The sequence below is a fragment of the Anguilla anguilla genome, chromosome 8 (assembly GCF_013347855.1).
Source record: "Anguilla anguilla isolate fAngAng1 chromosome 8, fAngAng1.pri, whole genome shotgun sequence".
Taxonomy (NCBI): Eukaryota; Metazoa; Chordata; class Actinopteri; order Anguilliformes; family Anguillidae; genus Anguilla; species Anguilla anguilla.
The window spans coordinates 35,531,630-35,603,718 of NC_049208.1; the positions used below are offsets into that span (position 1 = coordinate 35,531,630).

Below are 72,089 nucleotides of genomic sequence, written 5' to 3' on the forward strand. Positions count from 1 at the left end.
CCTTTGTGTATTAATTGTTAGTTTTTATGTGAGTCTTTCATCTCTTCTGATAGGTTGTATATTACGCTAACATACCATTTACCCTTCAGTAGTTTTGAAGATATCATTACTAGCCTGCGCAATGGTTTAAAATGCACGCATCATTTTGACCAAAAAAGGTGAAAAAATACAAGATAATTACAGCTCTCAAAATATTTGTCGTTTTTGTTCAAGTGTTCCTGCTAGGGCTAAACCGGTGGGATTTCTGTCTGGTATATTATTAGTGTGTTCCAACAGCAACAAGTTATTATTATAGGACATACAAAGAATGATCGTTGTCACTGTGCCAATATTTATGACAATAACAATGTTTCAGCACAACAAACAGATCGTTAAAGGTCATAGGGGTCAGCTGTAAGAATATCCCCAGTCAGACCAGGCCTGGTACCGCAAGGCGGAAAAAGCTGGCAATGCCCCTTCAGATTAGTTTTGTGCCCCCTCGGTCATAATTTTATTATGACACTTGCAGGAAATAAAGCAGAAGCAGGATGAAATAGCAGGATTACCCGGGTGAAATAAGCTGAAAATAATGTTTTAGCTTTCAGATCAAAACAAATTTTTTGCCACACTAATAATTAAAAAAGGAGCAATTTCTGTTTTAATTTACTCACGTTGAGCAAACTAGCAAGAGCGTGACATCTTGTTTTCGACTTTTCATTCAAATTAAGTGCTTTCTCTTTGAATCTGACAATGCTCAGCTGTATAAATTGTATTATCAATAAACAACAGAGAATGTCAGGCATCGAAAGATGACTGGCTCAAATAAACAGGTGTAATTATTTTGTTGTGAGTCATAAACGGTCTGGGTCATCAACCGTTGGGTGATATCTGGTTTTATAAAATGCGATGTATTTTTTTTCCTGAATTCTGCGTAAAAAACACAGAATCCAGTTTTAACGTGAACGCTGTCACTGCAGATTTGTAGGCTATCACTGCCCGGGATATGTTTTGCTATGGTGGATACAAAAAGTTGTGCTCCCTTTTCATTTTCAAGCGCCCCCTTCGTCAACCTGAGCCAGCACTGGGTCTGAGTCAGCGCCACGCTAGACACAATGTATTCACTCATGTTCAACTCTGACTGGAGGCCTTCAGGGTCTTTTAACAATGAAAGAATTTGGGATGATAGCTGTGTCCTGTGGACTTAACATTACAGGGATACATAGTGAATCACAGTCACGTTCGTCATGCTCGATTGTGATAGTAGGAATTCAGGATCCCTTGTTTACCTCTTTATGCAATTATTTGCACAATAAGCACAATGTGAACATGGGAATTTTATTATTCATGACATGCATAGCTATTTCTGACCTAACGTGGCTTAAGAGGGCAAATAATCCCGCTTAACGTGAAAAGCACCTCATTAAGAAAAATTAACCGTTAGTAAAATTCTGGGGTTGCAGCTGCGGTTTGAACAAAAACCAGCACACACAGAGGGGCCCCAGGATCATTTTACATGCACTTACAGCAGCCTCACATGCCCACATGGGCTCATTTGTGTTGTTACAGGATGTGTCGATTCTTCAGTAGTGTTACCAGTAGCATATGGCAACCCTGGCAACGTGTTTCATGACCTCCTCTCTGTACAACTACGCTGTTCATAGCTTTGCTATCATAATTCCCAAAAGTGAAGTCCAAGTGTGTATACCTATGTGTGTACGAAGCACACTTGGAGTGTTTGACTTTTCAAACTAAATCCTTCCGTAAGTGGGCAAAAATGACAAGAAATCAAAAACAGTATATTTTAAAAAGTAGCTTAAAATGTTTTGATAAAATCTACTTTATTATTAATATTATTTATTTGATATATAAGTGCCAGCTATTTCAGGCTTTTTCATCTGTGAAGGTGTCATGGCTGTTCATATGATCCTTGTTCCATGATTTTGGTGAATTCAACAAGCATCATGGTGCTCCAAGATTTCCAAGATTTTTTAAAGTTGAGTCAGACACCCCATAGAGTATTCTGAGACTCCCTTTCAATTTTACACAGATAATAATTTACCAAATACTCAGGCAACAGTCAGAACCGAAACCTGTTTTGTAAAAGCTTTATAAAAGTAAAGCTGGTAGATTTTAATTAAAATCACTAGGTTTTTCTACATCAGAAGCTATTGCAGTATGTTGTCCCCGATGACTTCCGATGCTATTAGTTTGCTGTCTCTGGAAGGAATTACAAATGCTTAGTCTCTGGCAAGGTAATTAAGGTGTATTGTGTTGGATTGCATTTTTCAATTAATATACAAACTTTTGTTTACCTCAGAACATTTTAGAAATGAGAAAGAAATGTAATTAGAGGCAGATCATAAAATTGTTGTTGTTCAGTTTTCAAATGGGGACCTGCGGGCTCTTTGTTGCGTTTGATAGTGGGCTCTCCAGAAGAATTACAGGGGACATTTATGTAATCTGCAGCTTTTTAGTTCACACTAACTCCCCCAAACTCTGAGCACATTATTGCACATTTTTACAACTTTTCACTAAAGTTGCATAAAGTTGTTACAAATAACAGTATACTGTATATTTATACCATAACTTTCCAGCTACATTACAAAAATATCCAGCTCAGGTATACTTTTTTGGTTTTAATTTTTTTTACAAGATATGTTTTGCTACCCGTTATCACAATATTATCCAACCTAAAAAGCATTTTGAAAACATTTGGCTAGCTGGTTTTCCACCCTCCATCATTATCAAATGGCTAGTCCTAAGTGTGTGTGTGTGTGTGTGTGCAAGGGTAACTCTTAAGGATTTTTGGCATTAGCCAGCAGGGCTAGTAATCAAACATTTTCTTGTTTAAAAACAGCAGCAGGATATAGGCTACAAGGAAGCATAAGTAAAAAAGTGATATTTTTTTTGGATTAACAATTCATACGTCAGGTTGTCACTGTTGAAATCAAACATATTAAACAATTTAGAAAGCCAGATGAGCTGAGTCAACTGATGCTGCCACACAGTAAATGATATATCAAAATCAATTTTGCCGCATCTGCAAGATGCCAAATACAACAATTGAAATAGGATCTTGAGCGCGGATTTTAAGCACCAAAATTGCTCGATTGGGAAATTTAGCTAATCGTTAGAATATGTTCGTTGCCGGATACGTAGCTGACAGGATTTGATACCTAAGCTGACCTGTTTATGTACAAGGGCCATGCATAGCCAGTCCCTATCAGTCATCCAGCGATCAACGAATGTTCTCACTCTTGTTTCTCCATACTATTTAGGTGAAGAGTTTTCTGGTTGAGGTGGGGTTTTCTGGTTGCGGTGGTGGTGGTGGCAGAATATTTGCATTTTCTAGCTTAAAGGCAGACTGTGCAGGATTTTGTACTTGATAATATTGTAAAATAACTCTTCTATGGCTTATATGATGCACTGGCAATCTCAGTCTTTACGCACTTTCGCTGAATTTGTGCACCTTTTACCTGTGTTTGTTATTCTAACGTGTTTGTAATGTTCCGAGCGTGGCACTCATTTCTGTGTGGGTAGGGGTGGGTGTGGCTACAGAGCCAGTGTTTTGGAATCAGATTACAGAAGCGTTCGTCGCTAGTTAGCTGCTGCAGTGGTAGATGCTAAGAAGCCTAGATACAGCGAAGCAGAAAGACAAGCCGACTGGGCTCGTCCAAAAACTAGAGCCAACTTGGAATTGCTTTTGCTTTGTGGCGTCCCCAAGGGGGTGAAAAGCGACACGCTGGCCTGTTGGACCTGTATACCTTCAATGATATTCCTTACACATCCATGAAGAGTAGATGAGAGTAGATGACGTGCGAGTCTTGCCTCGATATTCATGCTACAGAACAGTGCTGAATACCGATTGGATCACCGAGGCCAAGTCCTTCAAATTGATTGGCTGACTGGCAAACCCCAGGGGAAAGCGTGCCAGGAGGCGACACTACAGACAAGCACCGACGTATAGAGACATGAGAGATCAATACATAATACATGGACTAGTACTCTCTTTCTGGTACTTACCCTTCGTCTAAACCACTCGCTTTGGGCAAGTGGGCGACCTTAATTTTCATCCCTGAGTGTGTGTGTGTGTGTGTGTGTGTGTGTGTGTGCCGTGCATGTTGGGAAAGGATTTCAGCAGGACTATTGACTATTTTCCAAATTGGTTAAAGCTGGCACCCTCGATGGAAGGCAGTGGATCATGTCCGCAGTGCTCTCGTCCACCCAGAGGGAAGGCAGAGAGTGGGAGTGAGGGAGGCTTTTGGCTGCGGGAGGGAGATTTAATCAAGTAGCTCCGCGGCAAGCCCACATTTTACATTCCAGGGCGAGCAAAGTTCTCTGCTTCTCTCCTTTCATCTGCGCAGAAATGTAAACCCGCCCCAAAAAAATGCACAAAGGATAAGGAGGCGAAGATTCTCCTGAGCAGTTATTGCCTGATGCATGAATAGAGGTTCAGAAAGGAGAGTGCGAATAAAGTTTAGGCGGTGATCTGCCGTGTGAAAGAAGAGAGAGAGAGAGCGAAAGGGAGGCGAGTGTGAGGGTCAACAATCTCATCGATACCGGATTGAGACGTGATGTCTGTGGTATCAAAACAAACCAGCCGTTGTTTAGTTTCTTGCTTTGAAGAGTTCAAATTGCTGCGCAAAGGATAATTTCCCTCTTTCGTATCTCGGTGTAATGTCCCCCTCCGGTCTGTGTGACTTATTTGTGCATCTCAGCACTTTCATCTGAGACCTCAAACCCTGTGGGGGGAACAATAAACTAAGCTGTTGCCGAGACAACAGATCCCTTGATTTCAGGAGTATAATGAAAGCAATGTATTAAGAATCTAATCTAATAACTCAAAGCTGTGCAGTTTGTTAATGCGCCTTTTCTGAAGGCAAGGTGTTAAGTCATTACAATGCTTGCTGCTACACTGAGCTCATTCAGTTAATAGCTGGCTTGATTTTTAATCAAACTGTATACTAAATCTATCATGGTGGGAGAGAGAGAGAGAGAGAGAGAGAGAGAGACTGACCTGAAATATTTTGACAATTTGTTATTTTTAGTCAGGTAAAATGTTTTAAATGGTTTAAAATTACACCGCTCATTGAGAACATTGAAAAAAGATTAGTGCAGTTATCAGGAATTGAATGAAAACATTTTTTAATTTAAGTTAACTCTAAGCCGTATATGTTTCTTGTTTGCTTTGGCAATATGTACTATGTGCATTTCATGCCAATATAGCACACTGTAATTTAAATTGAAATCGAAAATTGAGTGAGAGAGAGAGAGAGAGAGAGAGAGATGATTGTTTTCTGCTGTTTTGTTTTGGTCAGATACATGTGTGCATGTAAGATATTACAACATATCTATGTACATATTGTATCTTATAAATATATACATCATAGTATATACATACAACATGTACAGAGTATCTTTATCAGCAATCATTCATCATCATACAATGAACACTCAACACACTCTGGGCAACTTCAAGTTACAACTTTCAAGTTTCTCTCCACTTTTGTTGAACTTTTTGTCAGCAATTTCTCATTCACTGCTGTGCCTGTTTGTGAGCCCCTGGGCGGTTCGTTTCGGCTTTGGCCTAAATATATTGCATTATCGCCCTGTCTCCGCTCTTATTTATGCCACGTCTGTCTCACTACTGCCTGCACAAATTTACTCATGCCTGTCATTCCTGATAACAGAGTCATATCCGCAGAGATAAGCTTTGTCCGATGCGTTGGACAGGCTGTGAACTGGACACCTTCCCTGAGGTGAATTATCTGCTGTTCTGTTGCTTTATTATTGTCAGTCTGTTGCGGTGTGACGAACAAGGGGGGGGGGAACACAGCATTTAACCTTCATCCCCAGCTGGTGCTTAACTCTGACTTGCACATTTGAGCCCACGGTCATTATTTATGGTTTACGCTAAATTACAGAGTTCAGAGGCTTTAGAGCACACATTGAATTATGACAATTGCAAAATAAAATTAAAACGTTGATTGACGTTTCAATTAGTGGCAGACTGCTATGCTAAGCGAAAGTGCAAGGAATGTGAACTCCCGGCCTTGGCCTCCTTCTAATGTTTCCCTGTGCCGACAACAGACTTTTCTGATCTGGGAAGCTGGTCTTCTTTTGATCTGCGAGAGTGTGTCGAGAATGCAGTCTCGGATATAAAAAATCGATTCGCGCACCTGTACGATGGCAGGGGCGTTTGGAGGGTAGTTATTGGCAGTTGCGTTGTCCGCTCCGGGGTGGGGACCCTACTATTCTCCGAAAATTCTCCACCGACGTCCCCTCGGTATTCCGTATAAAATGTTGGAGAAACAAAAAAACGGACGGATGTCTGCGGAAAAACTTTGTTTTCTCCGAGTGTGTGCCGGAACATTCCGTGCTTCTTCCTCGTGTCAGAAGTGTTCCTGGGGGGTTGGGACTGCTCTGATGAGATGGCCTTTTTCTGGTGCTGTGACTGTAAACCGTGTCATTTTGCTTGAGTGGGCTGGGCTGAGCTCGAAGCAACTGGACCAGAAAAGACAGTGGGGGAATGAAAGCGTCGGAGAACACAGCGTGGTGACTCTATCACAATGCCTGAGAGCCTCGGTATGACAGACTGTGGCGCACTGCAACCTGCCGCCTGAAAGCCTACTCTGGCAGGCAAAAAAGACTCTGCCAAACGAGTGCTCCTTAATTTGAAGTGTGCAGAACAGTGATTTTCCGCGTATAAGCGTATCCTTTATCCAACATCCTCCTGCCCACAGGTCTATTGACCATTGTCTCGATTTAGAATGCAGAACGCATTTATTTGTCAGCGAAACATGGACCAACGTGGTAGGGAACTTTAGAATAAACTCTCCCGACAGTACAGTCTGATTCAGGCTATGCTTTGCTCTTTATCTTTCCTTCCTGTATGTAGGAAAATGTGTGTGTGTGTGTGTGTGTGTGTGTGTGTGTGTGTGTGTGATTGTTTGCGCGTGCGAGTGTGTGTGTGTTTGTGTGTGCTAGACCCTTCATGACAGGCACTTAGACTGAAATCACTGCCTATACAGAAAAGGTTATAAATGTTTGCATGACATTTCTTCATTTCTTATCGCTTTCTCTTCCCGAAACAATTTCCCAAAGCCTCACAACAAATGGCTGTTAGCCTCTCTGTGTGTAATTACTGTCCTTCGGGGTGTGACACTGGGAGCTGAAAATTACAGTGAGCTGTTTTCCCCCAGATGACGGCTCTCGTTCGGGGAAACTGGATGATTGGAGGCTTGCGTTTAGTCTGGACAGCGGCTGCTCGCTGTGGAGCGTGCTCTGATTCAGTCTTTAGCACGCGGACACCAGGCACCGCGGCTATGGGGCAATCCTTTTCCAGGAGACATCCTCTCCATGTAACTCACCTTATCGAAAAGCACATTCCAATGTGGTGAAATTATGCTGTGCTGAAATCCAGTTCACCTCTGCCAAAGGACCCACCCTTGCTGAAAAGCAAATCTATATGTTGTTGGCAGAATGTTCCTGAGGAATATGTCAACATAATAACATAAACAACAGCGTTCAGATGTCACTTTGGCTTGCAGGACCTGAAACCATCGTATACTGTCCAAATGCTTGACTGCTGTAAATCAGTAATTCAATCTATTACAATGCAGAACAGCCATTTGCATAGCTAAATGAAGCTTAAGATCTTCCGTTTGGGCGAAAGGACCATACCTATGCCCTTTCTCTTCACCAAATAAATAAATAAACAAATTGCCTAAAATAAACAAACAAGTCAATCAATCAATCAAAACAAACAAACAAACAAACAAAAAGTGACATCATTGTAGGGATGTATCCGAATCCGAATACTGTATTCAGGAAAGCACAAATAGCCTAATGCGATGGAAACAGATATTTCTTCTACTCGAAGTTGCTTGTTATTATTTGGATTCGGGGGAAAAAAAATGTCAGCTCCATGTGGAGTTCTGTAACGTTACATGGGCAGAGGGAGAGAGAGTATCTGGAACTCCGGCACATAACAGCTGCCTCGTGACGGGAACCTATCATAAAACTGGCATTCAAAACCCGTTTCAGAGGGTCTTAGAAAGACATTATGTATACACTGCGCGACCACAGCATTTGAAAAGCAAGACAGAGATTAATTTTATTGACATATGGTTTCATGCAGTTTTATTAAATAATGTAATGACAAAAATGTATGGTATACATGGTATAAACTAATTGTGTGGTATAAAACGAGAAGGAACTATTTTTTCTTGATAGAATCATTTTTTTCATAGAATTAACGACCAGAGATTTTTGCTTAACAATGATGCAAATAGAACTACCAACCAGAGTTTCTGCATAACGATGGTAAAATAATATGCCTGCGGAAGAATATTTTACTTTCAGCTGATTAAATTTATAAAAATCAATAAACATAAAAGTAACCATATATAGTCATTGTTGCTATCTCTCTCTCTCTCTCTCTCTCTCTCTCTCTCTCTCACACACACACACAACTTTGAGCCACTGCGCTGCTAAACATTTAATAAATACGTTCTGTGCGTCAGCTATTATGTTCCTTCAAATCGATTCATATCATTGTGGATGATGGCCACAAGATAAAAATGCCCATTCTGTTTGCAACATAGGACATTCAGACAGTTCATAAAACTTAGTTTAGTTAAAAACAGTATGTATACAGTATGTATACAGTATGAGGATGTGGAAATATATTTCATAATGAATTGTATGCCAATATTAAATCAATTTGATGCTTTGAAGGCACAATAATTGCATTGCCAATGAACATAGGTTAGAAGAAAACACAACATATGCTGGATTTAACGTGACTTCCGGTAAAACCATGCCCACTTCCGGTCTTCTATCCAAATACAGATACAGATACAGATCATTTTGTTGGTTGAACAGATACAGATACAGATACAGATAATTTTGTTGGTTGAACAGATACAGATACAGATACAGATAATTTTGTTGGTTGAACAGATACAGATACAGATAATGACGTCTCTGCACACCCCTACATCACTGACTGTTTAACGTTCCTCCTACCCATCTCCCCTTCTACATATTCAGGTAATCCAGTCTGAAAGTTTGACTGCCTGCAAGCCCGAGAGTTTGACTGCCGACCTCTCTCTGCCACTTCCAGAACCTCGACTCCTCATGTAGTTTTATTAACTGTTGCGTTAAGTTGCATTGTTTCATTACGCTGAATGTTTTGAAAGAGCACTCTGTCTTGGCGAGGTCTGCGGCTCATGAATCATTGTTAGACTCTGTGAGTAGGATGCCAGCCAGGTGATATTGCACCCATGGATCATTGTTTGGCACCACGTGGACGCTATTAAATATGTTGCCCTTATAGATCATTATTAGCACGCTCCATTTGCATCTGAGTGCAATGTGGGCGTGTTGCTCTTAAGGACCATTGTTCCGCACTGTTCACATCGTGCATTGAGGATTAACTGTTACATTATAAGGTATTAGAGCTGTATTGATGCCGCTCAACTGCTGTTTCTATTCTGCTTCTATGCATGACTCGATACCTTGTTAGTCTCCCTGCACTAGAGCTCCTACAACAGGAAAGGAACAGCTGTCACCACACTGACAGTGTGAAAATGTGGTTTGACTAGGAAGGAAGTGAGTCTAAGTTTACCGGTCTCAGGTTTTCAGGCACCACAACGCAGCCCAGGGATATGAGCGAACGACGGGAGACCCGCAGGAGCTCTGGATCGCCACGGACATCGAACTAGCGAGCGCTGCTGCGAGGAAGCCTTAAGACCTGAACACGACAAGAACGATGCCATGTGATCATGAACTAATGATCTGGTGACCTAACATGCATGTCTATTGAAATGCAAGAAGTCAGCTGACTTCCTGCATTTCAGGCGAGCAGACCACAGACGTCCTATCGATGAGAGGATGTGCTATTTGAGTGACAGAGTCAGGGATACCCGAGAACCGTTCTTGCCATTTTCGCTAATTGGCCTTTAGTCCTTGAGAGTCCTATCCACAGTTGGCAGCGGCACAGTCCAGATTCACTTAGCGCCATCGGCAAAATCACTGGGTGCCAAAGTTGTTACATTTTGACAAAATACAGACAGCGCAAAGGAGGACTGGATACAGGGAAATGGGACGATGATAAATCAGCGACTCGCCACTGCACCGTATAACTAAGTTTATGAATATGATTATTTCAGAATTGAATAACATTTAGGATCATACAGTCACATACTATGTCAGAATGCAATAAATAAGCTTATCTAGGTTTTCTGAAAGCAAGGGCACTTTCAAAGAATACCGTCAGGCAGTTATATAATTTGCATTGAATTATTTAGAAGCTTTGCTGTAAAAGTTATCATGTAATTTATTTTGCTACCAAAATTATACTGTGCAATAGTTTAGAACATTTCTGATATTGCGAAAGCAATAATACCCTATATCAGATTCTCAAGATCAGTTGGGCTATTATAGAGATAGTCTCTAATATAATGAATTGCATTTACTGTACTTATGTGCTACCTTCCATTGGTCTGTTCACACTCAGGGAGTCTGGGATGACTCAGAGGAAGGCGGGGTTTGGAGGATTCACCAATGAAACCCCCTTCATAAAAAGAGCAATGGAATCTTACATGACAACAGCGAAGTGGGACACCTAATATTAAAAGCCAGCCTCTTTCACACGTCATAATACTCCCAGTGCTACACTGTGGCATTGGGCTTCTTGTGATTGGTCTAGAGGGGAGACTGCCACCTCCTGGGCCTCCAATGGCACTTCAATCAGTAGCCCAGATCTCTGTGGAGCTATTGTGTCCCTAGTACAACCAAATACTATGCATGCATGCCTGCAGGCATTCGACAAGCCAAGCCTACCGTGCTCTGTGGCCTGCAAGCATCTACTACAGTATACTGCCCAGAATCGTTCATGAATTAATATCTACTACAGTATACTGCCCAGAATCGTTCATGAATTAATAAAAATTTTGATTCGTGAAAGCCACAAGCATTTATTGACAGCTACGTTTCATTACTTTCTGATTTTCTGTCCATTATTGGCTGAAAATGGGATTTCTCCCCCTGGCATGCTTTAGGCAGAAATAGCTTAAAGGAAATTGCTCAGAAATTAGAGTGATTATAATACTGCGCATATGAATATGAAACTTGATTTTCCACACCATGGAAATGGAGAAGCCTTTAAAACATGTTTAAAATGACCTAGTTCAGAAAGATAAATAGCTAAACATTCTTGCCAGTAAATCTTAAGAGATTTTGCTGAGGGATTGAAAACAGGAATCAATTGACAACCATCTGAAATCCTATTAACAAAACCCGGCACAGTATTATTAAAAGATTAGCTTTGCTTAGTTTGCAGCGTGCTCCATGTCGGCATATTTTGTGAACATTAAGAAGTGAAAAGACATTATTGAAAAGTGTTGGCATGTTGGGCAATGCACGGAGATAAAGAGCACTGCAGCCGAAGCGGTAGCAGATGTCTGTTATCTCGCTAAAGTTCCAGACCCCTTTAGGAAGATGCTACCCGATGTGGTTGCCATGGAAGGTAATCCTATGATGTCACCCCCACCTGTGTTTAGCGACAGATTGAATTTTGCCATTGTCCTGTCTCGACTGTGTGCTTCGTTGCACTACTTTACCAAGAAAAAGTAGAGAGACCGCATACTGTTGTTTTCCCCTGTCTGATACCAGTGGGCTATCCTGCTGGGAAAGATGCCGTGTCTGGCAAGAAGCAGTTTTCTGTGGTCAGGGGGAAGGTCCACAAGTTTCACTGCTGTATTAAAATACATCCATCTGAAACAGAGACTTCAGGGTCCGTTTGTTTTATAGACTGAAATGTATTAAAGAAGGACTCTATTTTAATTTTAATATAACCCAAAAAGCGCAAAACTCTCAGTGTTGTGAAGGTAAGCTACCCTTATCAGCCCATAACTTTGCGGATGGTATGCCAGCTATTTCAATGTTTCATGTCGTGTTCTCGCCCATTAGCAAACAAACGGTCATGACCTTTAACTGATTCAGTTATCTAGCTGCCTGTACCCAGGATGATCAAGAGCGGTTTGTCTCTGTTCAGGGTATATTTTGTTCAGTGCAATATCCAGTCTAAAAAGAAAACAGTCAGGCTGTAATAATCAGACAGTGTGCTTGCTAATGAAATAATATGAAAAGACAACAATGGCTTATGCTTTCGTATGGATCTCACCACAAGCCGATATTTAGCCTGTAGGCTAACAAATTATGGGAAACCAAAACAATCCCTTGGATATTTGCTTTGACCCAGAGCTTACTGAGGTTCTGAATTAATTATAATAAACAAGGAGGTCTGTATCGGTTCATAAGTTTTCACAATAGGAGTAACCGTCTCACTAAAGCAGTGGTGATCTGCCTATCAAACACCACTCGCACACAGTGATGTGGACGTTTAGCATTTCAATATATGGTAGCTTGATATGGGAGAATCAGTCTTATCTTTGAGAACTGAGATAATTGTGTGAATGTAACAAGTAACTGGCCACATTACACAACACAGAGAACTGGAGAGGTTTGGCTGAATATCGGCTGGTCTTGTGGCATTCAGTGAAATGGAAGGTGGTTGGCCCTACGTGGAGATTGACCAAGATATGAGAGCAAAACCACGTACGCACATACAGTAGTCTTTGATCATATCATCTGTGTGCTGTCAAAGATATGTAAGCATGATGCCCCTGCGATTATTATTGCGTTCAGTACATTAACAGAGTCTCCACTATACTAAATACATCATGGTATGAACAATTTAATCGACGCTTTAAAACAGATTGAATTACAAGAACAATGAAAAAATTATATTTAACATATAAATTTAATTTAGTTAAAAAGGCAAATCTGTGTCAGTTGTAGATTACATTTTTAAAATGTGGAAATATATTTATATTTTAACTATGAAAATATATTTGTAACCTGTCCACAACAGTAACACTGATTTACATCTATAATGATATTTTATAATCACAATGGGTAGTCACAAATTAATATAGCTAGTGCAGGATTGCTATGTAATTATAGATCAATACACATTGTTCTTCACTTCTTTTTTTGCTACTCGGTCACATACATTAGTCCAGAGCAAAGAGTGCTGATATTTTCATCAAATGACTGCCCTCTAGTGGCCAATTTTGTTACCCACATTTTCTTCCAAAGTAAAATAGATTAGATTTTTCACCTGGTGGTTTCAGGTTGGGTTGTAGAAACTTGTGTGCACATAGTCACATTTTGACAGATTTTCGACTTTGGAAAACAGTTAGATGACCCTCAAATCATCCACATTTTGATATAGAATTAGAATATTTTGAAAATATGTCATGCACACTTATCTAAATCAGGTGCCTAATCAGTGGAGTGTTTCATTTGTTTGGTTTGTCACTTGAAATTACAATGCACTTTACAATGCAAAGTAATACTTTATAGACATTATTTTCTATGAATGCATCATCTTGCAACCCACCTTATCACCTCTTACAGCAGATCCTGACCCTGCTGTATAACTGACTATATTGCTGTTGGATGTTTTCTGACTCCTTCTATTTTATGATCTACTACACTGGGAATGTGTGGTCTTATTTTGGTGTGAAAGAGAGGATTATATAGATCCTTGGGGAACAAAGACCTGAACCACAGGGAATAAATGAGACTCATTAAATGTTGACACTGCATTTCATTTTGTTACCTTGTGACTGGTACCTATTATCCTACCTGTGCAACCTTAAAATGTAACCTGCTTGATCCTGATTTCTTTTCAAACATGGTTAGTTCTTTTTTTAATCAAAGAATTTTCCTGGAACCTAAAAAGCAATAGTTGCATATGTATATTGGCACTTACACTCCAAGCATACTGGACTTGTGAAAACATTATTCAACAAAGCTCCGTTACTCAATAACAACCACCCTCTTCCAAGAACTGTATTTCACTTTTCTCTGCTGCTCAGTTTGATCAAGCTTGGATATAAGCCAAACTTGGTGAATCACAGTCAGGTGACAGTCACTATGTTTGGCATATAGTCAAAATTGAAGCCAGGTAGGTTTTTAGCTTTATCCTATGAAAAACACTCCTTTAAATAAGACTATAAAGTAATTATAAAAAGTTAGGTTAGGTCTATATAGACTTATCTAAAGATGTTAAGAGTTTATCTTTATTTGGCAGGTGTTGTTTTGTTTGATTCTGATTAGGCAAATGTGATTTCAGTGCTAGTTTTGTACTTGGCAGGATTGTTTTGTTTATTTTCTGAACAGGTTACCCTACAGGGTTGGAGTCCCGATCTATGTGGTCACTTCTGGCACTACGATCTTTACTTCACTCTAGTGTGTTTTTCTGCACCTCTGCACCTTGAACTGATGCACTTGTTGTACGTCGCTCTGGATAAGAGCGTCTGCTAAATGCCTGTAGTGTAATAAAAAATGTAATCTTTATAAGATGTCAGTGAGAAGGCCAAGTTTATCAGTTCAAACAGAAATGCTTCCTCTTCCTCCTTTCAGAAATGACAGGTGAGAACGTGCGAACGAAAACGTTAACACTTGTAATGCAATAATGCCCTGCACTGGAAATACCCATTTTAATGCAGTATTATTAAAGAAGGGATGTTTGTGATTAAATAGACATTTGGAGAAAAAAAAAATGAAACAGGCAAAAAATTTTCGATGCATTTGTGTGAGCAGTTTTGCCACTGAGGACAGGCTACACTTGAAATCCTGTTTTATTTTCACCATCGCACCCCAGAGGAACTACACTGCTGACCCCTCCACAGCAGCGATGTCATCACTCTGTTTGAATGGATGACGTGCAACTCAGTGAAAACACTCAGTGGTGGGAGGGTGGGTGAGGGGGCAGCTGACAGATGTTATCAACCCCACCTGCAATGTTGAGCTGCACCCCAACACAGCAGAGCGCACGTCTCAGGACTCCCACTGTTCAACTCGCGCCCCGCGTCCTTGTGGTGACCCCGGTCGACACCGCGGCGTGGACGGGATCTTTTCGGCGGGAGGGGCGCGGCTGCGCCCGTGTCCGCGGCGCTCGCTATCGGACGCCACCCAGGGCTAATTCCGACGTGTTGGGCAATCGCAGCCGTGACGTGCGACGCGCGCTTGGCAGCCTCCCAGGCTCCCCGGCTCCGCTGCCGATACCCAACCCCCGCCGCGATGGGGCTCTTACACAAGAGGTGCGGAATCACAACAGGTGGGCGGGGAAACCTGGCTCCAATCGGTCCGACCGTGCCCCAACATCGGCCTAACCCCGAAAGGCGCGCACGAGAGGATTCAGACGCACCCCGTCACCCACGCACATACGGACACGCCAAAGAAACTGACGTGAGGAACCCCGTCACAAGGCAGTCGAAGTTAACTGTGAAGGCGCACGGCGCATTTTTAAAAAAGGCAGCAAACAGGCCTTAGCGAATGCTTTAAATGCTTCTCGGCGGTGGAAATGATTGTTTGTTTCCGCTTCGCATTCCATTCAAGGCGACTGATGTTATTTACTCTGTGTGTGTGTGTGTGTGTGTGGGTGTGAGAGAGAGAGAGGGAGAAAGAGAGAGAGAGAGAAGTGAGGGAAGGGGGCTAGCAATTACTGACTAAAAATGATACAAAAAAGATATCTTTATTCAATTTGTCCACAAACACGTACGTCTCACACTTTGTTTAACTTTACTTTACTATGCTTGCATTATGACGTGTTCCTCACACGGAGGCTACATCACAAATACAACTCTTTAAATAGCTAATGGTGCGCTGACAATAGCATATACACCCCAGTCACAGCTGGCAATGTGGCACAGGCCGCATGTCAACCGCAATCCTCATTCTGTGAACAATGACCTGACAAGAGCCATGTTTACCGACTGATTAGCGAAGCCCAGGGAAACAGTATATGAATATTGGCCGCCGGACAAGCTGGACTGAAATAAAAGAACTTTGTATTGTTGTCCTTTGCACCACAGGATGGTTGGCTTTCACAGCATAGTATGTGCGTAGTGAAACATTGATGAACTACAAAAAAAAAAAAAGTTCCCCAACAGAATAGCCTGCATTTTGGCCTGTAAGTCTTTAGCTTATTTCAGCCTTCATGGGGCATTGAGTCACACATCACCTGACCAGGTCTGTGAACAACAGTGATAAAGGCACAATATTGCTCATTGTAATGTACACACAGAATGAGGAACACATTCAGGAAGCAGGTAGTGAAAGGTTTTTATAGAGAAGCTTCGGCCTCAACCAGTGTTGATGCTGGCAACCTCCTCTTCCTCTCTGAATCCCCTAGTCCTCTACCTGACCTATGCTTCCATAGTTTGAAAGCTACACAGCTTGATGTTTCAAAAGTCAGGTCAAGTCAGTGATAGGCCCCTCCAGACGCGCGTCCGAGCGAATCTGACAGCATTTCGCCCCTCTTTCGGCCCTGCTGCGGGACGTCTATCGGGGCGTGACGCGTATGCTCTCTCGCTCTGTTTTTGTCTCGACGTCAGAAGGGCTGCAGCGGAGCAGCTGGTGACTCACACGCCGCTCCTGGTCCCGTGCAAGCAGGGCTGGCAGCGCTGGTTTTTCCGCCCCGTCCTTCGTGTGGCGCGCTTCTGATTATCCAGATTGGCCTTTGCCGTCACTCTGACTCAGCCTCTGTGTGTGTTGCCTTTTGCGTGTGTTGAAACACTCCCAACGGGGTCCCTCAACACATGCTGGGAGCAGTCCGTCTGTACACCGGAACCAAACGAGGCCAACACACATGAAGTGAATGTACTTCTCAGAACACGGCTGTGCATTAAGTTCCTTACAGTACAGTACCTAAACACCAAGACATTACAGTACTTCGACAACACAAGTCAAGACGTTGCGCCTAACAAAGAGGTTCAAAAGCCTTTAATGTTTTTTTTCTCAGTCCACGAGGCCGAGTCTGTCAACAGAAGGGAGACTCGTCCTCTTCGAGGCCGAACGCGGGCACAGTCTGATCGGCAGAGCCCGCTTCCTGTTCTGCGCTTCCTGCTTCCTGTGAGGCGTGGAACCAGGGGTGGATGAGGATCTCCTCAGCCGTGAGCCTCTCCGCGGGCTCCTTCCTCAGAACGCTGCGCAGCAGGCACCTGGCCTCGGGGGAGAGGCCGTCGGGGAGGCAGAACTGGCCCTTGCGGATCTTGGAGAAGAGCGCGCCGGGGTCCGAGTCGTGGAACGGGTAGCGGCCCACCAGCAGGGCGTAGAGCATGATGCCCAGGCTCCACACGTCCGCCTGCTTCCCCGAGTAGGAGCCGGAGCCGTTGAGGATCTCAGGGCTGACGTAGGCCGGGCAGCCGTGCTTGTCTGTCATGGAGTCATCGTTCCCTTCTAGCACGTGGGAGTCCTCCAAGCCCTCCAGCTTTAAATGAGTCCTACGAAAAGAGATAAACACTTTTAATGATTATCACTGGCACCAGCACCAGTAAGTCATACTCAGGAGTAATAGGCTGTCCAATACATAATCCTGTAGAGCCGTCGCTACGAGATGATAGCATCATCATCAATTTTGCAACAGTCGGCAAATGGCATGTGCTGAATGCGGATGGTGTTTACTGCTGAGCGAGGTATACGCAAACAGTGACACTGCACAGTTAGTCTAATGCAGATATGATTCAATCTGTATTGGACGGCCGAGCCAATAAGAATAAACCACTTTAGTCAAGGCTGTAAAAGGATACATACTTAATCCATGTCACTCCACCACAAACATTAGGTGAACTCCAACCACAAAACATGGAGCTACTTTCGTAAGGCTAATATTACTGCACATGTGTACAGAGCAAAAAAGATAAATACAGAGTATAGTCAAACACATTCCATCCGATAGATTTTCAGTAACCATCTGGCAGTCCCTTATGAAGTCGAATTCACTTGACAGTATGCTTTCTTGGCAAAGCCACAGATGAAAGGCTATGACGGGGTCCCGCCCCAGCCTAGAGCAGCCGGGGTTTGAAACTCACTGTGAACATGCAGAGGACATACCAGAGAACAGAGCGTTATGCAATCAGGGCTCTGATGAATCAGACGCTCGTGAATGTTTCCACAACAAAGGCAAGAGCACGCATTCGAAGCGCCCGCCCGTCACACGACAACACTTCCTGCAATAAGCCGACTTCCTAATTAGGAGAATCGCCAGAAATATCCAAAGCGGCAGCGCACCAGAAGAGTTCAGCGAACAGAGAGTCTCGCTTGTACATCCCGGGCCGACTCGCAGACTGCCATGTAAGGCTCTGCGCTGCCCCATCATCTGATACGGCGGCCGAATGAACTGCCACAGATTTCAAAACATCCCAGCGCTCCGCGATACGGGTGGAAAGCATGAGTCATTCTGTGGAGCGGCTCCCGGTGGCTCGCCGCTCTACACCTGAGCCCCCCGCGCACGCAGCGCGCGCAGCGCACGCTCGCGCGTAATTGGTCGTCGCCACATTAGTGACGCACGACACTGTCGGCCCCTGCAGCCCGCATTCTGATATCCGCGCTGTCAGTCTGCAATATAGGGTTTCAGCAAACTGCCGGAGCCTGTTATTGGACTCTGTCAGAGCTGCAGGGGTACCTTAAAGTTCAAGGCTCGTCACACGGTCACACCCTGCACACCCAGCAAAATCTGATTATGCTGTAAAATGGTACATGCTTTAGACTTCTAATAAATAATACAAAAAATCTGGTAATGGTTAAATTATTTTTTACCATACACCAAAATCAGCAGTGGGAAACAATATCTAAGCTTGTTTCAAAAAGGCCAAACTATGTTTTAGCTCTGAGATGGCAAGGTGGAAAATAAAAAAAATATCTTGTAAAACAGATTACTGTGCTTTACTGATATATGCCTGATTCATAAAATAATGTTCTGAGACACAATCTATTCTCATTTGTGAAGCTGACTCCATTTGAATACAATCCCACGTGAGCACAACATAAAGATTTATCATTCTCTAAATGCATTTGGTCATGTATCAAAGTGCCCGGGTTTGAAAGAAGAGAGCTGCAGCAGGAGGACGTAATCTGTTTTCTGGGTCAGCCTGGCAATGGATGGCTTCAGGGTCGACGTCTCTGCAGCCTAAGTGCCTAATGCAACTCGTGGCATTCTGCAGGCGAGAGATACAAAGTCTGTGGCTTGTGATCTCGGACTGGGAGCGTTACCCTGCGGAAGAATGAGTCATGCTGCTGCTGCGGCGGCGGCGGCTGTATTATTGTCAGACAAAAGGCAACTCTCACTCCTCGCACTGCTGCTGTCCTCCGACTCCATCTGCTCCAAGCACACCCTGTACTGCCCCTTTCCTGAAGGTCAGGCTCTAAATCCATTCAGTTTCGATCCAAAGGCTGTGAAATTAATGAATACGTGAGATATATACTAGTAAGCATTCTGAACTCCTTTAACGATCATTGCGTGCATTGTGCATGGTGTACGTGGATATGACAAGAGTTACAGTTACCATCAAATGCAATCAGCTCTGTTCTGCACTGGAATTATTATTATAATAATAATTATTATTATTATTATGCACACTTTAGAAGTCATGCTCCTTTTAAATATCACGCACAAGTGTGTACTGATACGTTGATAGTACTGTAGATCATACAGTATTATTCGACCGTCCTTATGACAAGGAGGTTCCCTCGCATTCCCACAGAGAAACTACCACTTTCAGACGTTAAACACCACCTGTGCTAAATCCCATTTATTCAGCCAGGATTTCACTGAAGCTAACCAGTTATCTATGCACTGGGGAGCATGACAGCAACATCTAACCAGGAATGCGTGAAACCACTTGAGTCCTCAATCTCGGGTCAACCTACCCTAACATCATTGGCCTGGGAGTGTCTTTTACTGCAGAGCGGCAAGCAAATATAGCGCCCTAACCGCTGTGTCACATGACCGGCTGCCAGCCAAGCATCCAAAGCAAGCATTGCACCCTGTTGTCCCATGCACATTCAGCACCATAACCCTCAGTTCATTCGTGTCAGAGGCCGCGGGACTCTGCGTACCTCTTCTCGTCGCTGAAGACAAACTTCCTGAGCTTGAGGTCCCCCAGGACCACGCCCGCGCGGTGGCAGTGGGCGACGGCCCGCACCACCTGGCGGAAGAGCCGGGACGCTTGCTCTTCCCCCAGCCTCTTGCGGCTCTTGACAAACGAGTGCATGTCGCCGTAGTCCTTCTCCAGGAACACGTACGCCTTCTGGTCGCCCAGGACGATGTCCCTGATCTGGGAGACGTTGCCGTGCGCCGGCAGAACGCCGTGTGCTCGGATCTTCTCCTGGTAAGTGGCCATTGTGAACACCTGAACAATCGATGCCAGAACTGAATCAGCTGATATGCAGTCACACGGGTTTGTTTAGAGCAGCAAGATAAAGGGATTATTTATGAATGAGCCAGAACACACTACACGCATAAAACAACAATCAAAACTGGTGATCAGCCATCTATTGTAATGCATTTTACAAAGGGAAACTGAAACCAGTTCAGAAACCATTTAATAATAAAAAATAAAAAAAAACACACAAACAACCAATGGCAAAACTGACGAGCTAGGAGCGAATCAACAAAACACTATTTTTAAACAAGATGAACCGTACCTGTAAAATATTTCATACTACTGTGCACCGTTGGTTTGAAAAACTATAACAATAACGTGTTATAATTGAGAATGTTGCGAGGCGAGTACCATAAATAGCACGCCAGAAAAAGCCATCAATTTATATTATCTTTTAGCAGGAAATACACAGACGCCCGAAAGGCAATAGGAGAAAATTAAATTCCCTTTATGCTGGCTGTCTGGCTTGAATTTCCATATCGTATTTGCGTTCCAGTGGCACTCGCCCTGACCCGTATTCAAATTGCGCAAGTCCATCCAGATAGGGGTGTAGATTCACGATAGGATGGGGCATGACTTTGAAGCGGTGCATTCATTCGAATGTACAGACAAAATAAAAAACGCATGCTAAGATGAACCTTATGTAAAACCAGTAGTCAAACAGTGCTCATTTAAGTAACACCGGAAATACCACCGCAGGCCATTACACTATATCCAAATTTGCGCGCCCTCTACCGCGGTCAGTTTGCAAGAATTACATTCTCTTAGCATGCTTAATTAAAGCAATATATTTAAAAGCATTCAAAGTGTACACGGCGTCAATACGCGTGTACTCTACGGTTCCATTTACGTCCTTGTATCGCATAAAGGTGATTCGCCTATTTCAACATTTAGTCGTGATTTTACACCCAGTATATTTCTTTATATCTGTTTTGTAAAAGCAGAACGTCATGTTGAAAGGACCGTTCCTTACCTTACATACATACTCCTCTCCGGTGTGGATGTTCAGCGCGCTGTGCACTCCGCCCCTCTCAGCGACAGGCAGCAGCAGGTATTGGCAGATCCGGGACGGACCTTGATGCGTTGGAGTGCCGCTGAAAGGAGCCGGGCACACGGGAGATCCCGGGGAAGTACTGAAACCCGCATCACTCGAAGGCTCGCTCAGCCTTGCGCATTTGGACACCGGCTCTTCGGAGTCAAGCCTCTTGTATCTGCATCTCCCAGTACGAATGCATGGAATAGGAGCGGTCCATTGCACGTTCATACTCATACGGGCCAGATTATGAGCAAAATACTGTACCAAGGATGTAATAAATAATGATATATTCCTTAGGGAAAAGAACGGGAGCAAACAATTGTAGGTGGTGAAGAATTGGCAAATCCAGTCATGGACAAAATCCGGTTATTTGTCTGCAGAAATCAATACAATCTTTCAAGTATATACTATAAATGCGCATATGTTAATACATATAAACACACATATATATCTGCACCAAGGCTTCACAGCATTCAGTGCACAATTCCGAAATGTAGTAGACTATATTTCTTCTTTGTCCAAGTTTATCGTTCACACATCGTCGCAGGTTTTGCACTAAAGTCGATTGCAGACTTGCGAAGCTCCTACTGTAAGCGAAGTCGTCTCGCCGCGTATAGGCTACTACATGTGAATGTCCCGGAGTCCGAGGGTGACCTCAAGTGAGTAGCTGTCTAGTAAAATTATTATGCTGTTTCCAAAGCCTACTTGAAGAACAGCGCTGCTGGAACTCCGCCCGGTACAGCCTCTGCTGCTATGACACACTACACGAAGCCAGCCCCATCAGTTATGCAATCAGCACACACCTCCCGAAGTCGCATTCACTTAACAGGGAGATGGGACAGCCTGACTCTGGATAATCGTAACGTGACGTGTACTATGCGCCTTCAAAAGAAGATCACATTAGTATGGTAAATTGTGGGTCGCTGACAGTTGATGTTTCTGTTGGCCTATACGAGGACGTACGACCCAACCAAACATTCCATTATTGCACACTCCATTGTTTGACTCTTGCCAAACTGTTATATTTAAACGCGTCTTTTCAAATAACTATATCAACAAATTTCTATTAATATTTAGTAGCGTGAAGTAACGATCCCAATTGCTTGGGCAATGTTCTGCAATCAATGGGCAAAGCTAGGCGCGGTGATTAAATTAATTGTAGGTTTAGATACAAAAAAAAAAACAAACAAACAATAAATAAATAAACAAACAAACAAAAGAACTCCCTTCATCTTAAGTCGTAATGTCAAAACACACTTGAAAGAAAATGTAGGGGATTTTAAAATATTTTATTGTGAAATCCACTGTACATTCAGTTAGCCATTCTGCGTAGACTAATTTTGTATATTGCAGCAGTAGGCTATAACGCTTTGCGTTGTATTAATCTTTTCACAGGAATATTGGCGTGTCATTCACATTTTGGTATGCATATCGATTACATGGTTAGGTTAATTGAGTGGAATGGAAATATTGGTCAGTATTTGTACCACTAAGGAGAGTCACTATTGTTTTTTCCATTGATTGTAATAGCTTCATTGACTCCAGTACACACAAAACGAGCAGCTGCACATAAAATCGATAGCACTCGGTCTGAACAATGATGCACAAAGATCAGAGAAATTACATGTTATTTTTAGAAGTCGCTCTGATCCTATCGGTTGACTCAAAACAGTATGCGCTCCTTACCAATCGAAACAATAGGGATGGAACAGGTTTTCCTTTGAGATACTCCGTTTTTTTCAATTCGAACTACTGACTTCCCATTGTGTTTGTTCATAGATATCAGGAAGAATATTTGCATACGTTTTTATCACTGCACCGCAAAGAAGAAGCTTGGCTCGTTAAGAACCTCATTCAGCTTCTTTAGGACTAGTGTCGGAGAGCAAAAACCAGACCTCAATTACTCTTTAACAGCAACCTGTTCAATCTGCTTTGAATATGAACCGAAGGGTGAATTATTCTTAACCTTTACCGTAGGGCCTGTGTCACAGCGTTTCTATTTAGTGGCTCCCATGTTATAAAGCATAGTCGACCATGACAGTACACAGGCACACCAGAACTATTAATACGGAACTGTAAGGGCAGGGGGCAGCACGGTGGTGCAGTGGGTAGCACTGTCGCCTGACAGCAAGTTTGAATCCCGGACTGGGCCTTTCTTGTGTGTGCATAAACTTGCATTTTCTTCCAGTGTCCACGTGGGTTTCCTCCGGGTACTCTGGTTTCCTACCACAGTCCGAAGGCATGCAGGAAGGCTAATTTGAGACTCTACATTGCCCATAGGTTTGAGAGTGTGAGTGAATGGTGTGTGTGCCCTGTGATAGATTGGTGACCTGCTCAGGGTGTATTCCTGCCTCTCGCCTAATGCACACTGGGATAGTACTCCAGTACCCCCCAGGACCCTGTCCAGGATAAGTGGGTATAGATAATGGATGTATGGGCAGGTAATTGTAATAGGTGTTCGAAATACTGTACTGTAGATGGCATGACAGCAGATGTAGATCTAAGTCAATTGCAATTATATGTTTTCAACACACAGTTCAGTTGAATAAATAAATTAATAACTCCCATGAGGCTGTTTGATAAAGAATGACTAAACTAGTTTAACACAATTACATTGGTTCACATTCCTCTGAGTGCTGCATAGGAATAACGTAGGAGTAGGAATAGCTCTGGAAAAAACTGCAGATCATAAGAGTCTGGCACTTTCCAGAGATTCTGGAAAGTGGATCATATACAGTATATAAAGTGCCTTGTCATTGAATTTAAATAATTTTTCAGTCAATTAGCATTATTATAGCTGCACAGTGCGTTTTTGATTAAGTTTGACAACAGCAAAAGAACAATGGACAGTTATTAGCTTGCCTATTTTAATTATTCGAAGTTAAGGACAAATCACAATGAGAAATGAGATTGAATTGAGGCTTACACTAAACCACATCTTTCTCATCGCTTGCGGTTTTTAGTGATATCCCTTAGTAATTAGTAAGAGGAAGAATAGTCATCAAGTTAGTGTATGGTCACTCTCTTTCTTACTCAACACCATTATTCTGTAAGATGGCTTACATTCATGATGCTACTGTATGCATATTCAACAGTCAGGTTTAGGATAAAGTATGTATATAGATTGAATAGACAGTCTCTGAAACCGTGTTTTACCTGGAGAACAAATAGATTTTGTGGTCATTTTCAATAGAGAGCTCAGGTCAGTGTATTATGTGGACTATAGCAGAAAAAAAGATATATATATATGTGTGTGTGTGTGTTAGTGTGTGTGTGTGTGTACATATTATCAACACTTCTGCCTTTTTATTGGAATTGCTTATATTCAGAAGATATGTCCTGGACATTTGTTCTAAAAATGTTTTTCACTGAAGTAATGGAAAGTGCTTGTGTCTTATTGTAAGTAGTTTTTTTTCTTATTGTAAACCAGTGAATTCCAGAGAGTGTTTGCTGGAAACCGCTGCACAGCGCATCAGTGCCGCTGCTCGTGCGTGCCATCAGAGCGGCTTTGCTTGTGCGGTGACATCCCGCTGACCCTGATCGGGAGCAGGTAATACACCATGCCTGAGCCGAGAGAGAATGTGGCATCGTCATGAGGATGGACCGTCAGTCATCTGTTTAGCGAGAAGCAAGGGGGGGATGACGACAGGCGTAACCACAGGGCGAGAAATTCCTCTTACGCTGAACTCTCCCACGTACTCTCACACGCACACGCTTTTTTCTCTCAGGTCTGTGGTGAACTTTTCTTCTTTAATCAAGCGGACCGTCAAACAAAGGAGGTTCCTGAGCCAGACTCCGATTGGCTAGTTTTATGTTAATGAAGTCCCCAGAGATGAAGAAAATGTGAGGCTGTTCTCTTGTTGCCATATCCATACTTCAGCGCAGTCTTTCAATCCCCTGCTGATCCGGAGTGAGTCAATTCTTTTTCAGCTATCAAAAGCAAATGCTTAAGCATTTTAGAAAAAGGATAATTAAATGCAGGGATTATCCACCCAGCCAGAGAATTTTGTTGACTCTCTACATTACAAAACTAAGAGTTTTACTTTATAATCTCACAAAAGAAAGCAAATTATTTACATCCAAAATTGCAGATTTGCTAGCAAGTGTCGTGTGAGGAAGGTGAATGGCATGTCTTCTTACTGATCACATTAAGGGATAAAGGCATACTTAAGGATTTTGACATACCTGGTATGGTATGCATTCCTTGTGATACAGCCAAACCTAGGTTAACAGCAATACACCATTACTCACGCCTGATTTCCATTGGTGATCAGATGAATATGTGGCAACCCTTTTGGAATGCTTGTTCAGCAACACACATGTCATTAAAGTCTGGGGGGGGGGACTCTCAATCACTGACAGTGACATTTGTGACAAATGAGTTATTTTGTTTTACAATAGAAGCGCATATAAAGTAATTGACCTTTAAGAGCAGTGGTGATTCCAGGACCCAAGGGCTGCAGGTGTCTCAAGGTTTAAATTACACCTTAATTACAATCCAGGGCTGAAAACATTTTTAAACAGGAAGTCGAAATAAGGTCTATCCCTAGGGTCAGTAGAAATGGAAAATTACCAAGCTGTAAAAACTGCAGGTGTTGACCATCTCCCAAGTATAGGAGCTACCACACCCCTGAATAGCTACTGAAAAAAAGAAATCTTTGAAAAAAATACACAGCAAAGGGGGAAACCTCCATAGACTCTCCATTTCTGCATTGAGGAATCTTCATTTTCAATGTATTTGTAATGGAGAATGTAAATAATGTCCTATGCTCAGATGTTTATTTGTATTTTTGCCATCTCTGTGGAAAATGAATGCAGGCCATGGGTGTTATGTTGCTGCGTGGGCGGGTGGAATTAATAAAAATGAGCACAAATAACTGAATGGCAATATTTCCAAGCATGATTGGTCACGTCCACAACCCTAGGTTGTTTTCATAATGGTGCTCTGTCATTGCTCCGCGGACGAGAGACATATCACACCTAAATCAGGGACACCACTCGAAGTGTGATGGATTAACGTGCTCAAATTTGACAGTTAGGGGCTGGATAGTCTGTTTGCATGAAGGAAGAATTGTTTGTATTCAGTTCCAAGAGGGATGATTACAAAAAATGGGAACGAGCAATCGCGTTTGATATTCAATGACTGTAAACTGGGGACTAATAGAAGCTAAAGTCAAACCACACCGATAAGAATTCACAAGTTCAATGTAATAGGCAATAATGGCAGAGGTAAGGACGGGCAAGGCCTCAGTTTGCTAGGGGATAAGAATGTGTCCGCTGGCTCAGATCAGTAAGTAGCAGCAACGCATTTCAATAAGCGCTTCTTTCACCTGGCACCAAAGCCTAAAATTAAGCAGATAGAACAGAGTCATATATGGAAAGACATTCTCTCCAATTTCATGAATAAATATTTTCCTCAGTTGGAAAGTAACTGGGAACGGTTGTGGCCAGGAAAGGGGAGAGACAGACTCCTGCTGCTTTTTGACATGCGGTTTGTAAGAAAAGGCATTATGGCATGCACTGGCTCCCGCAATACTCTTGATAAAAGAAGTCAATACAAAAGACCACCATGCTAGTTTGACAGGTTAGGATTTTCAGGCCAGCCTGTTGGCGTATCCCAGAGTATTCTAAAATTGATTTTTTTCTTTTCTTTGTTGAAAAAATATGAAATTTCTTGCATGGTTATTAAAAAAACGTTTACGTGCTAATGTGAACATGTTGATAAGGAGGTCAAATGGTACAGTGTAAAGAGAATGATTAATATGATATGCGGCCAATCACAGACCTATTCTGAAAGGTATTTAGTCTGCTGCATTAAGGACCAAGGTCCACTGCTCAGGGGTTGTCCCGGTCTGAACTGAAGCTTCAGAACTCAAGTTACCATAAGAGGCCTGGTACTGTTTGATCAGTGTTTCTTTGTCCGCAAACACATAATCTAGCTGTGACTCAGCTCTTGGAAGCTGTGCGTGACAATGCTTTGCCAAGCTGTTGGGGCAAGCCAGGTGCTCTACTTCTGGCTCTGGACTGGCTGATGGCCTCGTGCCTTCCTCCCACGGCGGCCCCTTCGCACAGCGATGACTCCTGTGACTGAACTCAGGTTCTTTTTTTTTCCGACTAAGCAGGCACTTTTTGAAACGCAGGGACGCATGCATAGAGGATCCCTCCACTGGGCCTCGGAACGAGGAGGTGGAGGAGGCGCGGAGTTCCCGCGGCTCCCGGAGAGGCCACGGCGAGGCGTCCCCGACGCAACCCCCGGCTTCCCGTCCGGCGCGGGCCGGTCTCCACCGGAATGTCTGGAGAACGCAGAACCGCCCGCCATCAAAAATGCAATCTGTTCCACAACAGCTTTGAAGCGTCAAATTGACAATCAGGTTTGTCCCCCGCTGGCCCGACCCGGTGTCCTCTCTGGCTCTGTGGATACCCAAAACAACAGCTACATGATATGCAGTTAAGCGTCTTGGCACAATTGACTCCTTTTTATGATTATATGTTTTTGCAAAACGATCTCTGCCCTGTGAAATATAGAGCGGATGGAGCAATCGGTCTCGCGTGCCATAAAGTCATATCGGAGTGACAACAGAAAGAGCCAACGGGAAGTGCCTGTTATACCACTGAAGGCAAACAGCTATAACGCTGATAAAAGCCTTAATCAGCATAGGAAAAAAACCAACCGTGCGTGAAAAGCAGGGCTCTAGTCTATGCCTCCTCTGAAAGTTACACTGTGGTTAAGAAACCACCGCACTGCACTGTAACATAAGCTTTATTGACATTGGAGTTTGAGTTGGACCTGTCCAGGTCTGTTTTGCATGATGATCTTGAGAAACTGGATACCAGGAAAGAGGTGATATTCAGGATCCCTACATGGTAAAGAGAGAACTGCAGCAGTCAGCTGTAAAACTCTAGCTCTGCATTTTACAGTAACATCACATTCCATGTTTTTGTTCTCCCTTTCGCCTCTTGTCAAGACAAGGAATCCACGCTTCGTTCAAGATAAAGAGAAATTTTAGCACACGAGGGAGTTAAACAGAGAAGCTGAATTTATGCATTAGGTTAACCCCCCCGCCCCATCACGACGACAGAAAATCGTGCATGTTCATCAATGAGTGACTTTGTGACAGAACACTTTTAACCCTTTCAGATGTAAGATCACAAATACGAGACTAGAATGTTCTTAACTGAACATTCTAATGCTGATGTAACAATCACTACTGGTAACCGAGCAATGGAGTTCTAGAACACTGATTTAGAATTTTGAAAAAAAAAGAAAACATTCCACAAAATCAACACTTCAAAGGGTTAAATGGGAATATGAATGACTGGCAGAGGCACAGGAGCCAGTTTTGTTTGTAGTTGGGTACACTTGTGGTAATGCTGCCATAATATTTTGTGCCTTTGCATCTGGCGAGGGCAGCTTGACCCCACTCCTGTTGGAATGACCGTTCTTTCCACACAGTTTGTGGACAAGTGCTATAAAGTCAAAATACTTATAATACTACTGCGTCCACTGCTACTACTAATTCCAATTATTTCTAAGTAGAATTGTTTATTGTTGACAGTTCATTAGGTGTTTTTAGAGAAGCACTGCAATCATAGTGGAAAATTAGTAAAATATATATGGCTAGCATGGCAATGTACAGTACATCAATAATGTATATTAGAAATATGTGCTGAACACTATGAGATAATCTAATCCTGGCTTGAGACGCAAACCAGAAGTAATAGTTATTTATTAAAATATATGAATGCTCAATGATTTTAGTCATTAGAGTCACACCCGCTATGATAAATATGACAAAGTGCGAAGGACAAACAATTTTTATCAGATTTTATGATGTGACACGATGTGAACAGTGCTTGGCAGTATCATTCTTCATAGAAACTTATGAAGCAAGCATATTGTGAACTGAATTATCACACAGCAGAAAAGTAGGAATGCCACTGTGCTGAGGCTTTAAGAATGTCAGTGCGGAAAAGGCAAATCATTTAATCTAGGGACCGTAGAATGAAAAAAAAAATATCTGAATGAAAAAATGCCAGTTTCAACCTGAGACATTCAATAAAAAGGAAACAGCAATGGCTGTTGACTCACAGTGTGTGGTCTAGCACATAAATCAGTGAGCCTGCAGGAGGAACATTTTATTACAAGTGCAATCTGTGTGGGGGTGGTTTAACAGAACCTTGTTATACTTGTCAGACAAAAGCTAAAATGGTGAAATGACTCACATGAGCCAGGATTCTATTCTGCACTGGTTTTCTCATTATAACTGAAAACATGAAACGAGATGTTGAATGCTTGATCTATCTACCCGTGGCCAGCCTAGGTGCTTCCTGTAATTTATTTTTTAAAGAAAAGTGCTTCATTTGTGGTGCAGATTTGAAAGCGAACATGAACCAAATGACTTAGTCAACTGAGATTTCATTTTCTTTTGTACTCTGCAGCTAAGAATAGGTGCAAAAGCCACATCATACAGTGGAACAATCAATGGAGGTTCATCAAACTGAGTTCCACATGGAAGAATCTGGACAGAAGTTCTCTCGTCTGCTGATGGTTATCTGCCTTTCGTCACAAACAATCCAGCTGAAATGCTTTCTTACAACATATGCTTTTATACAGCATTCGTGAAAAGGTAAATTATTTATTGAAAACCTCAATTCCACATTAAATCTGGAGTTATAAACAACATAGAGTAACCTTTAATGTAGCCACTGATTAAATGGAGACCAGGATTAAATGGCTCACCGGGTGAGGGGACTTCCTGTCAAACCAATCAGTTCAGTGGAACAAACAACAAGCAGACATGTTGCCCCCCCCCCCCCCCCACCAGGGCTGAGAGTGCCCCGCCTTGGTTTGGGGCTCAAAAATGCCAAATTAGACCTACAATTAGTCTACATTTATGACGGAGTCAAATGAACAAGAGCAAAGATTCTCTGCAAGCGACATAGACACGAGACTCGAGATTCACCCCTAAAACCAAAGCCGCTCGTCAGACGAGACGGAAGGGAACGCGGGCGTCGAAGAGGGAAGCATAAAAGCACAGCGCGGTATCCATCGCAAGGACTCTGAGAAAGCAGGGGAGCTTTGTGCTGCAATCAGACAATCAGCGAGCACAGGTCTCCCTGCAGCCTGCTTTTGTGTACTCTAGTTTTTTTTGTTTTTTTTTTTGTCCTGTGAAATCGAAATCTCCCCGGATCTCTAATAGCAGAGTGTCTGGCACTCAGATGTCTACAACAACCGGCATAATTACATCGCCAGCTTCCGGCACCATCTGCCACGGTGGTGTAAGCTTTCCTTAACTGTGCTTTTATCTGACAATGTTTGTTCCGAAGGAGCGGTGGGGTCTATCTTGTGTCGAAACAGAAACCTGCTCTGCCAGGAGCTCTGCTGATTCCAGACACAGAAGTGTTATTTTCATTAAATCTCAAAATCACCAATCAGACCACCTGACCTTTACTCTATTGCATCTGTAAAATGTACAATATTGCAGCTGGCTGCTGATTCTGCTGACGTCTACAGCGCTATAGGTTTGCTATTCCGTACAACCCTCAACAGATCCAATGACATTTTACTTTTGACATTCTATTTAAAAGAAAAATAAAACTGTACAGGTGCATAATCATTTGAGTATGATATTACAATTTTAGGTTATATCAGCACACTGCTCTGAAGAGGATGTCTGTTTCCCGTTTTCTTCCCATATGGCATTTCCTCTCATTGAAATTAATTTCATGTGTAGCGCATTTCATCATTCGTGCCACCACTGCCAAGGGCAGGCCAAGGTTAAGTTTCCGACACTGACAGCTGCAGCAACAGTAATCAGCGTCAGATGAATGGCTTTATCATAAGTGGGCTGTCTGTATGTTTTTCCTTTACATGACCGCTACTTTGTCCTTAGCTCATTTTGAATGCTCCAAGATAATAGAAATGGATAACGCCTTGGTGACTCACACTGGCAATTAACCCTGATTCCACACTTTATCAGTACTTTAAGATTGCAAGATGTACTGCATCAATTGCATCTTAAATGAAAAGTACGATAGTACGGCACAAAAAAAGTACTGAGAGGATATCCTCACCATGTTAGAAGTATTCCTCTCCTGCAGCGGGCAGTCTTTCAGGATGATAATTCGCTGTCCACACAGCACAAGGAGTTGGACCCACAAGTAATGGTTTAGGGAGGGTGACACTGACACTTCCATCAACTAAAAATTAATTCACTGGAATTCTCATGGAAAAATGGCGTCATAGTCCCCCGACAGAATTACATACACGTGTAGACTATGTCAAGGGGTACGTAGGATGTACTGGCCTCACAAGGTGGCTTAACACTCTGTTAAGCGACTTTTATACTGGCATTTCCATTTTTTAAACTGAACATTCCGGGTTTGTATGGAGCGAGGACACCCAGGAGATTTTGACTGTCTTGGAAATACCACAGTTTATTGGGAATGCTACAGACCTGAGCATGTCTGCCCATGCAAATATTTAAAAAAACATGTTTGTTGTTACTTGCTGAGCTCTGAAACTCATCACGAAACAGCCAACGTTTATTTATAAACAGCCACATAGCACATCCCCTGAAAATACACGGCCCTTAAGACACACTACACCAGAGCACTATTCACTATTCATTTTTTAATGGTTATTTAATGGGGCAATGGCACCACACAGGTTTCCATACTCTCCACAAAGGCCATGTAACCTTATAATTTCACACCATCTGAAGTATTGTATTTCAGATTATATAATTATTAAATAGGTTCAATAAACACTGTAATCACAGAGTATGTAGGGGTCCAGCACCTAAATGCACATGAGCGGGTCTGAGCAACTGCTCTGCAACGGCAACAAAAAAAGGACAAAAAGCCCAGTCCTGGAGCTGCGGTGCTGCTCAACAGAGGAAGAAAGAGAAGCACATGGGGCACAATGCACACTCCTTCTCAGAAGTCTCCTTCTCAGAAGTCTGGCTGTTTGCTCTTGGCAAATGGGTCAGTTGCACAACCACTCAACTGATGGTGTTCAGACTGTTCCCACACATGCTGCTGTAAATATTGGTACAAAGGCAAGCAGGATGGATTTGCAAAATCGCTCTCGGCAATTTCATAAACCTATACAAAAATGGATACATTTCACTGCAGGGCTCTTTAAAAACATTGCTACTCATTGACTACAGCACCATAGCTGTACAAATAGCAATGGAGCAGTTGCGCTAAGCTTGCAACACCTTGCCATACAAACTGCTGCAATATGATCTTATCTCAGGGTCAAATTTGAGACGTTTCAGAAACGTACACAGCTGTGGAATGAAACACGCAGGCTAGTTCCCCCCCATAATGCAGCAGAAATGTATTGATTCAAATTGGGGTAAATGTCATAACCTTGTTACTCTGTGTCCAGATAGATACAAGACTTGGGCTTCTTCTTGACAAAAGGGAACCGTTATTTCAGCAACACCTGAAGTAATGCCTCGGTTCATTTGTAGAGACGGAATCAGAGTAAACTACCTAATCAATAGACAGACCTTCGACCTTTGGTGTAATGCTTGACTCATAGGTTACAGAAGGCCAGTCACCCTTAGTGTTTTAACAAAAAAGATGGCCATTTTGGTTCGGTGATGCTTCCACCATTTTATCATTTTTGCGTGTGAAGTGAAGTTGTTGAAGGGGTTGTTAATTTGGCTAAAGCACAACTAACTCATCTGCATTCATGTATAAAAGCTTTCAGGACGTGCAGTTGAAAAGAAAACTATCAAGTGTAATTCCACATACCAGTACGCCTGCATAATTAATTAGAACTGCACTTCAAACTTAAATATCGAAAAAATCTATAACTGCTGAAGAATTAGCTCAAGGGAAAGTGGATGATTAGACGTATTAAGCTGTAAATATATGAGATTTTTGATAGATTCTTAAACCATCCAATTTTCTGGTCATTTACATGGACCAATCTATGAAAATTAAAAACTCATGGTTGAATGTTTGATATTTTAAAAGTATATCCTCATATACAACCTACTTTTGATTGTGGGTATTTTTGGGAATGTAGTTGAAGAAATAATCTACAAAACATACAATACACTGTGCTTTGTACAGTTCCATATGAGTGTGCAACTACACCCAAAAAACTGCAAACAAAATATTAAAGATGTATATTGTAAAAACTAAATTCCAAAATCCTGATGCATCTCCATTTGAGTTGCTCAATAAGCAATCATAAGGACAGGTATTACGAATATTTAAGCAGCAGTACATTTTGTTCCACAAACGTTTGGCAGCAGAAGCGGGAACATACCATATAATCAATGTGCTCAGTTAATTCGAATGAGATGAAATAGGATTTGCCATAGCAACAAGCTTCTCTCCCTCAGAAAGCAGTGCACTCTACCACTCTTACATTAGTGCGTCACTGTGGCTGCGTGGCACCAGTGTCAGCTGCAGCCAGTACAGAGGTTAGAACACCACGCTTATTGCCGATGGATGAGAAACAGTCCAGCCACATTTAGAATGAGAATCTGCCCATATTTCCAGATGCTGAAAGCAACAGGGGATTTTATGACTAACTAACAGCATGAAAAATTCTCAACAAATAATTGCAACAGCGATACTTCTTCTGTAACTGTCATGAATAGGCAGGGATTGAAATTATAATTTGCATAGATATTAGCAGTACAAAAATGGGGTCACATTGGGGAACACCAGCCCAAACATATCAGGGACCATTGGTCTTTACCTGATCAAAAATAGCCACACATGCTATGCTTCCTACTTTTTCTTTTTACGACTACAGTGTATTGAAATAGCCTGTTAATGCAATATTTACCTTTCAATAGATCTATTGACAGTAAATTCACTATAGATCATAAACACCCACAAGAACTGAGAAGAAAGACAGATTCTGAATGCCAGAAATATTGATATATGCACATGTGCACACACACTAGAAAACAGCATTTCATATTGAGTTCATATGGCACCATAAACAATCATGAGAAGCAAGTAAGAATTTAAATGCAAGGTGTGTGGTCATAGTAGTCAGCCCCGCTTTTTTTTTTCTTACAAAACCACAATGAATTTTCCCAATCATGATCATGCTCACATAAAGCCTCTGTCTTGTCATACAGTAATACAGAGCTCAGCTGCGATTAATTGGTCTTTCGACATAGGCTGGACTGTACTTTTACGAGCTTTGCGAGTGAAATATGTGTGTTCTGGCATGTTTTGTAAGTCACAGTGGGGTGATTTAGAGAGGCCGTGGCACCGCGTAACGGAATCTGCTGTGCTGTGCGTGGTTTTCTGTTTGCACCCTGCAACTGTGAGCATTCACAACCCACACTTGTGAGATTTCATCACAATACTGCCGTGGAATCCACGCCCACCTCCACCTCCACCACACATGCACACACATACAGGCCACACATGTACACACACACACACACACACACACACATGCAGGCCACACACTTGCACACGCACACATACAGGCCACACACTTGCATACGCACACACACACACGCACGCATACAGGCCACACACTTGCACATGCACACACACACACACACACACGCACACATACAGGCCACACACTTGCATACGCATGCACATGCATGCACACACACACACATATACACACATACAGGCCACACACTTGCATACGCACACACACACACACACACACACACATACAGGACACGCACGCACACGCACACACATACAGGCCACACACTTGCATACGCACACATACAGGCCACACACTTGCATACACACACACACACACGCACGCATACAGGCCACACACTTGCACATGCACACACACACACACACGCACACGTATAGGCCACACACTTGCATACACATGCACATGCATGCACACACACACACATATACACACATACAGGCCACACACTTGCATACGCACACACACCCATAGCCGAATGCTGAGAAAAGTCTGAAGGAACTAGTTTGACCATTACCAAGCGCCTCCCTCCTGTCTCGGGTCACAGGGAAAGTTGTGTGTGACTGCTGATTCTGCATCAGCCACCGGTCTAGAGTTTCAGCGGTGGGCTCTCGCCTTTCAATTCCGCTTCGGATTTCGGCAGTTCCCAGGGGAACGGAGCCACCTCCCCTCCGAGCTTGTGAGAAGCGGTAGGGTGGGGGGGTGGGGGGTGGGGGGGAGCGTCCCCTGCCACAAAAGTCCCAGAGTCCAGGAGAGCCACGCCCCTTTGGTCAGCTATCGCTGCTTCATCTAACTCCCTGTAACCAGGCAGATACTGTCCATCCGCCTCTCTGTGAACGCGACGCTACGTGCTGAACGAAGGAACAGAATGTTCAGACAAGAGGGCTCTCAAACTAAAAGAAAAGCTTTTACCAAACCTTTGCTGGCTGGAGTTCAGCATTTTCTCCAAGGTGCTCAATTAAACCTAAACGACTTTCCATCTTATCCCACTCACAATACGTGTTTGTGTTGTCACATCTTCCCATATTTTCACAAGAGAAGCATATGAAGTGTAAATGATTAATGTCATGTAAAGCATTGCCTAGCAATACCAGAACTGCTCCATAATTATCATATATACCTTCAAAGTTAATCACCCAAGGACAAGGGGGTTCCGTTAATGTGCAGGATATATAGATTAATAATTGCGCAAGATAAGGAATCTGTTCTCATGTCTTCGAGGTTTCTGCAGGTTAAAATCCTGCCTCAGACACAGCTGTTGCACCCAGTGCTTCCTTAAGTGTCTTGATGTGCGATAATATGCAAGAGAATTGAAAGCTGAGGCACTTAGTGGCATTTAATGGTGTGCTTTTTGACCCAAACTGATTCTGGGAGTTGTGAGGGGGTAACACACAATTGGCCTTTAATGACTCTAATCAAGGGGGGGGGGGGGTTTCCATCAGAAGACTAGCCCCCACCTCATTGTTCGTCAGTGACTCCACTCGTCGGTCTGGTACCTGCAGTATCCTGCACCTCCAGCAGCAGGCCAGCTGGCAAACTGCGGCATGGAAAGATGTGGCCAGCTGACTGTATGTACAATGGGCCCTCCAAAATTAATGTAGGATGTTTAAGTGATTGAACAGGCCAGTGATTATAACTGGCCAACAAAAACTGAAAATTATTAAAAATTAATCTTTGTAAGGCACTTTGTAACCATTGTTTGGATCTCCTACATGCAATATTGATGTTAGAATTCTGAGCAACAATGTGAAGCAGAAAATGGGTGCTTCATTCTTGCACTGGAAACCATGTACCCTTTCACTGATACAAATACAAGCTACCGAAACTGCTTCGTGACAATGGGTTATTGCTACCAGAGAAGCTTAATTAGTTTGTCTCTAGCGCGCTGTTAAACCAGAGATTTCCCTGACAGGTTGATTTAGATAACAGCTTGCGCAATGCTCTCTGCCACAACCTGGTTTCACTGAAGGAATGTCGTAATCACTTAGCAAAACATCCACTCAACAGCGGAAATTGGCAACTGCCAAATACGAACAGAGGGGAGGTCAGAGCAAGACCAAACCTGGCCGTTCAGGTCCTGCGTTCGCCCCCGTCTGTGTAAGGAAATTACTGATTACTTCCTCCGTAGTTACTTGAGTATAACCTATAATTTAACCGCAGCGACAGTTGTTTGAGCTGTCAGTGGTGTCCTGACATTAGGAGGTAAGGGAATGCACAAAAAGCGATACTCATCGGAGCATGTACAGACAAAATCCAGGACGGCAGAAATATTATGATTAGCAACCCCATTAAGAGAGATTAGTAAGAACAACCCGATGGGGGCTTGTGCAATGCTGATGACAAATGGAGGGAATTTGACACAGTTGCTGTCACTCTCCATGTTGGAACTTAATGACAGCATATGGCCAGAGGTGCAGTGGTAAGACCTTGAACTGTCTAATGACAAATAAGACTGTCTAAAGGGCTGTGCCAGAGATGAGAGAAATTAAGGCCTGTCCTCAGCTATGACTCACAATTCAAGCAATGTTCGCCTTTTTCCTATACAGAGTTTGGCAGGCTTAGCAATCTCCACCAATTAACTTGCTAATGTCTGAACAAAAAAGAAACACATGCAAATATATTAATGACAAAATTAAAGACAAATGTTGATTGACTCCAGGTCTAAATCCCTGAGACCTGCAACTGTGCCTAGATTGGCACAAGAAAACAACAGAAGTAGGGAACATTTACCCAGCTCAGTTCCACTGCCCATACACTTAAAGACACCAGGACTGCGTTGGCAGTTCTGCAAGCGGACTTTGTACTGTTTTTTACACTTATGATTCCACTTCAGTCCGTTCCACCCACAAAAGTCACGACATACACGGAGTGAAAAGAGCTTTTTTGATTTATTTAATACATACTTATTTCATATATACTTATTATTTATATATTTGTGTTTCATTATGACCTTTTTTTCACTCAGTGAAGGCGAAACCGTATTTTAATTAAACGACCGACTCGAGGTTTCACCACACAAAAGCCGCTGTGCAAAATTGTAGAAATGAAACCAGACCCGGCGAAACAGTGCCTCTGTCAAAGCAGCAAAGGGCACGCTGACGACCCTCGCGGCTCTGCTAGGCTCTATCAGAGGCTAGCGCTCATAATAATGACTCACTGTGACTCACGCGCTAGCCAAGCTGGCCGGCGTGTAGCTGGCAAGAAAGCGCTACATTAATATTCAACACGTCGTACAATACAACAGCAAACGAAAGCGCGGGTTTCGTTGGAGGTCAACTTATATTCAACTCTGCATGTGGCTGATGGCTGAGCGACGTGGGAACCTTCACTCGTTGTACTGTTTTATGACGAAAAACTCCTGGGACAAGTAAGATAACCGTGGTAAAACTCAAACGAGATTCTGCAGCTGCGGATGCTCTGCTTTCCAGGATATTCCAGGAGCCCATTGCCCAGCAAATGCAAACACATTTCACTTTCCTTAAATGATAAGCTAGATGTTTTATAACAGGCCCTGCACAGAGGTGTGCAGCCTACATCAAGATTATTATTACTCATTCCTGGGAGCCAGCTTCTTAAAATAAATAAATAAATAAATAAATAAATAAATAAATAAATAAATAGGGACCATACCAGAGGTTTCCCCAATCTAGCTGAAACAAAATTTCTAGATATCTGTATTTTAGCGCCCTCTGTTGACAGTAAGGAGGAAGTGCCACTGCATATCAAGAGCAGCAGGGTAACCAGGTACTGTGCAGTATGCTGACTTCTTCATATATATGTATGAGTGAAGTATTTGCTGACTGTGGTTGTTCTTTTGGTCTCATTAAATGTATTATAAATGCACCTCTTTGATGATGACAGTGTATGCACATGAAAAAGTTCCTGCAGAAAGAGAAAGCATCATTCTAACGCTGATGGCCAAATTTGTACACTCAAAATGAAAGGCATCCCTGTGTGGTGTTTCAGATCTTATCAAAAGGCTTTCAATTCCTGTGGGGAAATGGCAGTTTTAATAGCACTAAGAAACCGAGAAATAATTAATCTGTTCAATTATCTAGTCCACCACCAGATGGGACGGATACTAAAGATAAAGAGGTGTGTTAACAGGGCTGAATTACATGCGATTGCAATGGAATAGAAGTCAAACACGACTTATCTCATTGAGATCAATCTTAACCACTTCATGTTCTGTGGCGTGAGGTCAGTGTGACCTGTGATGTGTTTTGCGGCCAGGGACAGTGTGAATGAAGTAGTGTCAGAAATAAATGGTTGAGCTGATTAGCTACCCCCAAAATGTTCCCTCAAAACCCTTCTGCTATACTGTATGTTGTTTTAAATGCCTTGTATCGTCATTTATTACTAAATAGAATTTTAATTGCTTTTAGGACACTGCAAATTTGGTGCAAACACTAGAAAAACTGGAAGGTACATTTGTAAGTGACAAGCTGTCAGACAGTAGATCTTTTGCTGTGCGCCTTCATTCCCACAGAATGAATTATGCATGTGCAGCAATTGCAGTGACTGTAATAAGTGTCTCAAATTGATTTGAGCTCAGTGGCTGCACTGACCCTGATGTGGTCAGACTTAATTTCATAGTTTCAAATTTAGAGATCAGAAAATGAGCAAAACATTAAAATTTCAGACAGGCAGCTACACTGCATAGTCAAATGTAGCAAAGCCCCCAACAATGGGTGGTATGTGTCATCCACATCATGAATATTAAGCACGGCACTGCTGTAATCTCAAGGCCATAAAAGATCAAAGCAGATCTGATTATCCACTAGTTCCTTGCAGCCTGCAGTCTTCCAAGCTCTGTTTCATCAGGGACTGCGGAGAAACGGTTGGGCCTGCAGGTAAATCACAGCTAAAGAATCTCTCTGACTCACTCACACACATCCTCGGTGTGAGCGCGGATGAGTCATCGTCCCCGGGTTCTTCAGAATGCGCGGAGACGAGACTGGAGTCAATGACCTGCGTCACATTATGCCCCCACCCTGTAAAACCAGCCCCATATTCATTATTACTCTCTGCACAGAACCTGCACTGAACCAGTCCCGATTATCCATCAATCACCGCACAGAATGATGGAACCGCAACACTCAAAACTAATACGAGTAGTTTAAAAGGAGAAGTTTGCAATAGAAGATGCAACTTTAGGAAGAGTTAGTGAATGGGTTGGTAGTTCTGTTTGAAAAAGAAAAGGTTTTTATGACACATTGGAGGCCTGGTGTATTCAATTCCTATCCTCTGGAGGGAGGGAATTTGTCAAGCTTCCTAGATAAACCTCAGCAAAAATATGCAACCCATGTATCACCATTTACAACCCTGATGAAGTAGAAGCTACTTTCCTGCTTTGTGGTCTGGCATTAATAATGATGAATGTAAAGAACACCAAACCAATTTCCAGGATCTTAAAAACGCTCTGGAAACAATTTCTGCTAAAGACCCTGAGGTACTCCACGACTGTGCCTCACAAATACATCTTTTTTTTTTAACTAATATTATAAAATGTCCTAATACTTCAATTTACAAACCTGAAGTACGACAATGATTTTGGAAGAATATAAAGTTTATTACGTCAAGGTGTGCCCAGAGATAAAACACTGTATGATATGCAGGAATACTCCTAGATTATGCACAGAATAAAATACAAATGGCTTCAAAATACATCTGGCGATTCGGTTCAAATACACGTTTGGGATTAATCGTCATCGTCTGTGACATCTTCAAGATCGTCATCGTCATCTTCCTCTTCGTCGTCATCTTCATCATCCTCTATGTTCCTCTGCTGGATCGGGGTCCTTGGTTGCTATGGTAAAGCAGCCATTCATTAGGCGCTTCTTATTCAAGACAACACCGTAAACATTAAGATGCTCAGTGGAACGCTTAGCATTCCAGTAAGGCAATTACAACATGGAACGCTTAGCATTCCAGTAAGGCAATTACCACAGGGCCACTGAGGGATGCTCACTACCAAAGAACAGCCCTGGGATCTCTGATCTCTTAAGGGCTGGGTTGTGTGACACCTAAGACCATAGAGCTTTCTGTGATACATCGACATGGAAGAGTTCCACACTACTCATTAGACACGAACACAGGCCTGTAACACTGAAGGTGATATGGACGCCTACACAAGCATCGGTTAGACTGAGCATATCTGACAAGATCAGGGGTCAGCGTTACCACCGCCAAAATGGCTGAGACTGTTTCAGAGGGAAGGAGAGAACATTATTACTCCCCATTTCATTAGAACTATTAGCACAAAAAAAACAAGAATTTCAGTTATAAAGAAATATGCAGAAAACATCTCATGACATTTCCCTCTATGCAGATGATTTATTTACTGTATATGGATGTTCCACATACACTTCCAGTTGTATTAGATATATTTAAAGAATTCAGTTCAATCGAAATAAATGATCTTTATTGCCACTGAACAAGTCTATGATATATTTGAATTTGGACATTGTAATTCCAAATGTACAGAATTTTAGATATCTAGGTATTGGTGTTTATAATAATCTGGAAACAATAATGTGGATGATTAAACTTGCCCAATTTTGAGTCATATTTCTTTTATGTTCTGTCCTTTGGAAAATGGTTTGAAGATAAAGAGCGAGTACCTTGAGCACAGATAGAAAATCGCTTCCCCTGTTCAGCAGAGACATTCTATTTTGAAATATGCCTCATAAGTATGGTATTTGTCTGATATAAAGTAGCTGGGAGTTTGGATCCATGTATCCCACACATCATTTTACTGAATGATGTCGCTTCAATTCCTCTATTGATTAATCAGAGAAAGGCAATCTTCGCTGGTATTACAGCAGCCAAAAAGATACTAGTAATAAGGCAGAAACCTCCACATGAACACTGTGTTAATAAATGGTAGACATTTTGGTAATGTGTTGGTGTTCGAACTGTCGATTGCAAGGGCAAATAATGCCAAAAACAATATATAGAAGCTCTTTCAAATGCTGCTAAAAATGTAAAAATGCTTTCTAAAATTAATTTTATTTTTGAAATAAATTTTTTTTGGAGAGGTTATATATTGCTTGTATAATCTGTTGAACATCATCTATATTCTACCGGAACCAGGATGTGGTGGGTGGTGGTGGGTGGGACTGGAGGGGAGAATGGGATGTGGGGTGTTTGGTCAACGAATGTTAGGAATGAAATTTTCTATGACAGAAATATACTAACCTACCCTATATGAAATGGAAAATAATAATTTGGTCGCAAAAAATAAAATAAAATGTATATTCCACATTACATGTGCTGAGTTTCCTCGTGCAGAGTGGTTGCTGTACATCACTCAGGTGGTGCTATGCATTGACAACAGTTGCGATGAGCTTCTCCCTCTTCACTGTAAAGGGCAATGAAATCCCAAGAAGCCATAAATCCAGTCAATTATTATTGTTATTATTATTATTTTAAAAACCTCATGTTAGACTTTTTTTGTCCATTAAAAGCACTAGAAGCATAAAATCTAATCAACAGACACTGGATTTCAGATTTTTGAGGCAAGTGAATTCATAAATTTTAGCCTTTGAGCTAACTGATTTGGACAGAAATCTGGAAAAAGTATCATTTGGTGTTAAGGTGTCTACATTTATCTTACCTGCAAGGTCCCTGATTTACTCAGGGTTGAACCAGTCCGATTCAGTGATGTTTTGGAATTAGCACGAACTATTTCTAACCGAGACTGGTAGTCAGGGGGATGCAGCCAGCTCCTGAAAACCTGCCAAAACAGTACGAAGGGCTATACTCTCCCACAGCAAAACCCTGCAACCTACAGCAAGTCCACAAACTTTCAAACAAGTATGGAAGTTAAGAGAGACAGATTTTTGTGTGCGTGCGAGAGGAAATTTTTTATCTCAATGAGCCTATTCTGAATAAATAAAGGTAAAAATAAAGACATCTTATGTTAGTAAGGAGTCTTCTAATTGACACAGAAAAAATATACCATCTCTTCTCCAAAATTCCATGGCCTAAGCCGCTAGACTCAGAGATGAAATGGCAAAGGGATACTGAATGCCCGGCATTTCCCCACTGGTCACAGCTGTATAGGAGTTCACCCGATGTCACAGAGGCTCAGAAGAACCCCCCCCCCCATTTAAAAAATAAATAAAAAAGAGCCCTTTAAAAATGCATTGCGAAACCCATTTCAAAGCAGGGAGACGGACCCCGTGAGAACATGCACGATTATTCCACAGCCAGTTTATCAGGTTCTGCAGCAAGCACTGGGGTTTGTGCTATTTTAAAATGGATCAATCTCCCATGGTTTTCATCTCTGTTTGCGTTAGACACTTCATCTGTCAATAACCCAGAGGCCTCAGAATGAATGACAGTCCTTTTAAATTCAAAATGGCCATGGGAGACAGATCAATACTTTAAAAAAAGACACAGCCCCCAAAACCACGCCAGGAGAGGTCACATCCATCACCATGAATAGAACACAGAAGGGCTGTATACATCAGGGGCACAGACTCGTGATCCGGGAGGTGCTGTATTCCAGGCGGTCTTCAGCTATGGATCAACTTTAAAGGGATGGTCCACTTTTTATAGATACACATTTTTAAACATAACATAAATAATTTCAGATTTGGTGTATGTATTCGATTGGCCCAGACGGTTTTTGTGTGCAACGAAATATCCTTTAGATGCTTACGGAAGTTTCCGACAACCTACTGGCTTTGTAATGGCTGGTATTGGGGCACTTGCGAGTTTATGGTCTAAAGCAAGAAAATACACTTTGAGTAACTCCAAAGCAGCCTGTTCAGGGACGTCACACCTATAGAGGTTATAAGTGTGTATATTTCCTAATTATTATTATTTTCAAAATAATGTTGAATATTATTTTACACTTCCTATGGCACGTACAACCCCAGACCACTGTGCTCAAGGCAAGAAGTACTGGCACAATATAAAATAAAACGGATGTTTCTTCGCCTTCACAAATCATATAACTGCACAGCTTTCTGTGGATTATCCCTTACTTATTTCACAAAGTGGGATTACTTAAGACATGGTAATTGCAAATCATCTGGCTTGAGCTACCTGGACACAAATTGATTGGCTTACCAAGATTAGCATTATCCAGCAAACTCAGTAGATAGGCCAAGCCTTTCAAAGCACACTAAACGAGTCAAATTGAACTCTGGTCAAGTATTTCAGGTGGTTTTCAATACAAAGAATATCCTACTACGTGTTATTATTTTTGAGATTATGTTGTAAAAACTGTTAGCAACAACAGGATTTAGATCTTGACTAGATATAAGCTGTCATTTTAGCCAAGCTGCAAAGAACCTATTTGAGTGCTTGATATAAACTTGAATTTATTCATATAAATCTTGAAAAGCTGATTAGAAGCAGCCAATAAGCCGATGAGGTAGAAAGTGTCATTCAGGAACTGATTAAGGTGGACTTGAAATATCTTCAATTATAATGAACAATTATGTGACCCGAAGTTATCAGAGGGCACTAAATCCATGACCAGAGAGGTGCACTCCTGATGTAAACAGCCCAGCTGTTCAGAGCACGCACCGGCCAATCCTTACAGCAGCAAGAGCTCACCTCCAAGTCCTGCTCCTCGTCCACGTTCTGCATGTGCTGGTAAGCATTCGTGTAAACCTCCAAAGCTTTCGCATGGAATGTCATCTCAACCGTCACAAATTCACCAAAGATTTTCTGTGAACCAGACATATACACCACGGACAAGAGAACAAGGCCAAGGTTTTCCAAGAAGCAGGACTCAAAATTTTTATCAACCAAAAAAAAAAAAAAAAAAAACGTGTAACCATTTGGAATCATTGGTTATAAAAAAATTAATACGCAATTTATAAATACTCTGACTTACCTGTTCTCAAAGACTACTTTTTGTTTTGTACATTATTGAATTAGATATTTTATATCTACCAAGTTTGCTAGTGTCTTCTGACACAGGTAAAATATATTTAAAATATGAATAATATAATTAAAGTATGACCACTCGTCACATCATAGTTTCAGACACATTCATTACTGATTTACAATTACTTCTGCTGTATGAGCAAATGCACAGACTGGCAACTGCATGCTCCAAAAACTAGTCAATTGACCTTGATGTCCCTTATTTTCTGCTTTTCAAACTCATCAATTGTCTCTTCCAGCTGCCGAGTAGTGCGTGTGGCATCCATTGTGGCTCTCTGAAGTTCACTTTCAGCCTGTCACAACATTAGAACATGTACACATACATTATACAGTACCTTACAAACTCAAATACAATACAAATTACTCAGAACATCTGAAAAGTCTGAATGTTTTTGGATCTAAAGTCCCTGATATTTTAAAGATTTTTTTGCCTGAAAATACCTTTTCACTGAAATGTGATGGACAAATGTGATGGACAAATGAACATGTGAAAGAACAAAACTGCACACAAAATACATCACCATTTCACCGCTATGTCCCTCAGAAACGCACCTGAGACTGAGACACACTGTCAAGGATATTATTTTAAACAATCGACAACATATCTACATTACCTTTGTAAATACTTGTAATATACAATATACTGAAGCGTATTGCTCCGGTGACAACATGGTTCTGGAGTAAAACATTTATACCAAGAAGTCAAAGGCCGTTAAGAGTCCAAATCGGGGCACTTTTTTCGGCTTTTAAGGCAGAGCAGTACTTCCCTCTAGCCCACAGTGTGAAAGTGTGTCAGGGTGGAGGAGGAGGAGGGAGACTAAGGATACGATGATCTGTCGGTCTGAGGGGTTCCTCTGCCTCATCCTCTCCAGCTGCTGCATCTGTTTGGCCTCCCGGTTCCTTGCAGCCTGTGTGGCTTTCAGGTCCTCCTGCAAACCACACAAATCACATTCACATTACACTCACTTAACAGACACTCTGACCAAGGGTAACTTACAAGAGTGGAGAACATCATTGCTACTCTCAGAAACACAAAAGGGCAATATCATCAAAAAGGCACAGAAGGCCTATGTATTAGCCCTGCTTACAAAATTAGCAAAACAAACCACTGGGAGTGAACTGGATGCAAGGATATACAAAGACGTATTTGCTTAATGTATAAACATTTAGACACAACTGCTTACCCTTTTCAATTTCACAATGGTTCCATAGCTTTTCAAAGGTTCTATGACTTTGGCTTCAAGCCTTTCCACCTGTGATGGAAATTCAAGCGGATCAGTAAATTGCTTCTGAAAATATGCTATTTTCAAGTACAGTGCATACAGAAATCAGAATAATTGGTTTCCTCCCACAGTCAGATGGACTTGAAGAGTAGCCTATATATAAATAACCTGGCTGGCTAAAGAATTACATTAATTTAGTCCAGCACATTCCACCGACTAACTGAGTATTACACTGGTTGGCTTAAAATTATATTAGTGCAAATATATCAGGAATACACGATGACATTCTATGTAAAAAGTTACAATCACAAATAACATCTAAGACTAAGTTTTGATTAAGCTTGGCCAAAACGGGACAATCGTGTCTTTCGAAACAAATCCTCACACCACATTGATTCTAAAGGTTAAATCGTACAGCTACTACAAGCAGAGGTGGACAATCCAGGTTCAGACAGTAAAAGTTTATCCCAGGATTTTGTGGATGGATGAAATACATGGCAGGACTTTTACTTTCTGATCCCTGGAATGTCCACCTCTGACTACAAGAGCACTTTCAGTGTGGCTATAAATGTAAGGCTATTTTATTCACTGATTTCCATCATCATACATTAGCTGCTAAGGGATACACACCTCTGCTTGACGATAATCCTGAACTTTGGAAAGTTGGTCAGCAAAGTGCTTCAAGCCATTCTTCAGATGTGGCGTTTCAGTGTCTGCATACAGACTGATTTCTCTCACAAGCAGATCTGCTTTGTCGCGAAGTCTTGCTGTTTTGCGCACATAGGCAGCGAACAACTGGCACAGCTCCCCGAAGTGCTTCTCCACGTTGGTGACGTTGTCCTGAATCTGCCTCGTTTGGCTGTCTCTGGGTGCATGATTTATACTTTGATGAATGAACAGAACTTCAAGTTATTTAATGTCAGATAACCCAATTTAGACGCTTCGTTTGTCACAAGAATCTTTCCCTCTCATTTGCAACTTCTGTCGTCCAATTTGCCAGCACTATATGGCTAGCTAGCGACCGTTAACACAAGTTAGACATCAAGGTGGTTAAACTTATACAATCGCCAGTTTACTAATATTAATTTAACGCCGCCTTACTGATATCACACATCACGATTAGTTAGCTGGTTAGCCAAATTACTGTAACAAGGTTGACAACAAGATTAACGTTAGTTAGAAGCTTTCTAGATAGCAAGTTATGAACATTCCTGATTTAGTGTGATTGCATGGGGAGATCAGAGATGTATTTGCATCGGGCTAGCTAAGATTAAGAAGTAGCATAGCTAGCAAGCTAACACTGCATCTCATCATAACATTAGCTAGCTTACTCCACATACGGCAGTTTTAACCGAACTTACCTTGCCCTTGCATCAGGAGTACGGAGCATGATTGACCAGCTTGGTTTCAGTTTGGGAGAACGTAAATACTGAATAACAGTGTATGTATGCTATGTAGCGCCACAGCAACGTTATTTGTTTAACTGTTGTGGAGTGAATGTCAGTGATTTTCCTCCCTTTGCACTAACATTGGCGTCGTTGCAAGCGCAGTACGCCGTTTCCATGGAATTTGCAGAAGTGTACATTCGTCACTTCCTTCTGGTGTGATGAAAACACAATGAAAAGGATTATGGGATAAGATAGCTGGTGGAGTGTAAACAAATGGTTAACGTCTTTGTGCGAATATTATCATTTTTTCATTATGTCATTCTGTTTGGTTCTTAACACATTACTTCTGAAGGATCCAAAATATTATGGGTATCCTGTTGTATTTGACCTTAAAATGGTGGATACTGAAATGACCCAAATGAATAACATTAGGGTACTTTCAATTAACATTTAATGGACAAGTTTGCTCACCCAGCAAAATCAAAAAAAGAAAGAATTGTTCGTAAATTTTGCGCGAGGTTCAGGTATCTTTGCAGCTTTGTCGAATTTGAAAAGTTGCCTGATATGTTTACAAGAAGTAATACTGTATGTCTTCAGTAAAGAGTTTGAAAAAAAAAAGAAGGAAGATAAGAAACTAGGCATTGACACACCATGGCAGTATCCTGCTTTCATCGGAATGAAGAGTCCCAACTCCCAACCTTCCCCAAACACCAAATTATAAGCAGTGGCTATTAATATTGCAACCAGGTATGTTCCCTGCTACACCAATCAGACTGGCCTTTCGTACAAACAATGACAGCATAAACTAATACTGTTAACTTTTTCCCTGTTTAAAAATTTTATGCTCATTTTCACCCAAATTGGAACATCAAATGAATTGTGTTTGTGGTCAGCACTGCAACCCTCTGTCAGTTTGTGAGAGTGACAAGTATACGTTCTCTAAAATATCTGATGTTAGCTGTTGTTTCTATCTGCAGTCCACCAATGAAGCTTGCACAGATGTTGAATCAGAGGAGGACACTTCATGTGCTGCTTGTGCAGGCAGATTTTGGTGCCGATTAACCTGAGGAAAGGTCACTGTTGCGCTACGGAACATAGGCATCACTGCAACTGGAATGTCTGCTAATGCAAATTTTGCTGCACCCTGTGGGGCTGCCAGCCACAATCAGCTTTAGCAGTCGGGATTTGATACCAGACCATAGAGTCCATCCACACCCAGAAGCCCCGATGAACCGTTATGGTAGATGTGATGATATGACTGGTACAGTTAAAAAAAACAAACAAACTAACTAACAAACAAACCAAAAAAAAAAAAAAAAAAAACACAGTACCTTTAAGACAGTACTTAAATCAAATGCCTTAGTTTATGAGAAACAATAAAATAATAGAATAATAAAATTAATCTTGGTGAATATGAGGCCTGCATTTTACAGACATTTTCTATTTTAAATGAGTTTATGAGTGTTGTGAGCAATTCATCTAGGGATGTTCAGTCTTATTTGATAGGGGCTGGTGTTGACTCAGGTTTGGTAGTAGCCAAGCACTAAAGCATCTGATGCCACAAATCAACATCTTGATTGATGACCATGAGTTGTTGATTAGTTGAAACACATATTTTCCTGCCAGTTAGTTTTTGCAAGTTTTTATTTTTATTTATTTATTATTTTAAAATAAATTATTTGGTGCATTTGGGTAAATATTGAACATCAGACTCCATTATCTATTATACTCCTGTAGAGTACAAAATCAATGAAAAAACAAACAAACAAACAAAAAAACAGCAAGCTTACATAATGCAGGAGGACTGAAAACAAATTTAAAGAACAAAGCAGTTCTTTCTAAACACACATAAAGGCATGTTATGGAGAGCCAGCTTACTCACACCAAAATCTTACTAAGTCTCTTTTGGTACACAGTAAACTGCTTTTGAAAACAATGAGGAGCAGCTGGATTTATCTGATTTACTATCTCAGGTTAATTATGAATAAACCTTAGCTGTGAAGAGTTTATTCATAATTGTGAAGAGTGTCTGAAGGTGAGATTGCTGCTCTCTGTGATCCTGTAGTGCTGACGGAGACGACAAAATGGCAGACAAGAATAGGAGAAGCCGACTATCCAGTGCTTCCTGGCATTGCAGGTACAGAGGACTGGTAGAATTAGTGTGTGTGTGTGTGTGTGTGTGTGTGTGTGTGTGCGCGCGCGTGAGTGCGTGCGTGCGTGCGTGCGTACAGTTGGTGGGGGACATTTGCCACTGGAGGGATTCTGAAAGAATAATTCACCCAAGGGGGAAGCTGGGAAGGTTCCTTATTAAAATAAACTGGAAAACCCATGCGCACCTGGGGATTTCCCACTTTGTATTGATTTAATTGCTTCTGAGATCTTCATTAGAGAAAGAGTCCCCTTGAGGTAATCTTTAAATTGAGAGGATTATACTGGTGGAAGTCATTTTCTGATTCTGGAGGGGAAAAAAATATCCATGGATCTTTGGTCAAAAAATTTAATCCTATTGGAATATCATTTTTAAGACTTCTCTTTGAAATACTCTGAGTAAAATGAAATGGAGTCAAATTCAGGGTAAAATAATTATCAGTGTAGGCATATTGGAATGCTGTTTTCGGTGAATTTAGTTTTTTTTTGGCCATATTCATATTGTTTTCAGCCTATCTTGTGAATTCCGAACATTTGCAGTTGTGTTGTGAGGGAGGAAAATAAATAGCGGTGTCCCAGAATGATTAATATCCAGCTCCAAAACATAGAACTGTACACATGAGATGCCCTGGCTTCACGCTTCACTTGGAACCTCTTGGAAGATACATCCACTCTTGGGAATAGTGCTGCTGTCATCCTATCAAAATGAGCAGTTTGCACAAATGCTGGGGAAAGGAATTCTGATCTCACTGGCCATTATACATTCACACCATTGCCACACCTTCAGGTAATATAATCTATCGAATCATTCCTTTGTACAACAGCGCTGCAATTTTTCTGCTGTAAAAATAGCAAAATTACTTTTTTTTCCCAAAGATCCTCTGTGTGCTTGCCCCACTTCATATTATGATCAACCGCGGTGTTTGCATTGTAATGGAGATGTGGAAATGGATTGACTGCCAATCTGTACCGATCTTAACATTCCCTTTAAATGACAGGTTCCATCAAGTATCCTTGGGGCTCTTATTTAACAATGCAAAATTCCTTTTGCTAGTGAAAGTGGCACTGTCGCAAGGGGATATTGATGTTTTGGAGTGGCGAAGAAAGGAACAAGGACATTTGTGCCTTGGCTAGTATTTTCATCCCTGTTTTTCAACTCTTGCACTGGGTGGGTGGAAAGGAGGCAGAGTTAATAAAGGAGGTTGCTAAAAAGGAGAGAATTATCAGTCAACCAAATGGTTACTTACTGCATTTATTTTCCTTCCAGCAATGACAAGGTCAAACTAATGACAAGAACCGAAGCTCAACAAAGCTGGCTTTTAAAGGATGAGTGCAAATATGCCAAGAATATTAAAAAATGATTGATGATCACCCCCTGCCTTGTAGAAAATCTGAAGACATGCTTGTGTAAGCAAATCTGAACAATAAATTTTCCATTATACAGAGTATATACTGATAGAAAAACTCTGCTTTGTGTTATTGATGACTCACTGTTTAATTGAGAAGCTAGCAAGCGTCAAGTAAAAATTCATCTTTGAAATAAGATATTTGTATTTTTCAATGATTTGTTGTGATAACTGCATTGCAATTTGACTGATGGAAATTGAATATAACATACTGGCAACTTAACATACAGATGACATATTGTATGCATAAGCATAATGTTCATAAACATATGTACTACAACATGTCACAACTTTCAAGAAAATCTGGGAGAGCTGTTGCTAAAAGGCTGTTGATTTTTTTTTCTTTTTTTACCTCAAGTGATTCAAACACAAGCTTACCACCAGCTTGAAGTGTAGGGGCTGTTTTCAGAGCTTGTCTCTGTAGATAAATAAAGTCCCATTAGACTGCGTGTAATGGGAACACAGTACACATGGCCCCTTTGTTTAGCACTTTTATTCATTTTGTAATTTTGCCAAAAACAGAATTTGTGATCATTGAAATTAATGGGGATTCACTCCTCCGTTTCAAACGCATGAATGTCACCAGCTGCTGTGTCTGTGCCGCCATGGAAAATGTCCAAAAACCTTAATTATCATGCTTAATCATCCGTGGAATTGAAGTGGGGTATATTCCACTGTAACAGATTGTCTGTGTGAAACATGGTCATTGAATTTAGCTTTATTTGGAATCACATGCAAGGGCTTTTTTTGTCTTTGCTTATTTACATGACAGAGATCCATTATGCTTGCGAAGAAGTGGTCTGACCTTTGATTAAATCTTCAGTCGACATATAATCCTGCTTATCTGGTTGATGTACTTCAAGAAAATGATACACACAGGCTAGGCATTCAGGCTGTTATGCCACAGTCCTTGGTATTCTTCATGAAATATGAATTTGTGGTAGAAATTTGGGGGTCAAAATGGGTTAAGCTATTTTCTCTGACACTGAATGCTCCATTGAAGGTTGTATCAATCACAACATAAAGCCCATCTTAGAATGAACATCATAGAAACTGAATAGGTTATTTCACAATATTCGTTTGGTCTTCATAAAATGAATAAAAACGACTGTTGCCAAAAAGTACTCAAGCCATAAATTTTAGATTTTTCATTGCAAACATGAAAATAATTTGCTTTTGAATTCAAAAATTTAATCAAACCTGTTAAAGAAAGATCAAACATAGATGCATTTTAGCCAGAGTCATTGATTACCTTATGATTATGCGTTCAAGTGTAAACATTGAAAATAATTTGAAAATTAACTATAGGGGAAATGGTTGGCTTTCAGCTCCTTGCAATGTTAGGAAATTGATGGCTGCTAGGGCTCTTGCTATGTTGGCTGTATTAATCTTTGCAGATTATTTTTAAGTTTTCATGGAGGATCAGATGCTCTTGTCACTGTTAAAACACAGGATAATTCATATTGTTGCTGCTTGCAGTCACAGAATGTTCTTATTTGTTCTCTGCAGTAGGTTTTTTAATGTCAAGAAAATTAGCTTTTTTAAAAAATATCTGTAATTACACATACTTTCCACTTGATGGCAATCCCTCTCCATTTCTTATTCCTACACACACACACACACACATACAGTAAAAATAAATTAGAATTAATATAATACAAAAATATGCATGGCTCTCTTTGTTTCCTTTAGCTGCATAATATTTTTTTAATATTTCAAAATACTCTGAAAATGGGAGATATCTTGTTTGTATAAATATCAGAACCTTCTCTTTCAAGAAATCTATATGGGTAAGAAAATTTTAGAAAAATTGTGAAGCCGACTGTGGCTGGCTTTGTTTTGTGCCTACATAGAAGTTGCGACCAATAGGGGGCAGTCTTCCCTCTCGACCAGGTGGAAAGCACATTCTTCAATGCAACGATTGGGACACTGTGAAACTGAGGTGCTGGCTTATTGTGAGCTTTAAAGATCCTCTTTCATTTAGCAAGATAGCGATATTACGACCTGTGTTACGACTGAATTCAGAATCTGATCAATAACTGTAATTGGCTACATAAATAGTTTTTTAAAAATGGCTACAATGCATCACGCAAGGTGCCTGCTAATGCTTGGGGCAGGTAGGGCACCTCTCTATGTTGAGACATACATTGACATCTTTCAGAGGGATTAAAGCTGCCATATGAACGTTGTTGCAAAGCATTATAAACCATCATGCATAAAATCGAACAGAAGCCGTGTTCATGCAAATGATGGTGCAGTGTTCCCAGCCTCTGCAGTCGCAATGTTTACAGAGCGAGGGATTGACTAATGACTAGTAAACATGCCCTTCTGACCTGACTGCATCAACCGGAGCTCGTGTTCCTTTCCGGATTGCTCTTCGGCTGTGTTTGTCTCGGTGGCAAATCCATTCTCAGCGATCGGCGTCGCTCTGGGGACGATGCCTCGCTTCTTTAAGAACAGATGGTGTTTTTATAAATAAAAAAAAATCACTAATTAGCAGGAAGTGGGTAGCGCGCACGCGGCTCTCTGGGTTTTGTGCTCCGCAGCCCGCCGTACTGCAGTGACAGGTTATGTCAGAGGGATGCGCTCCCGTTGGACGGATTGGTGGTGACATATGTCAGAAGCTGGGGATTTTGCGAGGCGAATGGGGGGGGGGGGCACTCTCATCTTCCTCGCCCCAAGGTGAGGGCCCTCGTCAGTACTGGGGCGGGGGGGGGGGGGGGCCTACGTGCCCCCCTACCCCGGTAACGGCTCCAGCCTGCCAGCCTCTCGCTGTCTCCGTGATTATGTCCACGGTCATGTCTGTCAGTCTGTCACATTACGTGCAGCTCGACTCCTGTGCTAATTAATCTCAGTGTAGGTCCTTAGTGTCTGACCCCCGCTTCTGAAGGTTCGTTATGCTTCTGAGTGAGTCCTGTCTGATGGAAGTGGGAAAACAGACTTGTAAGAGGGAGAAAGAAAGGGTTGCGGAAGCACCCTACTAAGGAGGATCATGAAAGCTATGTAAATCTACTGGCGCCATGCCAGACTTCAGCTCGTTTCCGTCTTTTTTTCCTCAAAAAATGAAACAATGCTGAGTTTTCAGCGGTTGTTTTGCCAGCATTCGATGTATTTTTTTTTTCGCCTGGCAATAAGCCATAGAGAATAAGCTTACATTACATTACATTACATTCATTTGGCAGACGCTTTTATCCAAAGCGACGTACAAGAAGTGCATTTTCATGATCGTAGACAACTGCTGAATCACAGGTTCAGTAAGCTGGTGCGTGATAGGGCTGATGATGTACTACCTTCGGGCTCATAGGAAAACTTAGTGACTCTTTGGCCCGTCATCAGTATTGAAAAATCCCTCATTATCTATTCTGGAAATTGGCAAAAAAATATTTTTACTGTAAGTAAGAATACAACCTGATATAAAATGTTTTAGAAAAAGACAAATTGATTTTCAGTCAGTCCCATCTTTCAGTGGACATCATTTTGGCTTCTGGTTATAACAAAAGCAAAATAGATATGCTTTGGCTGGGTCTTGAAAAATACATATCTAACAATAATGTAATAATTTATTTATAATCTTTCAAAATAAAAAAATAATAATACTGCTTTCTCACAGAGGATTGCTCCAGACAAAGCAGTCCATTATATCCAAGGTGGAATCAAATCAATACTTTAATCTGCCCACTAAAGAATAGCGAAAGTCCAGTTTTAGGTAAAAACATCAGACGGTGGAAAAATCGATAGCTTTCTTCTGCATGCGATTTTTATATTTTAGTTGGCGGGTTGAAGTTTGAAAGCACCATACAAAACCAGTGCCCATGAAGGCTAAATTAAGTCACTACATGCAGGATGTAGTCCTTGTGTGTGTCTTTTAAGCTTTATTTTTTGCTAAGCCATGTGAATTAAGGCTTTATAACATCAAACCAGTAAGTGCGCGTTGGATTTTTTTTGGATGTGCTTGACTTCATTCTAGCCTTCCATTGTTAGTTTTTCTGCACATCAACCTTGATCTGAAAGAACACCTTGCTAAATGGTTCCACTCACCTCTATTACTAAAAGCTTGCTAATTAAAAGGAAAACAATTAAATGTTATATTGCCACAAAACTTTAAGAACTTTAAGACTTGGAGCTGGATTAAATTTTACTGCATTGCTATTTGACTTACAAATATACATATACACGGGGCGACATAGCTCAGGAGGTAAGACCGATTGTCTGGCAGTCGGAGGGTTGCCAATTCAAACCCCGCCCTGGGCGTGTCGAAGTGTCCCTGAGCAAGACACCTAACCCCTAACTGCTCTGGCGATCTAGCTATCTAACCCTCTCAAAAAGCCCAGAATGCATTGCTCTACTTCTGCCCTAACTGTTGCAGACTAGAATGAGGAAGGATTGACTCTCAGCTTTGACAGGAGAAAGATCTTCTGGCACTGAAGAAGCCATGTCTGAGAGGTTCTCAGCCGAGCGTGGCGAGATGCACCTTTGTTTACTGTCATCACCGCTCCTTCTCCCCTGTCACGGAGCTCTGTGTCTCCAGTTGCAGCAGGAACTCGGTGGAAATGCTAAAAGCGCAGTCTCCTGGGGCCATCTCGAAGAGGCTGGGAAATAATGAGGACTGCTGTAGCGTGGGGTACAGTTCCAGGTAGAGCCCGCCATCCCCGGTCCCTCCACACCACTCCACAAATCCAGGGAGACTGCTGCCAGCTTGTGCTCTCTGATGCTGGAGACCTGGGACCTGCAGTTATGTGACAAAGATGCCAGCATTTGTTGCTACTGTGCCGGAGGAACATCCTCATTTCACTTCCTAGTGGGATTGCACTGTGCTGCACATGTACTGTACATTTAAGCCCACGTTTGCTCTACATTTAACATTCATTACATTTTTCCTCCTCTTTATTATAGTACTGCTGTAAAACTTGGATTAAATCATCTATCCAAACACAATGAATACAAAAATTCATTTTTAAAAATTGTACATTGAATTAATAACACTTGAATTTATGTGTAAATCAAAATTCAAGGCAATTGCTGATTTCAACCCAGTCCAAAAGTATATATACTTAAAATCTCTTAATATTTTTTTTAACAACTAATCAATATTCTGCCCATGGCTCACGTAGTTTAGGCTGTCAGGAAATAGCCATCCAGTTTATGTTAGAAATGGTTACAGAGATTTCATGATCAGATTATTGAACTGAGCATTAAGATGGAAATATATACAGTTAAATTGCTTACTCTTCTGCCATTTTACAATAAAGTATTTCTTTCTTTGAAAAAGACTGCTTGGCAACAGTACAACATGGCACAGTGTGCATGTTGAGCATGTGTGTCTTTGCCAGCTTGGTTTGAACAGCTGACCAAACCGCATGCAAACTCCCTAACAGGTTTCTGCTAATTAACTGGACTGTTATACCTCCTCTTATTGCTCCACTGCTGTCCCTCTCTATGTAGATTGATCAAGTTAAATGCTAGTGCTCATTTTTTTAAAAGCCTGCCAAATAATTCAGAATTTACAGATTCAAAATAGCTAATGTGATGAAACAGTACACATTTTCACTGTGCAAAAGGCTTGTTTGTGCTCTACTGTGCGTTGTGTAGAATCTCAACAGAATCTCAATTTATGTGAAAGCTTCTTGAAAGCAGACTACTTTTGTATTAGGCAGGATTGAGGATCAAGTTCACTCAGTGTCAGCAACAACTTTAAGAAATATCAGAGTTAAAAGGCGGTTGGACAAGCTTCTGTCCAAGCATAGCATGGAGACTCACATCTTTCCAAGAATTAGAAATCAGGTACCAGTGCATGCATTTTACCATAAGGTCAGCATCAAACATTGATTTTTGGTGGTTATGGTTTACTGTAAAAAACTTTGTGCCGTAGTGTAAAATATTAACAGTTAAACATTGTGGTTCAGAAAAAAGCTATGATTTAAAGCCAATTTGGTACATCAGTACCAAAGGTTTGTTGTTTTTTCTGATTAAAGAATTAATATTTTAAGTTAACTTGCAATTATTATCTGATGTGTTTGCAGCGTTCTGCATGTTTATCTTAATGCAGTTTCAGGGGGCAGAATATTGCCAGGCAGCCATGACACAAACACAAGCTGTTGAGAGCACTGTAATGCACGATACCCCTCTCTGTGTAAAATACTGCCCCTGTAAGCCCACAGTATCTAGCATTTCCCAGAAAGAGGGAGTGAGATTGGATGCCATCCAGGTTTCCTCAGAAATCATTCTGTCTAATTGAGGATGGATGACCTCAAACTACAGAAGCACAACAGTTTAGTACAGATATATACCATAAGAGAGTGGTAGAGATAAAGAAATAGAGAGAGAGAGAGAGAGAGAGAGAGAAGGAGAGTAAAGGGGAGAAAGTTTTTTCACACTTCAGAAATAACTCCTCATTTTCATCAATATGCAAATTCTCAAAATCGGCAGGAGTACAAGAGCAGTTCCCTGAAGTGCTTTCATTAGAAGCTGTTACCATAATTGATTCCCAGCTCTGCAATAAAAGGCGATTGGCCGGTTTCAAAGGTTCTGGCCTCCTCCGACTCAAGGGAACTCGCGGACCAACTTCAATCATAAATCATGCGAGTAGCTGATTCAATGGATTGTGTCCCGTCCCCGGGGACAATAGCCGCTCTGTCACTGATGTCTAAATCATAGACCTGATAGCCAAGTGTGGACAAAACGTATCTTGCTCTTCGTGTGCTGTGAGCGTGAGGCTCAGCTGCATTGTAGCATGGCTACCTTGATGTTAACTCCTTCAGTCACACATCAATAAACATGATTTAACAATGCAGTTTGTGCTTCATCTTTACCTACACTTTTTGTTAAAAAATGAATGTTTCATTTAAATGGGACATTGCATAACAAGAACATTTATTTGACGGGACGCTGTTCTGTAAGTAAATGTTTCTTAACATTACATAGGGAAAACTGCCCATCATCTATCTTTGTGCAAGTCATTCAATATGCAGTACTCAAAGTCTGACCTTTAGTAAGGTGAAAGATGCTTGTGTAGGTGGCACAGGCAGTCTGCAGCTTGTGACTGGCCAGAGGGGGCGCTACTGCATGACAAGTATGCTGCTGACTGACCCTTCTGGTTTTTTAAAAAATATATTATATTTAATATTTAACATCTTATGCCAAATTTAATTTTATGGCTGGACTTTGGCTGGGCATGGCACCCTGGTGGCCCACAGTTCTTGAGGTTTGATTGAAAGATGTTTTCAGCAGGTGCAATGCCTTCAGCCAACCCTCCGTAGTTCTGACCCTTGATGATGATATCAGAATGATGATATCAGAATTGAGGAATATGTCTTCGATGCTGTTTCATTCTATCAGACGTCACCATTGCAGATTTGCGATTGTTTCTATCACAGGTTGCATAGGGTATAGTTACAGTACTGCACACATTTTTTCTTTGTGAAATCACTCGTTTTTCATTGCCTAAGAACTATGAAACTATGTCCATAGACAGGCTCTTTGTTTCAATGTTTTCTTTGTTTAGCTCCTTTGGATGTGGCGGAATATTAACTTTCCATGCTGGCAAGCCAGCCCATGCTTTTATCCAGGACCACTTTTATTAGCTGCATGCATATAATGTGTTTCCCTGTTTAAACAGATCCAGGTGCCCTGTCTACTCCACCCTGCTGCCTCTACACTCTAATTCCATGCTTTATTCTCAAACACATAATGGCTTTTCGCACACATTTTAAAATGAATTTAAAGCCCCAAGCCCTTTGTGCACCTCTGAAAAAAAGAGGCAAAGTTTCATTCCATTTTCTCAAGCAAATCGGGGTAGAGTGGGTGTGGGCGGGGGGTGGGGGCTTGAGGGAGTTGCTTTGAACCTCATTCTTTTTTTTTTTCCTTCTCCTAATTAAAATCTTCAAGTCTCAATACCAACACCCAAACACCTTGGAGGACGGAGAGGGAATTCATGATGTATCACTGCCTCGGAAAATAAAATGTATTCATTGCCTCCACCAGCCATAACCCAGATGGCCAGAAAATTGGCTTTGTGTAGAGATGTGGATTCAAGCATGAATATTAATATGAGGCAGATGTAAACGCATATTAATATCCTCTCACTTTGCTCGGTCTGAAATTATAATGTCACCCACTTTGGAGGGGAGAAGGGGCTGTGCTCGGCGAAGCGGTTCACCTGGTATGTGGTCGCGGCGGGCAGCTGTTTCCCCGCTGTCCTCGCGCGGAGCGCGCCGCCTCCGTCCCTGGCACCCACACGCTGCGGGCATCGCTGCCCCTCGGAGCTCCAGGGCGTATACGGGGCGGAAACTCACAGCGCGTTTCCGTCACTGTGTTTGTCCTGAATCTAATAAATATGCAGGAATCCATCATAGTTGCCCCGGGCCAACTAAACGTACTTATCGGCGTTAAATATTGCATTATTGCTATTATTTATTTGCTTACCGCACACCCTTGTCCAGGGCAACCCACACAGCTTATATTTTCACGTATTAGCCATTTATACATTATATAATTGAATACTAATGGGACAGAGATGAAAAGGACCGGACAGTAAATGCAACTGAAAATTTAATGGGGTTAGGGACAGGAGGAAGTGCTGTGGGCTTGATATATTTAATTTGAATTATATATGTGAGTTCTTATGCGATATTATTTTGACTGAAAAAAACGTATGTCAGCCTACACAGTGACTGTTCAGATCTTTAGATCTGCTTTGCACAATTAATGACATGTAAATGTGTAAAGCCCTCTCAGTTGTCATGAAAAATGTGGCTATTGTGGGGGGAAAACTTTCACAGTTCTCTGTACAGTATGATAAAGAGCTGCAAATTGGGAAGACGTGGTACAGATTTGGCACTCAGGAACTGTCACGCAGCTTTGGACTGCTTAAATAGCTATACTTTCACTAATTCATCTAGAATTTAATTAATTTTGACTCATGGTATGTTGCTCATACCGGATGCACATGATTAATTTTATGCATTATATGGTTTTAAGGATTCCATGTGTATTGCAATGTGCTTGGGTCATACAATCAGACTTCATTTGTGACTGGCTGAGTGCTGTTGCTCACTAGTTTATGAATGTTGATTAGTTGTGCTATTTATGGATATACAGACCTCACAGATAAAAAATAATAATGATTTCTTTAAACGCTTATATTTAATGTCAGGGTTCATATCTGAATCAGTTCAGCTCCATTTTTACATAAGCACAACTGAAAAATTAAGGAAACCAACTGGTAGACCAAAGAATACCACTGTAGTCAATGGAAGAAGAATCCTATCAATTGTGAAGAGAAACTTCTTTTTAACTATCAAACGGATCAAGAACAGTCTCAAAGATGTAGGCACAGATGTGTAAAAGACATAAAGAAAAGACTAGACCAGCATAACATCAGAGGGTTCACTGCAAGACGCAATCTACTGGTGAGGTTAGAGTTCGCTAAGGACTACATTTACATTCTGTAGAGTAGTCCTATGGAGATGAGATTAGTATTAACCTCTAACAAAGTGATGGAAAGAGGAGATGTGGATATGTGGAGAAAGAAAGGAACTGCTCATCGTGCTTCTCTTAAATGGGGGGACTATGTATAAAAAGGGCTGCAATTCCTGCACGGGCTGAAGCAGATCACCTGATATGGGTGTAAATACCCTCAAATTAAAGCTGACAGTCTTGAAATCCATATTACATATTAATTGTTTCTGTTCAAATCCAATGTGCTGGAGCACAGATCCAAAACAGCCAAAATTGTGTCACTGTCCAGTTACTTACGCACAGCAATCTATTTTATGTGATATATAGTATCATTATTATTTTTGTTATACCGTAAGAGGCTATAAATTATAAGGGTTGTATATGCCGTTATACTTATAACATTTTTAGTTAATTTTGCCCATACTCACTAATGTGAACCTTTGTTGAGAAGAACATACCAGGTGCACCGTAAGGGCTAAGTAGTAGCATAGTAGACCTGGTTCAGAGGAACGCATAATACTCTTTCCGAGTGGAACAGTGGCAACTGCGGTCCCGCCTTCTCTCTAGGGGCCTTGAAGCCATCTCCCCATTACCTGTGCTGCACCATAGTGCAAAAGAGCAATTAAAGAGAAGACCGCAGCTGGCAGAGACTGAAAACAGCTTCAGACTCCTAATTTCACCGAAGAACACATGTGCCCTTGCTAGGGATTGTATCTGGGTTCTAATCGTGTGTGGACAATATCTCACTCGTTTTGACCAAAAATTCCAAAAAGTTTGAAGCTTAGAGAGAAACTGCTTCCCTTAAGCGTCATATAATTGCAAGATAGGTAATTGTCACCTTTCATTTTTCATGAAGTATGTGATTTTGTGTTGCTGCAAATGCATGGAAATTAGACAGTAAGACAAGCACAGTTTGTATGCAAATCTGGAAATGGCTACTCTATATCCAAATTTGGAGATGCTTACCGCTTGCTTTAAACAAAAGTTATTCTTTCTTAAAAATGCCAATAAAAACAATCTAGATCAACGTCCCTGCCAAAGCCCTTGGGGTGCTAGACAGTTGATTATTTTAGCACCACAAGATGGCAGTAGTGCGCCCCTGTCTTCACAGCTTCGCCAACAGACTGCTTCCTGTGATCAAGAATCAGACCACTCCTTTTTTTTTTTCGATTTTGAAGTTCAGCAGCTACGTTAAAATCGTGATGGGAGTGCATAAAATGTTTCTGTCTGTTACCATTAAAAAGGCAGATAGCGTGAATCTCATGTCTGATTTTACCTTTGAAACACCCGGTTTAGCTTCTCTCTCAGGCTTGTTTGAAGAGTTCAATGCGAAAATCCCTGCGGTATAAATTCTTGCCACTCTATTGATGAAGTCACTTATTTTCTCATCCAATGCTGCTTGACAGGACACTCTGAGTCATATTGAATGCCTTGTAGCCTTACGAACCTCTTGCCTGGTGGAAGGAAAAGGACCTGAACTTATCAGTAATGCGGTTGCAGTTGCTTCCTGGTCAAGACACAATCGTCGATCCCCCCTCTCTGGGGTCAACAGTAATCACTCTTTCCATCATGTGACGTGAGATTAAAATTGCGACATACAGAGATGGTCAACGTATTATCCTTGGTTCAGTGTTACTGTTCCTCTGGGACTGACTGAGCTGGTGATGGAAAATGTAAAATGTGTGTGTGTGTGTGCATTCAAGAGGGCGTGCATGAGCTCGCGTGAGTGTGTGATGCTTGTAGGGAGCTTCTCTTCCATTATTGAATCAGCACCATAAAATACAGCGGGCCGAAGAGTTCCTCAGCTGGAAAAAACCACTCTTTGGAACAGGGTGCCAATATGGAAAATTAAAGGCAGTTAATAAAAACCAGTGCTAAATCAAGGACCATAAAAGTTATAGGGTTATATTAAAATGGGGCCATAGCAGCCCCAACACAGTGGGACTGAATTATCATGTTAATTTAATTCCCATCCTCAAATGAACCAGAAGGCACAATAAAGGTCAATTAACCAACTACCTCCCCATTTCCATTTCAGTTTTACTGCGGCATCTAAATCACGGTTCTGCAAGACTCCACCAGCCGACACTGAGCCCCCTGCTGAGGGAAGCTCCTCTAGGATCCAAAAGGCCCCTGGCAGTCGTAGCATGCAGCCTAGGTTACCATTTAATCTGTCCGCATTCTCTCTCTCTCTCTCTATCTCTCTCTCGCTCTTCCTCTCTCTTTCTCTCTCTGCCTCTCTCTTTCTCTACCTCTCTCTCTTTTTCTCTCTCTCTGTCTCTTTTTCCTGCTTACATTTTCAACCTGTATTGATCTATATCCTTCTCTCTGACATGCAGGCTTTTAGCACATTCACCGATTCTTCCGTCTGTCCATCTACTCAACTTTCGCCTTTCTTTCATTCGGTTGATCTGAACACATTCAGTTGAACGGCAGTTAATTTGCACATGTGCAGAAGTGAATTGACCCCCTTGTGCCTTTGCTGAGTGTGGAGATGGTTGCAGTGCGAGTGAGTGACAAGTGAGTGTTGAAGGGTCACGCACCAGTCTTTCAGGGAGATTGGAAAATGTGCCGTAACTTTTCGCCACTGTCTGGAATTTTCACATGACAATATTGAACAGATACAACATGTTAATTCAATTTTCCTGACCCATCATCTACTGAGGAACTGGACAATAGTTATGTAGGGTCACGTGCTGGAAGCAGGTATATTGTAGATATTGTATTGTGACAACACACAGGTGTGTGATGGAAAATACTGACCAGCTATTAAAATTTCAATGTGCTGCAATGTCATAATGGCTTGTACAGAGCTACAATCTGTCACTATCATTTACTGTAGCAAATCAGTAATGACATACTGTACATAGTGACTTTTTCATAGATTGATTGCTACTAGATTAATTTGAGCCCACTGCTTTCTGTATTTTGGTGCTGGAATTTTAAACAATACGTTTTCAGAATTGGGTTGTTTGTGATGTTTCTAATAAAATGGTTATGCATTTATTTTTGCGTGTAAATAATACTGCTGCATTATTCATTCTCATTCCCAAACGTCATAGATTAGCAAAATTACTTAATTGTGAAAACATTGTTTCAGCTTCCAAAAGGAAATAAACTGATGGCTCTGTAGTTATTCTGAAGGGACAGTGTTTAGTCGTTTTCATGGTTATGTCCAGGGACATGATAATTATTATCCATTAATTATGATGATTAGCAACTCAGGATTCCAAAGCGCTTTTCTGTGAAGGGCGAGAATTCACTTGAATTCCCACCGTTGTGTACTATCCACAGGGGTGAAGCATAGCAGCCATTTTGCACACAGCGCTCGCCACCCATCAGCTGATGTAGAGAGGACATGAATAACAAATCAATGTGGGGATTGATTGGATGAGCAGATTGAGCTGAGTTGGAAATCTGTCCAAAATACCAAGAAACACGCTAAACTTAACTCTACATTTGTTTTTTGTTCTTTCGGCTGTTCCCGTTCGGGGTCGCCACAGCAGATCATCCTGATCCGCATATTTGATTTGGCATGTGTTTTACACTGGACGCCTTTCCTGACACAGCCCTCCCATTTATCCGGGCTTGGGACCGGCACTACGAATGCACTGGCATGCACATCCCCAGTGGCTGGGTTTTTGGGGCATTGCCTGGGATATGAACCTGGGCCACCGGCATGGCAGGCAGGAGCTCTACCACTGGGCCACCAATGCCCCCAAACTTAACTCTGCATTTAATTCACAATATTCACAATCATTTTAGAGCGCAGTAGGGGTGATGAGTGTGTGAAAAGAGCATTGGATGGGTTTATCACACATGAAATATTTTCGTGTCTTTTTTGCCCCACTCCCACTTGGGCTAGACACACACCACAGCTTCAAACCACTGTTAAAAAGTACCTTCCTTTTATAATTTCAGCTGTAACACTAATGTGAAACGAAACTAAACTAATGTCTACCCTACCACCCACACACCCACCGTATCGCAGAATCTCAAACCACATATTCCTTTTCCATGTGATACAGTTTTTTTAAAATATGCATGTGCAGTTCCTCTCGTAAATTGTTTCTCAGCCCCTGTGTATCTAACACACAGCTGGACACTGTCTTGATAAATTACATGACTGAATGGGCTAGTGACCCACATTTTATAATGTGACTCTGAGTGAAAAAAAGAAAAAGCAACTGCACACATGCCAGCAGAAACAGATGCTCCTCTGGAATAATTATATAAAGGAGAATCCAGTGCTGGACTATGTACAGTAATGTACCATGGAAAATATACAAAATACCATTAAAATGTTTCTATGGTTTTCTGTGTGATTCAATAACCTCTCAGAAAATGTAACTATTTAATTCAAATTCTTAATTTTGAAGTTATACTCAAGAATGTACAGCATAATCGCTCTTTGTAGTCGTGGGGGAGGGGGTGTGTTTTACCAAGACAACCAAAAAGTCAACATGCCCTACAGTCCTGAAGTGCTGGACCTGACCCTCTTTGGAGGAAGGCATTGACCCCTTGAGACTGTGGGCCAAAACCCTCCTTCCCTGCTGTCAGAACATAGACAGAAGCCCATTCATCATACCCATCGATCCAGCCCTATGACGGATGGCAATGATTGGCTGATGGGAGACAAAATTTTACTGAAACAGGTTTGCAGTCATCTGAATCAGATTCCCCTTTTGGGGCAACTTAACATTGTATGTGTTGCTTTTCATTTGGTTTGGACTTTAACTGATACCCACAAACAGATCCTTTCGATGGTCACATGGCTTCTCATTAGTGCGGTCCTGTGAACTCCTTGATTGAAGTCATAAAACATTGAGGATGAAGTCATCCTTTTCTCTGTGTGTGAATCAGTTTGATTCTGAGGAGCTGGGTGCAGCTATTCCATACTTGACAGCACAATCCTGCTCAGTGTAATGTTTTTGTTTCCAGAATTACCATCTGCACAGGTGAGAACAAGGGATGCCAAACTTTTGCTTTTTCAGCCAGACGGCCAGAGTGTTCCCAGACTTTGCATTGACTCATGGGATTGAAAGCCAACTGGCATTTTGGCATGCTCTTGGCCTGTTTTCTCCCTCAGCAAAATAAACCACTTATCATATTTCAGTCCTTTTAAACATTAAACATTTAAATGGAATTACCAATATTTAGCTCAAGACATTATTGTGCAGCCCGAACCATGACTTAAAAGATTCTTTCAAGACTGTGTTGGACTGTTCATTTTGGTTTATGGTGGCATACTTTATCTACTCTGAAGGGCTATGGTGATGGTACTTCTGATTCCACAGTACAATAACACAGCCTTCCAAGTTCACCATCATGGCTTCTTCCGAGATGGAATCTTTAATAGTGGTGAAGAGCTTCCTTTGTACTGGTCTAATGTAAAATTATGTCATCACAATGGTTAGACCAACCATATGCTTGTCAATGGCTGCTTTTTAGGAAGCTATCAAATGACTTGATTTTCTGTAGTTAGCTCAAACACTATGATTGGTTCAAATCAATTGGTCATTGACAATTGCAAAAGCTGTGAAAGCTCCTGTTTGAGGTTCATGAAATCTTACTATCCCATCATAAGCAATGATTTATGCTAGGCTTACTGTTGTTACTGTTACACGGGCAGAAAGGAAGTCATGCAGCATTGTCACCCAGCTATCTTTCAAGTCTGAATCAAGAAATATCATAGCTGTTTGGTTATCTTCATATATCTGAGATATTGTTTTATAAAGGAAAAGATGATGTACAAGGTACGATATTAATTAGGTAGTGGATACATGTTTCCTGGTTTATTTTGGTGGAGGAGTTGAAATTGTTCTGGATTGGATCCTTGTACTGGTATGATCTTGCCAGAAATGTCTGTTCATACTAATTCAATGCAGTGCAGTGAGTGAGATTAGTTCAAATTGTGTTCAATCCAAACACTGTAAGTGTGAAGAGAGCTTTTGATGGGTTTACCACACATGAGGTCAGAGATGACTTCACTCCTTTTTTTTTTTTGTTTTGCCCCACTCCCCACCACCTTTGGGCTGGACGCACAGCGCAGCTTCAGTTCACTGTAAGCAGCACCTGCCTCTCTATTTGGGAACTGTTTAGAGGGCATCAAACTCTATTAGAGGAGGTCTGATTGCAGTCACCTCTTCGCAGTCCTCCAATCACTCAGCCGGCCAATTAGGCCTCTCCCTGTCTCTGCCTTCCTCAGCCGTGAGCCCCGCTGGTGAGCGGGAATCCATTCAGAGCCGTGCCGCAGCACCTGAGTCCCCCCGGCAGGCTAATAGCCGCGCTCCAAGGGCAAGCCCGTCACAATGGCATTCAATTCAGCGCATTGTCCCCCATCGCTCTCCCACCTGCAATCCACCGGCAACTCGAAAGCTATTTAGTCAAAAATACGAGAGCAAGAGAAAAGGAGACAAAAGAAACGGAAGGGGGAAAAAAAATCGCTTTTGCCTTTGCAATATTCTCCTACGTTTTACTGCACAATGTGTGTGTGTGTGTGCGTGTGTTTGTGTGCACGTGCATGCACACGTTTTCCTGCTTGCGCGTGTGTGTGTGTGTGTGTGTGCTCTCTTGCCCTCGCGTTTGCGTGCGTACGTGTGTATGCGTGCGTCGCCCATTTTGTCATTGCTTTGGGTTATCCATGCTCACAATTGGTTATTTATTCAGGGCCTTTTGAAATTATCGGGTTGACACATCTGTCAGATGGCAAGAGGAGAAATGCTAAAAGGTCAGTGAGAGAGATACCAGCTGCTACAGAGGAACCTTCCTGACTCCAAATAGCTCAGTCATTACAGAGGAGCAGATGGGTCTCTTAGCTTTCATTTCTGGTTCTCCCCCCTCTTACTTCAGGTACAATACCTCATCACAAGGTCAAGTTGAGCCATCTCAGAGTAACACAGCACAAGGCAAATATGGAAAAATAGAATGGATGTGCCTTTGGTGGCTGTCTGTGGATTCAGGTGGTGAGCTGCGTTCACATAATTTGCAGATACCCATCAAAAAGATGAGTTTTTATTTCTTTTATTACATCAATATCATCTTTTTAATGGGTAACCAAATTATTTATTATTTAAAACTGTGGTGTTTTTATTCCCTGAGATGTAATGAATTGAAGCCAAGATCATTGAAATTTGGAGCCAGTAGATTAGTGAGGAAAATGAAAGGTGACTTGGGCTCTTCTCTGATGTGTGTCGATGATGATCAAAGACTGCTTAAAAAGCACCTAGCGTGGTCTAATGAGCAAATTAAACCCAGGGAACATGTTTGAACAAGCATCAAGCAGTTACAACAAGAGTCATTTACTTGGCTGGAGCTTGGTACTGCGGGTCCAACAAAGAACTTTCCTTGTGGGCTCCTTTTCAAAGCCTCACTGTCTTTCTCTAGACAACTCCAGATACATTTCAAGCTGCTACAGTAAGAAAAGGCTGCTTTTAAGTAACTGTCAAATACTGACACCTCTTCAGAGAATACATAATTCTGGAGCCCTGTAAAAAAATTGACAAGCATACAACATTTGAACCAAACTCCATACTAATAATTAACTAAAAAGAAATAAATAATTTGCATAATATTTTGATGAAATAATATAAACAAATAAAAACATTTATGTGATACTTGTCGTTGATAATATGTTACGTCCAGGATAGTGCTGTAGTATGACATTTCACTCTTGAAATCTGTTTTCACTCTACCAGAAGAGTACAGAACAGTTAAACACAATATTGAAAGTCACAATAGATGTCACAGGGAGACTAATAATAGCGCTTATTATATTCAGTTGTTGTCTGAGATATGTTGCTCTATTTAACAAGGTTTGATATGCTTGAGGCAAGAAAAAAAGATAAATAATTCTACTGAAATAGAGTAAATATACAACTATGTTTTCTATTAGTCAAATTCAATACATGTATTACCCAGTTGGTGAGTATTGCAGAAAAGAATAAATGTGCTGTAGTTTTCTGTAAAGGCAAATGTACAGCCATAAATGGAGGGATTAGAGGTTATTTTTCTAAACCCCATACAAAGCTGGCTTGATAAAGAAATGGCTAAATCTCAAGAAGTGTGCTTATGGTCAATGCAGGTTTTATAACTAGTATAAAAGCTATGCTTGATAATATTTACAATAATAATTCATCGCACAACTAAACATATTGTTTATTGCACACTGTCAGTATGCTCTTCAATTATTTTTAAATACAGAATCTTGTTTCATGACAATCTAACATATTTTAATTGCTCATTATCACATATTGCAGTCATGATTATCACTCTGAAAACATGGCCCTCATGTTGTGACAGTTTTATACTAATATATATATATATATATATATATATATATATATATATATATATATATATATATATATATTATTTTTTATTTTTTCAGTTTTAGTAACTGAACTCTCCATGCACTTTGTTCTTTTTCAGCTGGACTTCCTTCCTTTGACTTTGAAGAAAGTCATTGGATGCATCGCCATCTTATGTTAATTATTTGCTTTTTTTTCTCCCCAATTTGAACACGATCTTCAATTTGCCCTTTAATTCCTCCATGGGTGAAACCATACTCGGTTGAGTGGGACAAAATCTTCGACGCCTCCGTGTCTCCGCGATTCCGGAATGATCCCGCAGCACGAGCGGCGTTTTGTGAATTCGTACAGGGACGCGTTCGGCCTTTGTGCTCGCGCGGCGTTTGTAGGTTCATTACGTCTGCGCTGCGTCTCGCTGTTTGGAGAAACGTCTGTGTTAATCTCGACGTTCAGAAACATCCGCGCAGACGGATTCTTTATGTTCTCCGCCATGTCGTTTATTTCCCAATCCTCTTCCATATTCAGAGTTAAACCGCCAGCCTTATCTCCCCGGCTGTTTATTTGAGCTAATGCATATTTTATTGGTAACAGGGGGATTTTTTTTTTTTTTTTATCTGCTGGAAATGAAATTACCATCATTCCACTGAATTACACAGGGCCCACAATCGGACAGGGTGGTGGGACAGGGGCAAGTGTCACGCTTGACATATGAGTTACGGTGGGGTTACGCCGCATTCCAACTTTCGTTTGGAGGCAGTAACGCAGAAAGCCTGACGAAGCGCATCAGCAAAGGGGGCAGTCGGGCCATGCTTTCATCTTTACTCACCACGTACCCCAGACCAGACAGCGACTTTAATACCCCATTTAAAGCCAAAGAATCTTCTCCCATGGTAAATTTATGTGTATTTAACTGTGTAGAGCGCAAAAAAAATTACACCCTGTGATTGGTTGGATTCAGTGACCTGTTATACAGGCTGCAGTTCTAGTGCTCTTAAATGACATGGGCTGGCCTCAGTTACAGTGAGCTTGTACTTCAGTAATTTTAAAGTGAATAACTATTTTATGTTGGGTCCGGTGAATTCTAAATGGCCAGAAGTGGTTGAACAATAGCTCCCTCTCTCTTGAAGTAATATTGAACCAAATCAATGCAATCTCATGTCATATCTTGTATGTATGTGAATATGCTGGCAAGGTGTAAAATATTTCTTGACAAAAAATGAAAGGGCAGTGTGTGCAAGTTAGCCTGTTAAGCATTCAGCCAAACCACAGAGAGTATTTTCCTTTCTGAAAATGAAAACATATTGGGGATAGCCAGGGTGTGGTCACTGTAGATAGCTCAAGCTTATTCTCAGCGCCTCTAGAACTACAGCACATTGGAGTAACCCTTCTTGACATAACGACACGAGGACACACCCCTCTCCTTTTGACCCCACTCAGACCTCTGCACCTGACACCCGCCCGGCCCTTTTTCAACAGACCCCGCCCACTAACCCCCCCCCCCCCCCCCCCCCCCCAGCAGTCTGTCATTTTAAAGTGGCCGCTCCCCTTTATGGCACCGCAGTCCGGTTGGCAAAACGGAGGATTTATTGCGCTTTACGTATTAGCAGCTTGTTGGAAGTGGTCCTGATAATGAGTATGACGGGCTAGCAGCTGGGTGGAGGGGGAGAAAAGCGCTGTGTTTGCAGCATTAATGGAATTAACAGACCAGAAAATGTTCCCCAGGATTCAATTAACAGCCATTCTCCGGGTTCTTCCACGATGAGCGAACAGTGAATGGGCCAAGTCTTTTTCTTATTAAAGGCCTTTCACTTCAGAATTTTTATTCAAGGACATGACATGTGACAAATTACCAAAGCTTAGTCTAATGTGATAACGTCGTCGCACTTTTCATCAATAAAAAATGCACACCGTGAACATGATAAACCAACAGGGAGGATATGATGAAAATACACCTCCGATTGTGAAATTTACACAAATAATGCTGATATTCTGATGGCCAATTATGTGGTTTGTGTGCAAACTGACATTGATACCAAAAGGTGCGTCCTTCAAAATTAGTGATTTTTCTTTAAAGGAAAATTTTTCATAATATTAAAACTCCGTAACGTGTTCAGGTATCAAGTCAACTGGCTGTAAAAACATTCATTAGCAGACCTGGGTCAAATAAATATTAAAATAACTGAACTCTTTAGATGCTGATACAATTTGAAAACACTTATGCTGAAAGAATAAAAGATTCATTAAAACATTTCACCACCCAATGCACACCAACATAAGCAATAAGATTTTTGTTCTGAATTATGGTTAAAAATAAGTGTTTCTTTTAAAATTGGTCGCTAATCTACAGGAATTTTACTGATGTCTTAAGGGTTAAATGTTTCAAATGCTAGGACAGGTCTGCTCCTCAGTTCTGCCAGCACAGTCAGCCATCACTTCCTTAATCTGTGGCCCACCAGCCGCAGGGGCAGGCCGGCCAGCAACCCATCAAACTGTCGGTAAGCCAGGGAAATGGCTGTCCTCTCTTAGTGACACGGTGGTAAACTGGACATTTGTGGTCAGGAGTTCTGCGGAGAAGTGGGCAGGATTAAATCCAGGCCCCGGGGCACCTCATTTCATCAAGAACTGGTGGTTCAGCCGAACGCGTCGCCTTGGAGGCTCATGCACACCGAGCGTGTGCGCTGAACCGTGTGTGGGTCTCCCACAATGTCAAAGCCGCTGTTGGATCGCTACACATTTCTGGCGTGAAGCAGGCCCTCGCTGCCTCGGCCACGTCCGCCCTTCCCGTCCCCTGATGGGAGTTCTGCCTGGTTCCGGGTAAATCGTGTTCTACAGCAGGCACTGAGAAGAGCAGGGTTAACAGAATATAACACTGCACAGCTGAGTGTTTGGAGTATACTGAAAGTTATTGTGTCCAAAATTTTATTTTCTAAATTATAATTACCCTTGAATTGTTTGAACAGTTGAATTCAGTGAATATTGACATATAACATTAACATAAAATTTTGATGCTGATGATGACAATAATGGTGACGATGTTGGTGATTATTATAGTCATTGCTGTTGTTAATAGAGCAGACTTAGCCTTCCAAGGCTTATAAGTCCAGATATAACTGACCATTTCGTTGAAAACCTTCTTGCTAATCTGTGAGAAGTAAATGAGTGGATGGGAGTGTAGCTGACCAGAATGTTTTTGGGTTTAAATCCCAACTGCAAACCTACTGTGACGGCCTATTAATGAGGATTTCTTCATCGGTGTGAACGGTTGATCAACAGAATGCAATCATACAAATGTGAGTCATATAAGGACATCTGCTATGCAATTAAACGCTGTTCCGAGGATGCACGTCACAAACAAAGCAGAATTTTGAGAGACCCGTGCTCTGCGTATCAAACAGAGGGGGAGGGAAAGCTTCTCAAATCTATTTTGGTTATTAAGTTATTAAGAGCGCTTCCCCTTTAGCCGAGAGCCAAACGCAGCTATC

The 72,089-nt window shown here is 41.6% G+C and overlaps 2 protein-coding genes and 2 long non-coding RNA genes across 6 annotated transcripts; 2 read left to right on the plus strand and 2 right to left on the minus strand.

Moving 5' to 3' along the window:
• Window positions 1-15,575: 15,575 nt before the first annotated feature.
• Window positions 15,576-22,136, minus strand: trib1 (tribbles pseudokinase 1). Its single transcript, XM_035428165.1, has 3 exons — window positions 21,256-22,136; window positions 19,957-20,249; window positions 15,576-17,342 (listed from the first exon to the last, which is right to left on the minus strand). Exons 1-3 carry the CDS (start codon window positions 21,550-21,552, stop codon window positions 16,880-16,882), a joined length of 1,053 nt encoding a protein of 350 aa, XP_035284056.1. The 5' UTR covers window positions 21,553-22,136; the 3' UTR covers window positions 15,576-16,879.
• Window positions 22,137-27,499: 5,363 nt separating this feature from the next.
• Window positions 27,500-30,123, plus strand: LOC118232738. The gene is made up of 2 exons (XR_004766386.1): window positions 27,500-27,689; window positions 29,758-30,123. It is a non-coding gene; the product is annotated as an uncharacterized LOC118232738 (long non-coding RNA).
• A 10,196-nt stretch (window positions 30,124-40,319) lies between these two features.
• Window positions 40,320-47,565, minus strand: cibar1 (CBY1 interacting BAR domain containing 1). 3 transcript variants are annotated; one of them, XM_035431489.1, is made up of 9 exons: window positions 47,262-47,515; window positions 46,531-46,765; window positions 45,862-45,930; window positions 45,505-45,606; window positions 45,230-45,235; window positions 44,866-44,970; window positions 44,342-44,455; window positions 42,387-42,506; window positions 40,320-40,577 (listed from the first exon to the last, which is right to left on the minus strand). In XM_035431489.1, the coding sequence occupies exons 1-9, from the start codon at window positions 47,288-47,290 to the stop codon at window positions 40,470-40,472; spliced, it is 888 nt and encodes a 295-aa protein (XP_035287380.1). In that variant the 5' UTR covers window positions 47,291-47,515; the 3' UTR covers window positions 40,320-40,469. The 3 variants fall into 3 exon arrangements, with proteins under 3 accessions (XP_035287380.1, XP_035287379.1, XP_035287381.1); XM_035431488.1 differs by having other exon boundaries at window positions 46,531-46,783; window positions 47,262-47,509; XM_035431490.1 differs by lacking the exon at window positions 42,387-42,506 and having other exon boundaries at window positions 46,531-46,783; window positions 47,262-47,565.
• LOC118234713 lies at window positions 47,554-50,884 on the plus strand. Its single transcript, XR_004766705.1, has 4 exons — window positions 47,554-48,035; window positions 48,266-48,361; window positions 49,354-49,425; window positions 50,704-50,884. It is a non-coding gene; the product is annotated as an uncharacterized LOC118234713 (long non-coding RNA).
• Window positions 50,885-72,089: the final 21,205 nt, after the last annotated feature.

Excerpts from the sequence above, each read along its gene's own strand:
- trib1 (XM_035428165.1), bottom strand. The coding sequence starts at position 21,552 with ATGAGTATGAACGTGCAATGGACCGCTCCTATTCCATGCATTCGTACT. Across the intron at positions 20,250-21,255 it reads GAGAGGAGTATGTATGTAAG|GTGTTCACAATGGCCACTTA; the intron begins GTAAGGAACGGT and ends TCGATTGTTCAG. Across the intron at positions 17,343-19,956 it reads GTCTTCAGCGACGAGAAGAG|GACTCATTTAAAGCTGGAGG; the intron begins GTACGCAGAGTC and ends CTCTTTTCGTAG.
- cibar1 (XM_035431488.1), bottom strand. The coding sequence starts at position 47,290 with ATGCTCCGTACTCCTGATGCAAGGGCAAG. Across the intron at positions 46,784-47,261 it reads ACTCCTGATGCAAGGGCAAG|TATAAATCATGCACCCAGAG; the intron begins GTAAGTTCGGTT and ends CATTCATCAAAG. Across the intron at positions 44,456-44,865 it reads AGAAAATAAGGGACATCAAG|AAAATCTTTGGTGAATTTGT; the intron begins GTCAATTGACTA and ends TCTGGTTCACAG.